At 41.4% G+C, this 72,089-nt stretch overlaps 2 protein-coding genes across 2 annotated transcripts in view; one reads left to right on the top strand and one right to left on the bottom strand.

Moving 5' to 3' along the window:
- The window catches only part of LOC143117487 (uncharacterized), a 20,737-nt gene extending 7,288 nt beyond the window's left edge, over positions 1-13,449 (top strand). The window contains exons 3-7 of the mRNA XM_076279235.1: positions 11,304-11,418; positions 11,909-12,011; positions 12,241-12,310; positions 12,675-12,778; positions 13,269-13,449. Of these exons, the coding sequence (XP_076135350.1) occupies positions 11,304-11,418; positions 11,909-12,011; positions 12,241-12,310; positions 12,675-12,778; positions 13,269-13,449 (573 nt within the window). The remainder of the gene's footprint in view (positions 1-11,303; positions 11,419-11,908; positions 12,012-12,240; positions 12,311-12,674; positions 12,779-13,268) is intronic.
- A 9,263-nt stretch (positions 13,450-22,712) lies between these two features.
- On the bottom strand, positions 22,713-67,275 carry tbl1xr1a (TBL1X/Y related 1a). The gene is made up of 17 exons (XM_076277892.1): positions 66,996-67,275; positions 48,405-48,479; positions 39,905-39,970; positions 30,605-30,707; positions 30,146-30,291; positions 29,430-29,649; positions 28,297-28,429; positions 27,832-27,973; positions 27,549-27,612; positions 27,304-27,401; positions 27,041-27,101; positions 26,616-26,737; positions 26,203-26,277; positions 25,897-26,024; positions 25,412-25,577; positions 23,717-23,818; positions 22,713-23,070 (listed from the first exon to the last, which is right to left on the bottom strand). Exons 4-17 carry the CDS (start codon positions 30,660-30,662, stop codon positions 23,044-23,046), a joined length of 1,542 nt encoding a protein of 513 aa, XP_076134007.1. The 5' UTR covers positions 30,663-30,707; positions 39,905-39,970; positions 48,405-48,479; positions 66,996-67,275; the 3' UTR covers positions 22,713-23,043.
- Positions 67,276-72,089: the final 4,814 nt, after the last annotated feature.

Raw genomic sequence — 72,089 nt, 5'->3', positions numbered from 1 at the left:
TACATGGGGTCTAGTTGGACCACTCGCTCCATGACACCCGCTGTCATTCTGTCTGTCCAGTCAGAGGAACAGTCCTCGTGTGACATGCTGCAATTAGCCACTGAAATAATGTCTGTTTCGGTTCATCTTATGTACTGTGTGTAATGAATATCAAGTGTTGGCAGTGTGGAGCTGCATGTTAATGTGCCTTGTGTCCTAGTATTTCCACACAGTGTAATGCACGATGGATGCCTCACTGCAGCTTGGAAGCTCCCAAAAATGAATAGTGGGAGAATGACTTAAAGTAATGTCCTTTACTACACTACACCTATTTGTTGAATAGTGGGAGAATGACTTAAAGTAATGTCCTTTACTACACCTATTTGTTGAATAGTGGGAGAGTGACTTCATGTCCTTTACTACACCTATTTGTTGATGGACCACCATCACAAAAGGTTCAGTGTGCAGCACAACACCTTACATGTACAAATAATTGGGTTTGCATTTCATTGTGTAGCCGCACCTGCCACCATGTGCGCGTGCATATAATAACACACGCTAACCACCTCTGACATTAGAAGCTGTTTGTGAATACATTTCCTCTAAGTGCGCTGGAGTGCCCCTCTGTGGATTATCCTTCATGAGACTCGCTTTTGTCATCCGGGCAGTGTTTATCATCGCTGTGGCAACCCTGGTGTGAAAGAGAGTTGTTTTTCTCCATTTCGCCCATGGTCTCTGTTCTGACAGTCAGCCTCGCTCAGCTCAACCCCAGCGCGTCGAGGAGCGGAGCGACGTGAATTACGCATGAATTATGCATTGTGAAATATTTCCAAGCATGCCCCTTATGTTGCCGCACTCATCTTAATTTGGTCGAGCGGTTCCAGTCCAGTAATGGCTCTGAACATTATCATTTCAAAAGCTCATAATGCGAGTATTCCCGTAATTCAGCCCCCTCCCCTCCCCGTGCCAGGGTTATGGGAAAGCTGGAGCCGCTGGATCTGGTCCGAGCCGTCGCCTGTGACTCGCAGCGTTTGTTACCTATACTGTACATTTGCCAGCCGAGCGCCCATTGATCACATTCTCATTAGCGGAGTTGCTTACTTTGTCGGAAGTAAAATGGGCCGCGATTTTCCGTGTCAAAAACAGTGTGTCGTCTGTGTTTGTAGGTAGCCGCTCTTATGTTGCATCAAAGGGTACCGCGAGTTAGACAACCCTTCACCGAGATCAGTGGATTGGGTTAGTGATGAATAATTAATCAGACCTTTTGCAGTCAAGTTCTGGTATAGTGCGCTCTCTCTCTCTCACCAGCCCTCTCCTGGCGGCGCGCTGAGAAAACCAGGGCTGCCTTTGAATGGCGCACTCATCCCAGTTGGTAAACAGCACATTTGATGTTGCAGCCTCAAGTTGTCAGTTTTCAAAAGTGACACAGAAAAAGAAAGAAAGGGAGAGAGAGAGAGAGCTAGCTCAATATTTCTGTGATACTGTGGCTATGTCATGGCAGACACTAGTGTGCACTTTATGGCAAATGTTTGATAGTGGAGCCTCCTCAGACTAATGACAGGCATTTCAGTCTGAGTGGATTAACTGTGTAGAGTAATACCAGTTATGGTCTACTTACTTTTAATCCAGCGGAACATGCGTGAGTTCAGTTGTTTCATGCCTGCTATAATCCTCTCATGGTTACCATTCACAGGGACTTATAGACATACATTTAGAGGCACCTTGCAGCACTACATATTTTTACTCACAATTTAATTGTATGTCCCTGATAGTTTCATTTCCAGGGACATTATCCTGTATTTAGACAAAAGAAGCCTGGAATCGTCAGGAAATACACTAGTATATATGTATACATGTACATTTACATTATAATAGGCAATATGTTATACAACTCTTCTCTTGAACAGCATGTTTGCTGATTCCCATGGTCTATGTACATGTATACTATCAGTCATCACCTTATCTCAACTTCTTAACTATCTCATAATCTTGTAGGACTCTTATTGCTCCCGAGCACTTTGCATCAGCACCTTGGAGAGCAGCATACTCAGGCAGGTTCCACCATCAGAGACTTCTCCAATGTATGCACGGTGAGGGAATTTAGAGTTGGGCTTTCCTTTCCTCTAGCTTTGTTACCATGCCAGGGCTGAACTACACTGTTGCCTTGCTGTTGACATTCATGTTTATGCAATAACTGTGTGTGTGTGTGTGTGTGTGTGTGTGTGTGTGTGTGCGTGTGCGCTCGCACATATGAGACAAAGTGAAAGAGAATGCAAGTGTGTGCATGTGATGAATGAGACATATTGCATGTGTTGGTTGAAGTGTGTGGGTGTGTGCGCATGAGTAAGAAACGGTGGGCAGAATGTGAGCCGGTGTGAGTGCAGGTGACACAGGCAGACTAAGGAGGAGCGGAGCGGGCGGCTACACCATCTCTTCTCCTCCAACACCTGTGGGAATAGAATGACAGCAGTCGGTGGCACCGAGGCATTTGATTGGCAGGTGCAAGCGACAGCTCTTGGGGATACACTAACAGCTCACCAAGCATCTCTCTTCCTGTCCCCAATCCACTCTAACACAGTAACACAGGCTGTGTGTGTGTACACAGCAAGAACTAATCAACATTCATCAAGTGTCACAATTGGGATTGTTTGTGGAGCCTTGCTGTTTTTCCAAGCCTCATGTACTTTTAATGGGGCAGACAAAGTCCATCTCAGTATACATATATCAATTATCTACGACCAAACAGGGGTCTTGTGTTAATTTGTGCGATATGTCGTTATCGTGTGTAACACTGTTAGCAAGCAAGTGTTCCAGCTGCAAACAAATTGGGCAAATTCATCCTCACTGTCTGTCGTAATGAGAGCACATTAAGGAATCTGTTTTAACCCAAATGAGTTCTTGGAGCTCAGCGTTGTTTGCACTCACCCCTTGTCCATCCACAACCCCCCCCCCCCCACCCCCCCCAGCCACTCCCGCGGAGCTACTGAGCCGTGGCCGAGGCTGACCGAGTAATGGGTCATAATGGCAGCGGGCAGCAGGCTGATGAGATCACGATTGGTTGTGAATCAATTACAACATTAACTCTTCTGATCGTAAGTAATGACTTAATGTGACTTTAATGGAAGTGTGTGACCATTGTTTCACCCATATACTGCTGATGTGGGTATAGACGCCAGTGCATATTTAAAAGGGGCCATTGAGGGTTGTCCACTTGCCAAGTTGTACTCGGTTTAGTGGTGAGACGCTGCCAAAATAGACGCATTCTCAGTACAGCTGAGGTTTACATTTTCTTTTTGGCTACAAGCAGGTTGCAGTAGGATGATCCCATGCTGCGATTGCTACAAGCAGGTTGCAGTAGGATGATCCCATGCTGCGATTGCTACAAGCAGGTTGCAGTAGGATGATCCTGCGATTGCTACAAGCAGGTTGCAGTAGGATGATCCTGCGATTGCTGACTGGAGTTCATTTGTAGCCTGCGCTGTTGCACTTCCCTCATACTTGCTGGTAGAACCATCAAGGCAAAGTCTTAACCACCTTTGAGAGAATGGTGAGATTAACCATCTGTAATTGACCAGTGACTAGGCTGTAGAATGAATGTGTCTGGTGCTAACCTTGGGAAATACAGAGTCTTAGGTTAATGAAATTTTGTTTAACGATGAGTTGTTTATCGAGTTGTTTGTGTTTGGATGGAGTGATTGGATGGAGAAGTTAAGATGAACAACAACAAAAAAGCCTGACCTTGTACAGACCTTGTTTGTGTGTTTGTGCGTGCGTGCGTGCGTGCGTGCGTGTGTGTGTGTGTGTGTGTGTGTGTCTGTATGTCTGCATAGAAGTATTTTGGTAGATGGGTCTGTACGTAGATGGGCCCAACAAGGTGCAGTGTGTTTTCTGGACAGGAGGCAACTCTGGATAATCCTGATGCTGCTGCTGATGATGATAATGGTCTGTGTACAGTAGTCAAATCAATACTTTTCCTGCATTTCTTGGTAGTTTGCAAGAGAAGATGGCTGAGAGTGAGATGAGATTCTGCAGTGTTTTTGTATTGCTGCACATCATCAAATAATCTCTGATTTTTCTGTAAAAACCGAAGGTCAACCTTAGATAAAAAAAAATGCACCAGAACTCCATCATAATTTGATTGACATTTGGACTGCTCCTAGATCAGATGGAGAAGAGTCTGTGCAGGTTCTCTGTTTTCTCTCTGGCTCGGTGTGTGCCTCTCCTCAGTAAGAATGTGTCAGGTCAATTAGAGGGAGCATCATGCTGCCAGTCATGTATCGCACAGCATTCACTCTGTGTATTACTCTGGGTCAATACCTGTCAGATTCGTTTGAGCAGGAGTTGAAACAGACCGGTCCCATCCATAATTCAGAGGAAGCCTCAAATATCGGGCACCTCATATGGCCACATGGAGTGCTGAGACGGACCTGATTGATCTGGAGGCCTGACCTGCACAGTCAGGGCTCCCGGCTCCTCACACATTGATCGCCAGGCTTGCGCAATTTGCATCTCACACTCCTTTGTCGTGTGTGCCCATCATTACTCTGTTTTGCTGATACCTGATGTGTCAGGGAGAGTACTATTTACTGGTGGTTTTATTTTATTTGTTTATATGTAGAAGAGCACAGAGAATAGCATTGTTTAGATCTTGGATCTTTCATGTTACAGTTTGCAATACAGTCATGATCTCTTGTCTTTCACAGTTTTGTTAGGCATATGTATAAAGACCATGCCTTCAAACTTTGAAACTTGTCAGACAGAATTTATGTGAGCAGTGAGATATTTCTACACAAAATCCACGAGGGCAGAAGCTATGGCATGGGCCCTACAGACAAATCAGTCCTTCAATGCCCCCCTGTATCCAGTGTCATGGCTGTAGCCCAGATGGGTCAACAGCTTTCCTGAGAACTGAAATAAACTGATCCTTCTCATAAACATTCATTCATGTTTCCACAGGAGTAACTTGCATGCAAACTTTGGTGACTTTTCACCAGACAGTCAGGAAATGAAGAGCAATGGGGCTGCAGCAACTGAATTGTACCTTCTCCTCTAAATAAATAATATATGTTCCCACTTACTTATTCAAATATGTTTATGCTCATTCTAGCACTGCACATCTTCATTGGTAGTCAAAGAGCCTCCTCACCAGTGGCAAACTTGAAAGCGAGCGGAAGGCATCTTTGAAGTCCTCCGCTCCCATGGGCCTGAACTTTGGTTCCTTCTCATTCAGATAGAGACGAGTGCTGCAGTAGTAGCAGCAGCAGCAGCAGCAGCAGCCTGTGTGAGGCCACGCTGGCCGTGTGTCAGCACATTCCCGCGGTAAGCGCAGGGTCTCTCTCTTCACCCCACTGCTCCTGTTCCAGCTACACAGAGGACAACTTGGGGGAAACAAGCCCCTACACTTCAGACAGCACAGGCCCCCGACTTCCTCAGGAAATTACCCCGTTCCCGTACACAGCGCCTCGGTTCCGAGTTTCACACACATTCGGAACACAAGCTTTGATGTACAGCGAGCCAAGTTGGGATTCTGTGTGGAAATGTTGAACGATTGTAGATCTGAGGCTACACAATATGGGTAGGGATTATGTAGATGAGAGCGTCATGCTGAGATTTCCCTAAAGCTGGCTACAGCAGCAGGGGGTGCTTTAGACTGGCATGACGACTTTAGGAACAGATTAGAAAACCCGGCATCCGATCCACTGATATTGTCTCATTACTGTAACTGCAGACAATACGTCTTAGATCAGCTGAATATCATTGCCCTTAAAAACACAAAGTTAGTCAGAGATTATTTTAAGGCACTGGTTAGCATCATTACTCATCTGCCGTTGCTAGTTTGTGCGAAAAGGCCTTTTCATAATTCAGACAATAACTGTGACTGAAATCACTGCAGTGATTTTTGTCTGTCACAGAGTGCAGATGCAGAGACTGCAGAGATATTCAGTGAGAATACCAGAGATGGTTGTATAATTCTTTGATTATTTGGGTAGAGATGCAGCCGGGCTGCCAACTAACCAACCAGCAAAGCACTGCAGTGATGACATTATATTCCAATGATGTCCATCAAAACAGAAGACTGAACCAACTTGACCTCCTCTGCAAAACCCATTTTAACTCACCGCAACTGGCACCTCCACACTAGCATTAAAAGAGAGACCAGAGAGAGACTTTAAGATAAAGAGTTATCAGCAAAGCAGAAAAACCCATTCTCCAGACTTTGGTAATGCTTTTTACTGTGGCTTTGTCAGAGCTGTGATGAAACTGATGAATAGAGATTTGTATTCCCATTTTTTGTTGTAGATTACTTGTTTAAAGGGGTCATGCTGCAGAAATTCATTTTTTTCCTTGTTGGCTTTGACAGAAGATATAATTTGATTATTCCCTTCCCTGCCTGTAATGGCATTGCAAACTTTACAAAAGCATCTCAGAGAATGTTGTAACAGAAAAGTGTATAGCATGGCTCCTTTAAATGTTTAATTTCACACAAAATATAAGTAATCTCCTCATTTAAAAAAAATTAAAAAAAAACAAAAAAAAGCAAAATGGTTTCCGAATACACGTTGCACTGTAGGCGTTGAAAAGCAGGGATTCCCATCAGCAAGACATATTTTCATATGGTAAAGGTCAGCCCAAGCTGCTGAAGCAAACTTTTCACCGCCGCTCGCCCGTTAGGGATACTTCGCCGGCACGGATGGAGGAGCCTCTCTGTCTGTCAGAGCTGGAGCGGCCGCTGTTCCCGCTGAGTGATGGAGCCGCACAATCAGAGGTGCACTTTCATTTGGAGCCCAGAGCCGCTGCGCCGGAGCCACAGAAGTGGGTTATGGGATATTAATGGTTTTAAGGCCCTTAATTTCACCTGTGTTGCCATTTATCACACAGCTCTCTCGGCACCATTTTCTCTCCCTTAACCCTAGCAGGCTCCTGTCCTTGTGGGTTGACAAAAATGAGATTCTTCTTCTCTCCTCTCATCTTTTTCTCTTCGTCCCCAGTTTAAAACGCCTGTGTGAGGCTAGATAATTGAAAAAGAGGAGGTCAACATGCGTGTAGCTGTGTGTATATATGTCTCCCTGTGTGTGTGTGTGTGTGCGTGTGTGTGTGTGTGTGTGTGTGTGTGTGTGTGTGTGTGTGTGTGTGTGTGTGTGTGTGTGTGTGTGTGTGTGTGTGTGTGTGAACTCTTCATTTTGGCTGTTGCGATTTCACACAGAGGTGGCAGAAGAGGTAGAGTGTGCTCATCAGCTATCAGCTTGGCTTCCGTCAGGAACAAGTTCTCTAAGCGTGCAGCAGCGCCACAAAGGCCCCGACCACGGCTGTGACGTGCAGACATTATGAAAATAAAAAGATTTCGGCAGGAAACTGTCAAGAGCTAATTTCTCCGAGCCGGCATAAATACACTTGAAAGAAGGGAAGATGGCTCTGTGCTAGAGCAACGCTCCACTAAAGCAAAGCTCTGTGGCTGCCTGCCTCTGCATCTGTCCCCCTTCACTCTCTCTCCCATCGTACGCTTGTGTGTGTTTTGACAGACCTCTGTAAGTTGCAGCCATGTTTGATTCTCTGTATTCATAATGTTTCTTGTGGTTGTGCTGGGAAGTGCTGACAAAAGGTTCCTTAGATCTTCCATGAATATGCTATCGCATCTTTCACCACACTGCCATGTAATGGGTTGTGATATTGTCTAATGTCGAGAGCCGAAGGCTTGCTTGCTGTGCATCAATTGTTGAGAAAAGGTCAGAATTATCATAGTATTAAAAGGATGCTTCCTCCACTGACTGGTACAAGCAGGGAATCATTCAGTCATCAGAGACAATGACAGTGGCATAAATAATACATTTGTGGCTCCTCATGGAAATTAGTTGTAATTCAGTGTGAATATAACCTGACCTGATACAGTACATATCCTAGTGAAATGACACGGTCACTCTGTGAGTTCATAGTCAATCTGATAGAGCACTATAATGATTTAGTGCTGGTTAGTGGTGTTATTGGAGTGATATTAGAATAATGGATGGATGGATGGAGTGATCCAGAGAGAGAGAGATATGGATCATCAGATCGCCCCCTGCATGGGGCCCCAGCTCTGTCACTGTGATAGCCAGGGTGCTTTGTTCACTCACAGCTTGGTTTTATTTTTCTGTTGCTCAAATATCCCACTCCTGCATGGGAGAGAGTGTGTTAAGGCTGTGTGTGAATGTGTGTGTGTATTTGTGTGTGTGTGTGTGTGTGTGTGTGTGTGTGTGTGTGTGTGTGTGAATGTGGGTGTGTATTTGTGTCTTTGTGTGTGTGTGTGTGTGTGTGTGTGTGTGTGTGTGTGTGTGTGTGTGTGTGTGTGTGTATTTGTGTGTGTGTGTGTGTGTGTGTGTGTGCGTGCGTGCATGTGTGTATATATGTGCGTGTGTGAGTGTGCATATGTGAGAATGTGTGGGTGTGTGTGTGCTGAATGGTGGCAGGATATTAAACAATAATCTGCACAGTCCTTTGCCTCAGGGGCATATGGTGAGACACCGCCCTGAGCTAGAAAATTTGTGATCTAATTTAAGGGCAGCGAGGCATTCAGTCTTCCCTCTGTGGACTCTTGGCACTCCACTCCTCTCCTTTCCTCTTCTTTCCACTTCTCTCCTTTTCTCCTCTCCCCTCCTCTCCTCTCCTCTCCTCTCCTCTGCTCTGCTCTCCTCTCCTCTCCTCTCCTCTGCTCTCCTCTCCCCTCCTCTCCTCTCCCCTCCTCTCCTCTCCCCTCCTCTCCCCTCCTCTCCTCTCCTCTCCTCTCCCCTCCTCTCCTCTCCTCTCCTCTCCCCTCCTCTCCTCTCCCCTCCTCTCCCCTCCTCTCATCTCCGCTCCTCTCGTCTCCTCTCCCCTCCTCTCATCTCCCCTCCTCTCCTCTCCCGTCCTCTCCCCTCCTCTCCTCTCCTCTCCTCTCCCCTCCTCTCCTCTCCCCTCCTCTCCCCTCCCCTCCTCTCCTCTCCTCTCCTCTCCTCTCCTCTCCTCTCCTCTCCTCTCCTCTGCTCTCTCGCTCGTGTGGAGAGGTGAGCTCTCTGTGCGTTTCCCTGCTCCGTGGCCTGCGCTGTCCCGGCCACAGTCCCACCGTATGATTTGTGTGCCAGCTGCTCTGGCCACCATCTTAGCTCGTGTGCACACACCACACTCACAAGGCCCATCACTCTCCCAGCCTGAGGCGCAGACCCACACACTCGCACAGAAATGAGAGCCCAGGCAGCAGTGTCATTCGTCCTGGACCAAACAGCAGTTTTCAGATTACACTCAGCATGAGTTCATGCGCTTTCCTCCAGGTTCAAACATTTATTTCGAACTTTTGATTCAGGTTTTGGTTTATTTTATTGCTCTCCCCCGCCCCCCCCCCCCCCCCCCCCCCCCCCAGTAATGCGTACGGTCTTGCATACTGCACAGCGAAACACGTTCTGTGGCGTGGTGACCACAGATTTGCATTCAGCCAGTGTGCGTGATGAAAGAGGTATGGGGAAAGACCGTGGGGAAGGTAAAGATTGATTTGTCAGATGGGATTTCATACCCAGTCCTGTGAGATTGAAACATCAGGTGTCTCTCTGAAGTGACAGTGGATGATGAGATCACAGGCTGAAAAGAGAGAGACAGAGAAGGAGAGAGAAAGAGAGAGGGAGAGAGATGAAGAGATAAACGTGATGGATACGAGTCTGCAGCCATCCCCAAGAGCCTGCACCATCATCTAGTATGCACAATAGCATTTCAGTGTTATGTGATGGAAAACCACTGCTGCACAACGCACGCTTATATTCATTATTCACTATTTGTTCACATATGTATGCAGGCAGATAGATAGATAGACAGATACATAGATAAACAGATAAAGAGACAGAAAGAGAGAGAGGGAAAACGAAAGACAAAAAGGCGCTACTGTACCTTTGAACTTGGTGAGCCTGTGCCTGGAGCACTTTGAAAGATCAGTGTGTCTCTGAAAAACACTCAAATGCCATAAAGATCTGTCCCTGCAGTGAGCGGTGGCCTTTCAAGCTTCACCTTCAGAGTGGCCGCAACCCCCGACAACCTAACGCTCCCTCCTCTCAGCTCCTGTGCTCCTCACCCAGGGCAAGGTGACCAGGGAGAAGGAGGAGAGGAGAAGCAAGGTGACCAGAGAGAAGGAGAGGAGAAAGAATGGGAACAAATGAATAGAAGACAGGAGGAAGGATGGTTTATGTTGATCTGATTGCTGGTAAAGCCTGTCTGTGGACTGAACTGCTCTCTCACACACATACTGTAGTGCTGGACGACTGGCACTAGGACAGTGGTGGGAGCAGGGGCTGCTTGGGAAGCAGTAGGTGAGGACATGATGCTTGGACTTCTGTTGCCACTGTATTGTGCGAGAGACAGTGCACACATTATGATAATTAGTGAATAACCGAATGACCACCAAAGGTCAGTGTTGGTCTTCCTGCCTTCACGTGTCTAATACACCTGAAGTGGCCTTATGTAATTGACTCAGACATGAACACTGGAGTTTTGATAACCTTGTTTAACCCAAACAATGGCGAGCAATGCCATGTGATGGTTTGGATTTCATCTGTAGTAGATCTTGAGTGGCATCTAGTGGTTTACAGATGTTACTGCAGTCGAGCGGGAAAAATAAATAATGAAAGGAATGGCAACTGTTCCGTCTTCTGCCATCTCATCTCGTCATACATCTTGTGAAATGGGTATTACATCATAATGACAAATACAGACACTTTTTATTAACCAACCCTTTTTTCTAAGTAATGTTTTATTTGATATAATTTTACATCCTGTGAGGCAGACCTTTCCGTTAGACGCCAGCAATGTCAGCCCCATGCCACGAGTATACTGAATGTGAATGCTGACCTTTAAAACATATTATTCACCTGTCAACTGTTGAGCATTGTGCTGCAACAAAGCATACATGAGTGTGCTCCTGTTGAAAATGGCTGTCACCATCTGTCACAAACAAATATGTTTGAATTCAGGTCAAAGAGTCACTTTGTCAAAGTTCTTTAGGGTGTATGGGAAGATTTTTCACTTCCTCTTTGCTTGACTGAACTCATTGGTTGTGGGAAAGTTTAATTCATGACGCAGACCTTACTAACTAACAATACCTTTACCAACTAACACTATGTTTCAGCTAAATTTGCTAGTAGAATCAAACATTTTCATGCATGACTGTCTCTAAATTTGTTTTTCCCAATTTGTTTTGTTTTTCATCATTTTATTCACACTAGCTCAGGCATGCTGACATGAATAACAACGGCACAATCTTTTTTCCTCTCGCCTCTAGAAGCCCTTTGTGAGTGAAATGGTTCTTTTTTCTGACGACTTGTTCTTCACAGATCATAACCCAGAAGTACCAGCGCTTCTCCTGGGTGGCTGACCTGATCCAGACCTTCATCGCCATCAGCATCACCGTGTCATTCCTGGTGATGGGCTCGGCCATGAAGCACACAAGTACGCCCCTCTCTGTTCCTCACACACCTAGGGCTGGCGCACGGTACTGTTCTAAAAGTTCTGCAACAGAACACTTTGCTGGCCACATTAATGGCATTAATTGCTAGAAAGATAAGAGGCTAATTATGTTAATCAAAGCCCATTAACATGAATCGGAAATGTTCAATAATGAATAAAAATGACTGGTTTGTGTTGTACTACTAAGTACATTGTTGAGTCACGGTTAAATACAGGTGTCATTGACTAAATGAATCATGCCATTTTTCTCTACATGTGGACATTAAACCAGTCCTTCATAGGAAAGGCAGCTGAACAGCTTTTCTTTTCAATCCTGAAAAGGGCACTTCCAATAGGCATACTCTGATGTTATACCATAGAAAACAGAAGCAGTACACATATTTTGGTGTTTATAAATGTTTCATAAATGTAAAAGGTACAGAGCACAATATGATGCATTGCATGCGTGTTCACTGTGTGTTTTCTGCTACAGTTGAGGGACTTGTAAGCTCACAGTGGAACCTCAAGACGGAGTGGCTGTCTAAAATCAGCAAGTGGACAATACCGCAGTCCCTGCAGTGGCACAATACCAAAGGGTACTTTCCCTTTTTCTTCTCTCGGACATCTCAGGATCTGTTCTGCCGTGAGATAATTTCACAGGCCATTTGTTGCACCCCTTTTTTTGATGATTACTTCTCATACAGCCGGCATATTCTTTTACTTTTCTAATAGGAAAGACTTTCTGGGGCATTGAAATGCTGCCTTTGATGAATGGCTGTGATTTCCCTAATGCTAACCCAACTATCAATCCACTTTTCTCTGCAGTTTATCCAGTGGCTTCGCCTGCTTCCTCGCCTTCGGAGTCATTTTCATTGTGTCTGCTTGTGATCCCAAGGTTGGTGGGAGCCAGTGTTGAGTCTGGACTAGGGAGGTGTTGTATAGCGCAGCAGCATCATTGCTACATAGACCAGGTCCAACAGAAAGCCACTTCCTGTATCGCAGCATCTGTTCTTTAGCTCACTTCATAGTTCACTGCGTTGCAATTGAAATCGGCAGCGTTGTTTTGTGGACATTGCCCGCAAAACACAATAATCTATCTGGCCACAGTGTTGTATAGAAATAAACGATGGTCATGCCTGACCAATTCCCATAAGTGGACAACCCCGCTTCTGCCCCACTGCTGGACACTGGCACTGTGATTGTGTGGGGGTTGGGACGGATCCCTGCTTGTGTAATGTTTTAACTGTATTTTCTCTCAGGGATTCGTGGTGATGCTCGACAAGGTGGTGTCCTTCTCTCTCAACACAGAAGTTGGCCTGTTTATCTTTGTGATGCTGAGAACGTCAAGATCTGAACGCTTCAAGTAAGTGATAAATGATGAATATGCACACTTGGTAAAGATTTCTGTACAGTGTGTGTGTGTGTGTGTGTGTGTGTTGTGTGTGTGTGTGTGTCTAAGTCTAAGTGTGTGTGTGTGTGTGTGTGTGTGTGCGTGTGTGCATGTGTGCGTGTGCATGTGCATGTGTTTGTGTGTGCGTGTGTGTGTGTTGTGTGTGTGTGTGTGTGTGTTGATGTGTGCGTGTTTGTGTGCGTGTGAGTGTGTGTGTGTTTGTGTGTGTGTGTGTCTAAGTGTGTGTGTGTGTGTGTGTGTGTGTGTGTGTGTGTGCATGTGTGCGTGTGCATGTGTATGTGTTTGTGTGTGTGTGTGTGTGTGTGTGTGTTGATGTGTGTGTGTGTGTGTGTGTTGATGTGTGCGTGTTAGTGTGTGTGTGTGTGTGTGTGTGTGTGTGTGTGTGTGTGTGTTCCAGAAGTGGCCCACTGGCCCTGAGGCCCACATGGTTTTCTCTCCTCAGACACCTGACCGTGCCCTTGCCCTCATGCCAGAAGATCTTCCTCCTGCACTGGCTCCTGCCTGTCTACTTCCTGTTCGCCGTGGGTTACGACATCCTGCAGAGCGTTCTGGAGGTCGCCCGGAGCCTCTCCCAGCCTTACCCCCTCCTGCCCCCCCACCCCACCAACTCCTCCCTGCTCTGAGGGACACCATGATGACCCTCTGCTCTAGACAGGGCCAGTCTCAGTCTCCCGAAGGCCCAGTGAGCAGCTGGGTGAGTGGGAGACAAGAGGCTCGAGCACACACCACCACTGTCCTGTAAGACTCCTCAGGGATGAACTGAAGGCCCACAGAGTCGACCCCAGAGCCCAGAGGCCAAATTGAAAGCACAGTGAAATTGTTTTTTTTTTATGAGAAGAAGTGTAGTGTTCCCTGTTAGTCCAGTCATTTTAGGAGAAAGGGTTGAACAAATTGCAACACAAGCAAACTTAACTGATTTTGTATCCTCAATATGTCTTGAGTAAGGGAGAAAAAGCCCCGAAGAATCCCAATAGGGGAAAGTTTAGAAAAAGACCTAAATATACCCTATTTATGCGCCTATACAGTATTTTTCTCACGCAAATAGGGGGAAAAAATTAACCTTCACATATCACCATGAAAATTACTGAGTTGATTACTTACATCAAGACAAACAAAAAATGTATTATAAGTTTTTTGAAATTGTTTGTTAACATGGGCAAACAGGGCATGATGTAATTATGTATTGCTAATGTATAGTGACCCAAAACTAATTGCAACATTTGACAAACAAATTGTCCAAGGCATGGAGGAAGATAATACATGTCTTAACTGGTATTATATATCATCTAGAGGGTATATGCTTATAGAAAATATATAGTTTATCGTGTTTAATTTGTTTTCCCTGGACAGTATAGGCCAAAATGTATCCACTTTACACTAGATTCGCCTTTACAGAATAGAGGGCAATGTATTGTGCATGGCATAGAGGAAGATGGGAAATGTCTTAAATGGTGTTATATCTCCTCTAGAGGGTATATGCTTATAGAAAATATATAGTTTATGGTGTTTAAGTTGTTTTCCCTGGACAGTATAGGCCAAAATGTATCCACTTTACATTAGATTCGCCTTTACAGAATAGAGGGCAATGTATTGTGCATGGCATAGAGGAAGATGGGAAATGTCTTAAATGGTGTTATATCTCCTCCGGAGGGTATATGCTTTCAGAAAATATATAGTTTAGGGTGTTTAATTTGTTTCCCTTAATAGTGCAGGCCAAAATGTATCAGCTGTTCACTTGATTCGCCTATACAGAATAGAGGAGTATGTGTTATGCATGGTATGGAGGAAGATGGGACATAAGTTGATTGATGCTATATTTCATGTACAGTGCATATACTTTTAGAATATGTATAGTTTTGACTGTTCTATGACTTTGGTAAAACCATGACCCATGCATAGGCATGCATTGTTAATTATTAATCTTAAACTATATTTATTAGTATAGCATTTTTGCCAGATGTCACAATAGAGTCACTTTTTTGGAGGCTAATTGCAGTTATCCCATCTGCACCCTTCTGTCGAATAAGGACATGATCATGTCCATCTTCAACTTTGCCTTCACAATTTTCCTGCATTCACTAACATAAACATACTGTGCTGTCCGATTATTGTTTTAGACAAAACTTATGCAAAGTAAAGGGGCATCATACAGGCCCCTCTGATTGGACAGACAGTATATCAGTCAACCCCTGGGCAAGAGGTCAATTACTATAAGACTTGCAAAATGATGGACTGATACTTTAGTGTGATATACTGTATGTTTCAGTGACCTCTAAATCAGATTACGTAAACACCAAAACCACTTTCCTAGGCTGAATAATGGCTAACTATGTGTTTGTACAGATTACACATTGTGGAACACTTACATGCAAAAACCCACTTGGCTCTATTTAAAGATTTAACCACCATTTCCATTGATTCAAAGGGCCACAATGTAAAAATAGACACCAATTTTGCAACAAACCAGTCTGAAATAAGGCAAAGGAATTCACTCTTTAAAAATAAAAGAATGTTCCTCAACAATGCAAGATTCTAAAATTCCATGTTAAGTTAGATGGGGTCAGATATTCTTTAGAATGTGTATTCTACAACAGTGTTTCCCAAAGTCTGGGTCGCGACCCACGGGTGGGTCGCAGGAGATTTTATTTGGGTCGCCAGCACAATTGATGTTGTGTTATAGGCCTAACTGATACCATTTGTCATTTGATACCAGGAAAGCTAACAGTTTTCTATTAGGATGTAGATTGTTAACTACCACAGTCACGGTTTTGTCATAAAAGCTCATGAAACTGGCGCATGAAACTGGGGGACGAACGCATCGCAGAGGGGGTGCCAGCATGGATATCTATCTCTCAAAATGAAACCGTTCTGTGGGGCGCCTGCCATGTACCTCACAGTTACAAACAGCAAGGGACATGAATCCGCCTATTTGCACGAACATTAATAGATACCAGCTCCTCAACTTTACTGATTAAAATCTAGTGACCGTGCTGTCAACTAAAGCAGATATCCATAGACCGGACATAAGGCCATTCAATTTGCATACAGTTTCAATTGCATATGCAATCTTTAAAGTTAATAGCAACCTCCTCACATTCTTATTTCTGATTTAAAATGCACACCAGTGCATTATAGTCTACAATTTAAATGGGCATTTTAAACACTATTCCTCTCGTTTTCTACCTCGCTAACTCCAAAGTAAAGGCGCATTCTTCCAGCTATTGCGCAAACGCCTCTTGTTCTGATATAACGACTATACAATATAATATAATACAACAATACAATATAACGACTTGAGTTATTTGCTGTTTACATTGGAATTGACGTCCACAGTGTTATGGACACATTTGTCTGCAACGCAACGTAGCCTACAACATTTTTTTTTTTTTTAGAAATACAGGAACAGCTTATGCTGACGAATGACTATTGCGCAACATGCGAGAATTTCCACTACTCTCGGATGCGCATTAAAACGTATCTTTTCAGTAGTCATTTCCAACTTTTCACGCTGATGGTGCTTAAAATGCAACACAACCGTATTCAAAGCAGGGATCCTATAGCAATGTATGGTTGGGGGAGGCATAGAAAAGTTGGAGAACCTGTGGCCTAAAAAAACAATATTGGTGGTGGCAGGGTAGATTTGAAGTGAAATGGGTCGCGATGGTCTGTCATTTTTGAAAAGTGGGTCGCCAGAAAAAAAGTTTGGGAAACACTGTTCTACAACATTCTAATTACAGTTTTGTCAGTATTTGCTGAAGAATAATGCATAAAACAACCCTCATTTTAACTTATTTCCACCAACTGGATTTTCATGGTCTTTTGAAAATAAATTCTGTTGCAATTAGTTTTGGGTCAGACCTTTGCCTGGACTATTAGCTCCGTTGTGGTATTTATACAAATTAACTATACGTAATTACATTATGCCCTGTTTGCCCATGTTAACAAACAATTTCAAAAAACGTATAATACATTTTTTGTTTGTCTTGATGTAAGTAATCAACTCAGTAATTTTCATGGTGATATGTGAAGGTTAATTTTTTCCCCCTATTCACGTGAGAAAAATACTGTAGGTGCATGAATATATAGGCGCATGAGTATATTTGGGTCTTTTTCGAAACTTTCCCCTATCGGGATTCTTCGGGGCTTTTTTTCCCTTACTCAGGACATATTGAGGATTCAAAATCAGTTAAGTTTGCTTGTGTTGCAATTTCTATTTTGGCTTAAAATGACTGGACTATGTGTGGATGTAACATCTGAGGCGGTGATCTACAGGTGTGTGTGTGTGTGTGTGGGCGGGGGGTGGGGGGGTGGGGGATTAAGTATGTGGACATGTAAGCCTAAAGTTGGGCGTGGGGGGGGTTAAATGAGCGGTGGAGTGCTGTGTCGTTGCTGGTGTGGGTTCTTCGGGGGGTTCTTTTGAAGCATGCTCATCCTGGTGCACTCACTGCATGTACGCCGGTGCCACCAGATGCGTCCCATATGGCCTCAGCTCTGCTCTGCTCTGCTGCGTCTAACCCTCTCAGCCTGCTTCACATGAGTTGCCCTTGCAGAACTTATTTGCTTTCCAAGCCAGACTTAATTACTTGCTTTTGAGGCCTTTAAGAGCTGTCTACTGTATTTTGCAGCAAAACAGAGTGAGCAAGAGAGAGAGAAAGAGATATGAGTACACTAAGATGTACAGTATATTTCTCCTCTGAGTCCTAAAGTGTACACTCCAGAGGCAATGATGTAGGATAACTAGTTTTCTCCGTTGGCAACCATACTAACTGCATGAAAATAAATGTGTCTATAAAGCTCAAACTTTGAAACCTCCAAATCTCTGCTGCACACTGCCTATGACTAAGAGAATAATAAGGGAATGGCTTTTTAAGTCCCAAGAATCTGCAGTAGGTATGGTCATTTGAAACATTTTGCCTTTGCGCTTTTTGATAATCATTACTTTTCTACATTTTCACATTTATACTTGTAGTTTGTCCATTTTAGTGTTTTTTTTTTGTACATCAGAACATTGTGGTCTTTGTACATGAAAGTATATAATCCTCAGTCATTCTACCATACATAAAATACAGTAGGTAAAAGAGGTATCCTCATGTAAGCATTTCATATTAAACATATTTTATTCAAATGCATGATTTGTGGAACTATTTATCCACATATATACTGCACAAAACTTTATGGACACATTTTTATATCCTTATTATTAATATTACTATCCTTTCAAGATTAAAGTTTTCAGCAACGTAAGAGTGATCTATGGAAAAGAGTGGAATATTAATCCCAGTGAGGAAACTCAGATTAAAACAGCCAGTTTGTATGCTTAGATGACTTGCTATACACCATAAAACTCTGTACAATGCATTCTGGTCCGTGGAGAGGCTGTAGGAGCTCAGGGGACACAGTCTGGGCCCCAGGCAACCCTGAGCACAGGCCACTAGACACCACGCTGCATGCTGCACCAAATGATACCCACTCAGGATGCCAATGTATACGTTTGTTTATTTTTTTAGCACTACAACACTGTATAGACAAGAATGTTTATTTATATGACCCCTTTCAGACACAAAAGGTAAAATTACTTAAATAAATCACTTGGTAGAGAATGAAAAACATAAAAAAACATAGACAAACAATGTAATAAAAAAACAAGAGTACAGTATAAGAAATATGCCCTACTGACAAAAAAGCAAAGGTCCTGTACTATACAAGGTTATCCTAGTTATTCCTTTGATGTTAAAGTGTCTGAACAAGACATACATCTTTACCTGTTGTGGCACAGGTGGGAGGAATAATAGCTAAAAGCTGCTCCTCCTTCTGTGGTTTTATTGACATTCAGAAGACATGTTGCTCATAATCTAAGAGACCGTTTAGACTCCCATTAAATGAAAATAAATCAGAGATGCATCCCAGATGTGTTTTGGACCTAGGATATTAACTTATTTATAAATTTACTGGGAATCAGAGCATTAATCAAAAATGTATGTGATGTGGTTATTTGCTCCTGGAGAGAATTCTTGCAGAAGAATGCTAAATGAGTTGTAGCTGTCTAAATGTCTTTTTTGAATACTGAAACAGAGAGCATTGAAAAAATTAGGCATGATAGTTAATTATTGATTTTCATTTTTATTCTTGAATTTCCCCTTGGGGATCAATAAAGTATCTATCTATCTATCTATCTATCTGATAGAAACCAAAGTCAGATTTGATAGAAACAAAAGTGTTTTGGAGTGCATATACTGTAGTTAACACCTCGCTTCTATTTGGCTGTCAATTATGTCCGTAAATCTGTCTGAAATACGTGTTCTAGAGTTGTTTAAAAAAGCTTTTGTCATCTTAATGCAATATAACCCAGTTTGAGACCACTGTAGAAAGCCCTGCCCCAGTAGGCCTACTCAAATTATTCAAGAATTTCCCGTTTAAGGACATAAGAGGCTGCACTAAGACTTATTGGATCTAGAACAAAAATGTTCTCTCAGTATTTAGTCATTTAGTTCAGCCATAGATAACTTTTATTATAGATCATCATCACAGTGGAAAGTTGGTCCAAGGACTGTTAAGTGGAAAGGGGAATATCGGTGCAGCATAAGGACGCTTTTTCACTATTCATTGTCTACTTAACAGATGACGATGGCTGTCTGGTTATATTCAATCAAATCAAAACCCAATTGTTTCTCATTGAGCTAGCATAATGACATTAAGCAACATGAATTAGTTTACTTGGGTAATGGATGTCTATACTGTGATGTCATGTCCATTACTCATGTGCACTAGAGACAGTAAAGCAATGAAAAGACAACTGTGATTGCAGAAGAGCTATTATTACCATGGCAACTTTAAAATGTACTTCAAGGAAAGATATTTGCTCATCTTGCAAGCCTTGCTTTAGATAATCATGAATATGACTGGATTATTACACACTCTCCTTCTCTAGGGGAGCTCAAACAAGAGGGAGACAACAAATTTGGAGCTCAAATGTATGATATGGATTGAAATGTGTCAGTGTCAAAGTAATACTGGAGCTAAATCATCACATTTTTCATCAAAAATTTGTTTAGATAATAGTGTATAATAAACAATATATAATGAGCATTACTACTAATTAATTATTTAAAGGATATGTTGTAGGATACCTATATTTTTCTATATACACAGATTATATAGGAATGTACTTGTTTATGAAGCATGACAATATTGTGTGTTTTCTACTTTGCCACATATTTATTTTGTAATGACATGCTGACAAGAGTATAACTTTCAGATGTACAGTACTTTACAAATCTGGATATCTATGTCTGCTTACCTGCTGTATTGTATTAATTAATAAATAATTTGTCCATGTTTAAAGTGAATAAAACAGTTTGTCAGCCGTTCACTGTGTTCCAGAAATATATGACAAGCTATTTTTAAATCTTTTTTGTCTGACACTCACAAATTATGGTCAACTTAGATCTGACTAAATAACCTAAGATTTTTACAGCACAAATAATCTAATGACAGCTTCTATACTTACAGTACCATGAACCCTATCTAACGTCTTTCTGAGAACACTGAATAAAACAGCCCACTTACCTCAGCTTGTATACATACACTCTAAAATAGGTATCTGGACACAATGCTGAATACTTACCTAGATATGCTAAGGCAAAATCATGACAGACACAGATTTAATATCAAAATATATTTTATTCTGGACTTTTTTTTAATCAGATCTGATTCAAATTACAACAGATCGATGCAATGCGTGGGGAGGATCTGCAACCAAAGAAAGGAGAAAAGAAACTCTTGGGGAAATAAAGAGGGAGTGAGCGCTGACGAGGTCGTGTATAACCCAGGCGATCAGACGGTGGCGTAGACTGTACATGGTCCAGGTTATCTTCATTAATCATGTTTTTTTACCTCCTTTTTTTAAAGTCTTATTATTTTAAGCTACAAAGAAATATGAATTACAAAAAAGTTTTTAAAAGAGTACAAAACGTCCAGGGGGACACACAGAGTAAGAATATGATTGGAATTTCAGCTTGTGAGACAAATGAGGACGAGAAAATGTGGGCAAGCAGACATTGGGACAGCAGATTTTTTTTTCCTTTTTTTTTTTTTTAAAGCCAACCTAAAAGACCCGGCCACCTTCAAAAGCCTATAATAAATAGTGTTCTGATGGTCACAATTACCTCTGGGTAGACTCCGTTTTATACAGAATTAGAACTGACTATGCCTCTGTATAAAATGCAAGGTTACACATCTAGTGACATAGTAAAAACAACAGAAACATATAAGGCTTAGAATGGGAGACAATGAGGCCTTTGACGGAGGACACGCATCATGTGGCTGGCTTTTTGAGACACGCTGAGAAGTTACGTCACATTCCGTGGTGACTCCTGACACCAACACTCCATCCCTTTCTGACAAGAAAACAAGTACAGCTCCCGACTGATCAAACTTTACTGAGACCGAGAGACTGACAAGTGTGTCCACCTTAGACTGGAAACAGAATTTCTATATGGCATGTGAAAGATGCAAGCACTGACAGTGGGGACATGTGATCCCTCACTTGTTTCATAGTTGTATACTGAATGCAGATGACGAGCAAGACCTAAAATCGTTCACACCCTACTTATGTGGTGCAAGGTGTGTGACTTCCGGTCAACTTATACTACTGGTGACATTGCACAGGCTGCAGTACAGTTACAGTTATGACATGTATCCATATGGCAAAATATTGTGTACATTTCTAGCCTAACACCCTGACTTGCTTCAAGCTTGCTGATTTAGAAAAAAAACTGAGGAGTTCCTGTCTGCTGAAGACCCACCTCTCAGGAGAAGGGGCTCCTGCAGGAACAGACTGAGAGTGAGAAATGAGAATACGTAGACACAGACCTAGTTTTGGAGTGTGACAACGAGAGTGTGAGAGAAGGTTAAGCCTGAGGGTGATTGTGCTGAGAAGGGGGAGAAGCACTGGGGGAGCCCAGAGGAGAAGTAGTACAATCCAAATCACATGAGTGAGACATCCAGGCCTGATTCAAACCTGCATCCATTTGCACACAATTAAAAGAGATCCACTTTGAAACTCATGGGACAGAGTAGCCAGGTTACCCATGTCATTAAGAGGTTTCACTGAACACCAAGCAGAGGCGTTAGCAGACATTACTTTATACAAGCTGAAACTTAAAGCAAGTCTTTTCTCCCTGTCTTCTTGTGTGTGTGTGTGTTGTGTGTGTGTGTGTGTGTGTGTGTGTGTGTGTTCCATGGACTTGTTTGCCCAGTAGAACAGAGCGAGGACAGTGGACGAAGCATCTCAGCCTGTCTTGTCAGTCAGGGTAATATTACTGTGTCGGCTCATCTAACTACTGAAGGAAACTTTCAAAGCACAGCTACAGCAGTTGGCCTTGTCCAGAAAGTACTACCACGTTTGTTGCTCCATCAATAGTGCACAAACTAACCATCATAACAGATGGTTTTAAAGCAATTTGATGCACAAAGCATCCTTTACTTGTGTGTGTCCATATTATAGTCATCTCAATTCAGCAGAATCAATGTCTCCTTTGGGGAAAAAAACTACTGCATTTAGGTATCAGTTAAATCATAGCATTAAAAACTACACCTGAAGACTAAAGAAAAAATAAAACAGATTTTTCTTGAAGTCCCCATACTGTTATTGAACCACAAAATGTACAGTACCAACGACTTGCTTGCATTTTTTTTTTTAAATAACTGTATTCTGGGTTTAAAAAAAAATCAAACAGAAGCAATTTAGAAAGAAATGTAGAAAGATGAGTGTTCCATGTCATGCAGCTGGGACCTAAAGAACTGTTCTGCTGTAATAGGGAAACCAAACGCTTGCCTCCGCATGCGGAAGCCCATATGTCTGCACACGCAAAACTGAACTACCAACAAAGATTAAAATCCTTTCTTTTATTTTGATGAGATTGTTTTTTGAAGAACGAATAGTAAAATATCTTCCAAATTTTGGTACATATATGGGTCCTTTTTTTTCTTCTTTTTAATGTTTAGTCCTCCATTTGTCTCACAAAAGTCCCTTTCATGTCTCTGGTTGGAATCACATCGTTTTCCTCTTCGTCTGCAGGGTCAGGGTGCTTGTTGTTTGTTTATTTTTGTAGTGGCTGGCCATGGTTCAACAGGGACTGTAGCAGTACATGGGGCAGGGACAGTCATTTTGGCTATGTACACATTCATAGTCGGTCCATGGCTTCCAACAAGCAGCGCTATTTCCGCAGATCTAATACACAAACCTGCAGGAGAAAGAGATGACGTCATCAGAACAGTCCGGAGTTCATTAGTGTGTTACAGTAAAAGGAGAAATGCATAGACTGTGTAGGAGAGAGCCGAGCCCTCACTGTGGGGTTACACATACATTTATTGGACTGGCATGTCATACAATATTCCTACTTTTATACTGTACCATGATCATGATGTCAATATTTAATACACTGTGTCATTTTACATGTCCTTTGTCATCTCATGTTAATGTGTTTATAATACAGTATATTGTGCTTATATGTGCAGTATGTACTGGTCAAAAAATATAAATACCGGTACCTATACAGCAAGAAATCTCTGTATATCTGTGTTCATCACATATCTTTACAGCAGTTTATCCGATTCAAAGTAAAACACACTTGGACCCAAGTCAGTGCCATTATTTGAATGTGAAAGGTTAAAGGTTAAAGAGATGATTAAAGGACATTTAGTGGATTCTGACCTAACCAATATGGCAGTGCACAGTGAATGTGTGTGTTTGCGTAAGGGGAGGGGAGTAGCAGCTGTGTTACAGTATACTGGAGATGTGTTATGTGTCTTATTGGAGAAGTGAACACCTGCTCTAGGCACTCCACCAGTCATTATTAAAAAGGTAAATACTGTAGTAAAACTACTTACGGATCCATCCGACGCACTTGCACCCACTTTGTCTCCTGCTGCATTCCAGCAAACTTCAAAGATGCCCCCTGTTCCCCTGTAGCTATGGACTAAAGCACCAGTCTGTAGACACAAGACAGCATACAACAGTGTTCAGTACAAATCTGTTGGATCAGTTTAAAGATGATGCACTTTTAAAGGTGCTCTAAGCGATGCCACGTGTTTTTTAGGCTAAAACATTTTTATGTCACTTACTGCAAACCAGAGTTTCCGCTAGAAAAAAAATGGTGCTGGAGGTTTCGTTTTCCGGACATTTTGATGATATGCCGGTCAAATATCCTATTATCGCTTCTTAATTAGTCAAGTTGAGGAAAACTGGAGACAGGCTATGTAACTTAAGGAATGACATAATCAGGCTGAATAGAATGCAACATGTTCATTAGCCTAACTTACGTAAACATGCCTAACAAGATCTAGCCAGTATGTATGTTTTCATGGACAGCAAGAGTCCGCTTCGTTCATTGTTTTAAAAAGGCTACGTTGTTTGTTGCTGCTACCCACGTTATCGCCAGTGGTTCCACTGTTTAACTTGCACGAATGAGCGCTCACACCACTACCCCCTAAGGCTATGCCTCTTTATTTGATAACAATAAATTAAGAAATGTTTCCTATTCTGGGAAATGTTTAGTTTCTTTTTCTTTTGGTCCGCGGTTCAATGATACCGTTTAATTGTGCCGGAAATTATCCGCAGACCAGCAATCTCCTCGTCGAGGAGGCTCTAACCCTGCAGATCATAGACAGAGAAAGCATAGGCCTACTGTACGCTTTGGGTACAGAACACAGTTGCATGTCCAGTGTACACGGAGAATTAGTGTCTTGGAGCGGCCGCAACCCTGCAACTCCACTTCCAACGTCATGATTCCGACAGATACGCTCGACACTTCTGGTGGTGGTGGAGTTGACCGGACATCTGAGGCTTCAGACGTTACCAATTTATCATCATCCATCGCGTCTGGCCTCTGAAAAAACTTTTAAGGCTAGTCTGCCTGGGCCTGGCCATGTTTGAACCGCCTCACTCATTTGTTCGTTGTTTAACATGGGCGTTTTAAGCAAGCGCTTCCTATTTGAAATGCAGCATAGGCTATGCGTGTTGTTTAATAGCTTTCAAACGGTACATTTAAAAACATAGCCAGAGGACGTATTGCTTTAATATAGGCTTACATTTTAAGGCTTATTCTCAAATTCAAATTGCGTTGGGATTATTAGCCAATTTCAATCGGACAATTTGACCGGAGAGATTTAATTTTGTCGGACATTTCATTTTTTTTCCGGCCAATGTCGGAAACCCTGCTGCAAACATCACCTAACCAACCGCTAGCTGTCTGTGTCCTCAATACACTGTAAAAAAACGTGATCTCTATGGACAGCCAGGGTCCAAAAACGGCAACAAAAACAACCTGGGCAAACCTAGCCCATAAAAACATAACAAAATGTTCCAGCAAATCACAGATGAGATGCGCGTTTAGGAGAGTTTCAATTGCACGGGAGGGAGGGGGAGGAAGTAGTGAGCTAGCTCTCTGTTTTGTTTGAAAGTCAACAGAAGTGACATTACCCAGCATCGCTCAGAGCACCTTTAAACAAAAAAGAGCAATAGCTTGGTCTACTCCAGATGGCAGAAGCTAATGCTGGCTAGCCACGCTCTGCTGGTGATCTTACCTGTGTGTTCCAGATATGAACACACTTGTCGAAGGAGCCACTGGCCAGGTGTCTGCCGTCTGGGCTGAAGGCCACACTGTAGACGGGCTCCTGGTGTTTGGTTAGCGTGTGGATGCAGATCCCTCTGTCCACGTCCCAGAGCCGCACAGTCGAGTCGAACGACGCACTGCCCATACACACAGGGACAGGGACACGGTCAGACAGAGCTGGGTCTCAAGAACTGGACATGGAATGCCCTCAATTCTCTCTAACAATCAGCTTTGTTACAGCTGTAGTGTGTTACAAAGTCTCTTGTTTAAGTATGTCAATTGCCAATAATTAACACTGTCCAAGTTTGTTATGTAATGTCGTTATTGTGATGTGTGTAACAGGAGATAAAGCTATGCAATGTATTTTATGGCATCACCACGAACTGAGTGGAGTCTGAAATGGAATCTTGGAAGGGAATGGAACTCCAGACTGAAGCATGATTGATTAAAACATACCTGGCGAGCATTAGATTGGCATTGGGGTTGTTGGTGCCAGGGCCTGTTGGACTCCACTTGATAGTGTAGATCTCTTTGCTGTGAGCTTGTAAGTCATGGACACAGGTATCTTGTTTCATACTCCAAATCTGGGGAGAATGGAAAACAAGTTCACATCAATGCCAGAAAACCCAAATAGGAAACGAGTATTAAATTTTTGAGCAACAAAATCCAGCTCAGAATTCCCATATTCTCTATATTCAAAAATTAGCTGGTTGCTATCAAGCTATAAAACACAAACAAAGCCCATTAAAGTGTGAATCTAACCTTTAAGGTCATGTCGTCTGAACACGATGCCAGCAGATTGCCAGTTGGATCCCATTTGATAGCATTTACTTCATTCTGGAAAGGAGGGAAGCAGGGAGAGGGATGAGCAGAGCTGGCAAGAGCACAGACACACTCCTACTACGAGGCTGCCAGACACACACGCACGCACACCACAAATCCATTTTAGTACACTTCACACACATGGCAACACACACACACACACAAACACACACAGTCCTAACATGGCGCACACACACAATGGTAAACAGATACTCACAAGCACACACACACACACACACACACACACACACACACACACACACACACACACACACACACACACACACACACACACTCATACACACACAGTATTAGACCTAGGCTAGCATTTTTTGCTTGGGGACAGGACTTACTGTGTGTCCTTGGAATGTCTTGATGGGCCTGTCCTGTCCAAGCTTACAGACGTGGATGCACATGTCCGTGCTGCAGGAGGCGAACGTGTTGTTGCTCTGCCAGTCCACGTCCAGGGCAGGCGCTGTGGAGGGAGAGGAGAGAGCAGGTGGAGGGCCACATTTAGATTACCACCGCAGACAGGCCAGAGAGGCAGCACAGCACTGCCAAGTGCTCAGGGTAGCCTCAGCAAGCCAACCGTGCAAATAATCTAAACAGGAATCTTCAATGTGCATTAGGCCTATAACTTGTGCAAACACTGGCTGAGATTACAGCGCCTGTAATAACATTTCTATGTGAGCTATTGCGCATGTATACTGCATGGTGAGTTGTTTTGATACCATAAGCGTATGAGTAACGCAGTGGGAGTAAGAGGATGAGGGTCTACCTGAATGGAAAGGGAACTGCTGCTTGGCTTCCCCTGTATGGGCGTCCCAGATGATTGTAGTCTAGAGGGGGGTACAGCACACAATATGAATAAGGAAACACTTTTTTTCACTCCACACACACACACACACACACACACACACACACACACACACACACAGACACACACACACAGAGTCAGGAACCCATATCATTTCATTCAAATCAAGAGCCAACAGTCAAAAACAGAACAAATGTGAAACAATGGAAGATCAGAACTCTTACTTTATCAACTCCCGCGCTAAGGATGAAGTTTCCTTTCTTGTTCCACTTCAATGCAAAAATAGGACCTTTGTGTTGACCTAAAGTACTGGCGAGGTTACCTGGGACAGAGTGAGAGGGCAGGCCATATGAGGAGCAGGGAGGAGTGTGTACTCTTCTTTAGAAAACATAGCAGCCTTCACCACAAAACATAGCAGCCTTCACGACAGAGGAAAAACAGAATGGAGGGAAAAGAGAATGTGTCTCACCATCTTTTGTCCATATCCTTGCGAATCCATCATAGGAGCCAGTTGCTAGTAGTGTACCCTCACTCTGTCAGAGAGAGATGAGAGGCATTTCATTTGGAATCAAAACACTGCCTTTGCATTGCACTGGCCATGCTCTTCAGTTCTATCAGAATTCACGCGGCTTCAGTAGTCACCTTGCTGAACAAAAGTCAAAGGTATTCCTCTGACAATAGTGAGCCATCGATATTCATTTGGAAAGTGAGCAGGAGGGCAGATGGAGAGGTGAAGAGGCAGATGGACTTACGTTCCAGTCTAACGACGTGACGTCTTTGTTGCTGGGCACGTCCTGGCCGCCCTCCCGTATGCAGTGGCGCAGCACCAGCTGAGTGGAGCTACTGGTGCTGTTCTCACTCAGGTTCCAGATGCGCGCCGTCGAGTCCCCAGACCTGCACAAGGACAAGGAGAGAGAGAGAGAGAGAGAGAGAGAGAGAGAGGGAGAGAGAGGGGGAGAAAAAGAGGAAGTCAGCAAACACACACCTTCAAGCATCCAATAACTGAAGACCAGCATCAGAAATGAAATACGACAGAGGAAGGCAGAATAAAAGTGCAATATCCTCTCAGCACTGATGCTAAAAATAAACACGAGCAGAGGAGGGGGAGGGAGGGGAGAGAAAGTGAAATGGGCAAAGACTGTTCCCTGGAGAGGTGTCGGAGGCAGAGAGGATGGAGACAGAGGGTGGAGCTGGGGTAGTGGGGGGTTGCTCCTCACCCTGAGGCCAGCAAGTCGCTGACGGGGTTCCAGGCGCAGATGAACACTTCGGACTCATGACCACGCAGCACCATGGCCTTGTTCTGAGGGATCTCCACATCCCCATCCACTTCCATCATATCAGCATGATTATCTGGGTTGACATCCACACACACACACACACACACACACACACACACACACACACACACACACACACACACACACACACACACACACACACACACACACACACACACACAGAAGGGAAAAAACACACAGTTAGAGGCCATGTAAGGACAGCACACCTTAATATAGCAGTCTGTCTGCATCAGTGGCCACAGCAAGCACTGCCCTAGAAAAGCCCACGTGACAACACATTCACACAAGATACTATTAGCCTGCTGTCACCTCCACACCAACATCTTATTTCAGTGTGCTCCTAATTCAGCTGCACATACTGTAAGTACCAGCATTCAGCCACTATAACCTTATCTAAAAATGTCAATATACATGGATCTTTATATTTAGCCATCTAAATGCAATTAGCAGGCATTTGCCAGGGTATTTTGTCTAATGCAGAGTACTACACAGTGTGCACTACATAATGGATGAATAGACTCCCTACTAAATGGATTGCCATGTAATAAGATATATTTGTTTGTCTTTACCACAAGAAAACAGATTTTATACCTGAAATTATGTTGATTTTTAGGACCTTTTTTTAACAACATGTGTATTTCCAAGACAATGTCTTCTACAATACTGTAAGGCAACTATTGTTTAAATCCTAACCTATTTTCATAATAATAACATATATATTTTCATATCAGAAAAACATTTAAATGCATTTATTCTCATAAGGATAAAGTATACAGAATGTGTAAATTCATGGCTTTCTACTACTTATCCCTTACTCAGCACAATACAGAATACAGACACATCACTACTGAACAATTACTCAGCATTTTGGTGACAGAAATATCAACTTAAGACCTCTTGATCTGAAAATGTTTATTACTATTACATTACTACCAGATGTCCACAACAAGCGTACTGTACATGTGCATCATGTGCACTCCACCTGTGATTGGCTATCTGTAGCCTACGCTCTGGCCAGCAGCCCAGCAGGAGTCCTGGCCTCCCAGACTTACTGGCTAGGGTGTGCGCTCCGTTCTCCTCGCCGTTGGCCGTGTTCTCTCCGTTCTTGGCGTTGGCCTGCATGTTGGTGGTGGGTGGCGCGGGCGCGGCGGCGGCCTGCTGCTGGGCCAGCTTGTCCCGGTAAGCCTGCTGGCGCGTCTGCACCACGTCGGGCATCACCGCGTCGATCAGCGACAGCGACTCGATCGGCCGGCCATCGAACAGCGTGCCGTCCTGCAGCGAGCCGAGTCAGACGTCAGGCCCCAATCTGTACCCCCAATGTGCGCCCCTGCCCTATCTGCATGTCTGGAGGTGGAATTCCTTCTGCTAGACGCACAAGGACCTCACTGACCAAATCTCTCTGCATACTTATCCCTGTACCAACACAAACCAGAGCTGCCCTCTACCTGTATTAAAAATCAGATCTAAGGTATTTGTTCGTATTAATGAATAATTAATAAATAAAAAATAATAAAGTGCTATACTTCAGAAAGACAAATTATTGCTAATTACCAACTATTGACAATAATTACAGCGAAGCGATTTTAATTACCAACAATAAACAACAAAACAACAATTTATGAGATAAGATAGAAAATGACTTCCTAACGACCTCATAAAGTACGAAAACCAAGATATTTCTGAGAAATGTTTAACGGAGCTGACATGTGGACCGATGGGGATTTAATTTGCATGGCTGTGTATGTGAGTGGCTCTGTTTCTCACTCACCTCATTGATGCTGACTTCTGCCTCCACATACTGCAGGCCCTTCTGGATGATGGAGATGAGGGCAGCAGGGGGCACTAGCGCTCCATTGATGTTGGACTGGCTGATGTGGCTCTCTATGCCAAATGTGAAGGCCGAGTGGGAAAACCCTGGTGGGGGAGGGGAAACACACTCAGATCAGTACAAACACAAACTTGTGCTGTGGCCACGCAAACGCAAACGCAAACGCTGCGCGCGCGCGCACACACACACACACACACACACACACACACACACACACACACACACACACACACACACACACACACACGTACGCACACACACACACACATGATACACACACACACACACACACACACACGTAAACAGACACAGGCGAAAAAAGCAAGTGAACTGACATACGCATACATAAATACACACACTTACATTTTACACACGAGCATGAGTGAGAGATCGGCTTACCTGACTCCTGCAGGTATCTGTACACCAGGAAGTTGACCTCATCGCTGCTTATGCTCATCTTTACACCTGCTTACACCATGAGGTCAGCACACAGGACACAGGCCTGAGACACAGAGGGGGGAGGGGAGGAGAGAGAGAGCAAGACGTAAGCACACATCCAGAGAGGGAGAGGGGGAGAGAGAGAGAGAGAGAGAGAGAGAGAGAGGAAATAACTCTGTAGGCCTAACACCTGGCAGTAGCTAAATTGTGAGTCTCTGCACGGTCTTCTCTAGTGGCTTTCGACATTTAGAAACTCATTGGTTGTGCAGCGAGTGTTCCGCTCCCGGCAGCCGAGTTCAGGCAGGGGCAGCGGCTCTGGCTGCCAGGAGGGACACAGGCCCTCTTCACAGCACCCGAGGTTAAAAGTGGACAACCAAGGCTCCTCTTCTTTATTCAACCAATAACAAGCTGTTGTACCACCGTTGGCCACCCCACACCGGTGGCGCTGTTGCACCAGAATCTCTTCGAGTGGCCTTAGTCACCTGCAGCTGTGGTGGTATGGCATGTGAGTGAGAGTGTTTGTGTGTGTGTGTGTGTCTTTATATGTTCAATGGAGACTGCTTGGAGCTACATTCTTCACTTCACTCACACTTGATAAAAGGTTTCCAAAGACTACAAGAAAATGTCTTCAGTCTGTCAAGCCACTCTGCAGACCAGAAACGATCATGTGTAACTATAACAGCAAGAAAGGGACAAAAGTGGACGGTGTCACCTCGCCATTTACAGGCTATGTGGGTCAAGACAAATCTATAGTACACAAAATAACATTGTGTACACACTAAAACCAATTAACGTTTAACATTTGAGGGCATTCAGGTGTCATTCAAACAAAGATACTGTCCTGTCCTTCGGAGTCCAATCCTTCACATAACTCAAAACCATAAGACACTATCCTCGTCAAAACATTGCATAATCTCGACTGGGAGGAACAGTCTTAATGAGATGCAACATGCCAGCTGCAAAGGGGCATTTTTATGAAGCCCAATTGAATTACAGGTTGTGTAGCTGTTCATTGATGTCGTGTAAAAAAGGTTTAGTGGTGGGGGAAGGGACACTGAGAGCAGATAGTCATTAAAGCATTGGGCTAAAACAGGCTACATGTCTCAACTATTTACTCTTCACGCGTTCTACAATCTACTATTTACTGCTTGATTTATGTTGTGGTGGGTTACGAGATCTGCATGCAATGGATAAGCGCTGCGATTGCAAGTGAATGTAACAAATGTTTCTGCCTCAGAGACTCCGGAGCGAGGTTGAGCGCCCGAGACATTCATTTCTTTTTCATGGCTGTATCTAAGCGATGAGGTTTTGTTCTATTTCGAGAGGAGAGAGGACACAGCTGTAGTGGTGAAACACTGTTTTCTCTTCCTGCAGAGTGCATTTGCAGCGCGTGCTTCTCCATTTGAGCAGTTTCAGGAGCCGAGGTGACCTCGATGAACCTTGCGTTGCACTCAAATGTTGTTGCAGTCGAGCAGGAAATGGCATGCATGTAGGCCTCAAAAGTGAGAATATATAGCTATATTTCTGACTAGGAACATAATAGGCTAGAGCCCAAACAATAAGTCTGTGCTGTTATTATCAATATAAGCTAGTGGCAGATCAGTACCTACATTTATAACAGCCCAAAAGTGATCATTTAAAAAGGAACAGCAATCCCACGACTGGACTTTCTTCTACTGTACTACTGTGTTTAGAATTGCGCAGTTTGTCCACAGCGCACGGCAACAGTACATCAGCTCCACTGATTAGTTTTTGGTAGCCAGTTTAGGTGTCTCATGCTCCTTGCAGTCAAAAGAAGATCATGTTCAAGCCTACTGGAGTTTACATGCAGGTAACCTAAAAGCACTTCAAGTAGGTAGTCCGCTTCTCGTCTCATAGTGACATTATTGCAATAATAATCGTGGATAGTAGCACAGCCTGGTTCCACCCAACAGTTTTTCTCATATCATTTTCTCTGGGAGATCACAGCCTGGACACGTTGGTATTTGCGTTGTTCGCTCAGCCACTGGGATGGCAAACCAAGCAGCGACCACAGGTGGTGGCTAAGTGCAATGACGTTGCAGTGAAATGTTTGTTTCAAAACATAATGGTAAGAGCTGGTGACCGTCTACAATCAGACAGTAGTAGCAATGCTAGCAAATATCGAGGAATTAAAGCTGGAGCGTACAAATACTGCTGTGAAAACACCTGCTTTGGTTTAGCTCTAGAACCTCATAACACCAATAAACTTAGACATTTATACTCCAGACTTTCCCTCATTCTGCCACTGCTTAGCAACAATACATCTAAACTGAGCCTTGTCTTCCAAACTGAGACCGTGTGCTTGCTGCTAAGAGAGTTGCCGTTGCTATTGCCATTTCCTCAGAATTTCTCTGCACAAGCTTGTACATCCCCTCCTAATTAGGTGGGGTGGCTGAATATAGAGTGGTAATGTAAAAGATCAATTTATTACAATAATGGATATTAGTGGTGATTATCAGGAGCAGAGATTAAGTAGAGGCTCTTTATTAGAGAGCGGTGCAAATAATGTAACCACTGCTTCCAGATGCAACGTCCGTGTAAACCAAGGTAAAATGATCTGATCTGGTACTGATCTCTGTCCAATCAGAGTGTGCCTTACTAGAGCTGACACATCAGTGTAGATGACCAATTACATGGTGTGTTGCTGATAAAAGTGAGAGTGATGTGCTCCCTCAGAACAAGCCTTGAATCAATTTGTTTCATCTAAAGGCATTGGCACAGTGGAAAGTGCACATCTATACGATTGAACAACTATTGACACAATGGAGAACTGCTCTCCTCAAAGCCAGCCGCACAGGCTTGCACTGCAGAGCTGAGGAAGGGAATTCCATGTATTTGGGATCGCACGCTGCTATAGGGGGTGGGTGGGAGGGGAAATTCCCTTTCTCTGCAGCCGTGTAAAAAGGCAGAGCAAATATGTCAGTTATGAAGGAGCTAGCCTGTGCTAAGACACATACACAACACAAGTACTCCCACTGTTTACAGTTTACAATAGGGGTGTAACGGTTCATGTATTCGTATTGAACCGAAACGGTACGGGCGTCACGGTTCGGTGCATGAATTTACACGGAGAATACACGGTATAAAAATACATAAAACTCGTGTGCGGATTAATTAATGTCATGCGCAATTACTGTTAAGTAGCGAGAGTTACGGGAGTTCTTTAGCGACACCTAACGCTAATCTGTAGCCTCGCCTTAGCTCTGAAGCTCTGATTGGCGCCTATGTTTTTTTTGTCAGGTCGTCGGTCGAGTCCGTCAGTCCTCAGCACTAAGGTTAGACCCACAAGAGTTAGAGGATCCGCTGGTCTCTTTAAGATCGCAAGTTTGAGAACTTCAGTTACAGTAACGTTAGTACAGGCGAAAGACTGGTGGATAAGATGAAACTGTGTGTCGGCGTTGTTCAGCAGTTGTTGGGTATGTGAGTGGAAAAAATGCTACACATATTCGAAGCCATCACCCAGATGATGTAGGCTACCAATCACTGAAACGAGGGGAAAAAACTTCGCCTGCGCTTCAGTAGCCTTTGGATACAAATAGGGCCAAAACCTATGGCTTAAATTAAATGATTTCGTAATGACAGAAAGCTATGTAAATCGCTTGGTAATTACCTTTATGTTGGGGTAACTTGTAACTTCTCACATGAGGAGCTGGTAGTGTTAAGTGCATAGACAGTAAAATAAAGTGACAACGCTAACCAGGCTATTAAACAAACCATGCTACGGTGAGTTAACGTCAAAGGGCAAAGTCACGTGACTTCTAGTTGTAGTCTGTTTATGAAATTTATGAAAGCAATTTCGTTTTTTTAAAAAAGGTAATAGTGTGATATTTTCACAGTTAGTAGGCTAGATTATTACTTTACACACAATAACAAAAATATTGAGGCAAATTGTAGACCCTTCCATATACAACTAAACACAGATGTTGAAGGTCTTGCTTAAGTGGACTTTTAAAAATAATTTTTCTATGTAATTTGCACTTTCAGAAATAAGAGATGCTGTAGGCCTATTTTCAGTTTTATAGCTGATTGTCTTATTTTGTTTACAAGTTACAGATGGAGTCTGGGTACTTATTGTACTGTTTAGCCTACATCTTACACACTTCAGGCTGTTGCAGAAGAGACTGTATGACACTAGGTGGTACAGCCTGAGACATGTAGGCCTACAAAAAAAAATGCTTTCTGCATTTTTGTTTTGCTTTTCCCTCCATTGTACCGAACTCGTACCGAACCGTGATGTCCGAACCGAGGTATGAACCGAACCGGGACTTCTGTGTACCGTTACACCCCTAGTTTACAAGCACTGTAAACTCTACCTGGGTATATGTACAAACAAGGCAATTTCTCGTGGGCCTTTGTTGCTACTGTGATCTTGTCAGGGTAGATGTTGGTGAAACAGTTCAGCCTACTCTACATTGTGCATTCAATGCTTCAGTAACAAACACAGACAGGGAGAAACCCTCCATGTAAGAAAAGGCTGTTGGTGTGGCCCTCATAGACCTGGTTACAATTAAATCTTAGCCTAGTGCAACTGAATGTTCGTGCACTATCACAAGGGCACAAAAAAAACAAGGCTTCAAATCTCTCTCTCTCTCTCTCTCTCTCTCTCTCTCTCTCTCTCTCTCTCTCTCTCTCTCTCTCTCTCTCTCTCTCTCTCTCTCTCTCTCTCTCCCTCCCTCTCCCTCTCCCTCTCCCTCTCCCTCTCACACACACACACACACCTTTTGGCATGCAACCCGAGACAATGTGTAATAAAATCAATGGAAGCACAAATGTAGCACACAAATCCAGTCAAACAGGAACACAACAAATCGAATCTTTTTTTCTTCAGCTGTTTCTTGCTCCTTACCTAATGATTAAATAATAGCTAACAACACTTACCCTGTGTTAACCTTACAGTAAAATTATTAGTAATGCTCATATTATGATACAACATTCATTCTGATAAAACTGTATCCAGACATCTAGTGGGTAGGCCTACACGAATATGGAAGCATGTATGCACGCACACGTGCACTGATACACACCCTCACACGTACACAGGGGATTATTCATAACCCTTGGCCTTTCTCGACAACACCTGGGGCTGAATATTTGTTTGGCGGCATTACAGCCAGCTTTTCAGGCACCTCCCTAATCAACCATGAACTTGATCCACAAAAGGCACTCGGCAGGACTCCCCGTACAGAACACAAAGGGCTTACTCTTGCATAAGTCTGCCACAAAAAAGAAGGGGGTGGGGGAACCGGTGCCCCAGCCTTAAGGTGCCACGATGCTGGCAAAATCTCTCACTGCATAACAATGCCAGCAATCAAACCATGATTATTCAAATAAGATGTTCAAAATTGAAACGGCAGCCTGTTTAAAGTTTGAAATAAAAATCTGACAATCTATTCTTAGCTAGACTAGGGCTATTTGAGGCCCCCAAAATGATCGCATTTGAGATTAGGCAGGTTTCAGATCTAGTTCAACAGCATCAGAATATTGGCACATGTTACATTGGCACATACATGAGTCATGGAATTTAATGTATTGGAATTTATTTATGGTAAATATTTTTTTAATGTTTTTTTTTTGTGTTGCTTTATGTGGTCCTTCATTGATTGAATATAAATGCGGCCTTGGTGAGAACTTGTATCAGAACTGATTAGGCCTAGCTCTTTTTAAAACATCACATCAAACGCCAGTCACCATTCACTCTTGAATGCATTTGTTATCACTGTGATATCTATAGATCCATGCGCATTAATAAATCTGCTCATGTGTGCTGTTGCAGGGCAGAATTCCTTTCGCCATAATGACAGGTGTGGATCAGTTACAAACACAAATGTGAACCGTCAAACCATAAAGATGGGACCTGTTTGGAAACAATGGATAGAGCTTGCATGACCCACAGTAGCTGTCAAAGCATAAAGATGGGACCTGTTTTGAAACAATTGATAGAGCTTGCATGACCCACAGTAGCTTGCACTGCATTTGATCCCTCGCCAGACAGACATGTAATACATTACTTCACTGTGGGTTGTTGCCCTCACTCAGGTGAAGAGTAATGTTTTCTTTTGTAATCCATGTAATAATAAAACATAAATGATATCCAATAATAATAACATTGTTAGATGGCGCCAATCCATGTGTGATGTGACCATAAACATGTTGAAATGTCAATAAATTGCATCTGTCAAATCGGTTATACTTTTTAATTTGCTTCCCTTATGCAATATTACAAACTTACTATCCACTTACAAAACGTATTCAATTATGAATCCCAGGGTTTAGTGGAACCATTAGTGTTTCCATGGAGCTGCCTCATCATTATATATTGTTCTGGTCCCCTTGCAATTTTTTTGTCAACAACTTCCAAATTGAAGATATCCTCCCCCACCCCAACGCCTCATTCTAACCACCAACGGCACATGGTCTACATCCCTTTACGGCAGACACACAATTAGACAGAGTTCAAAGGCAAGGCTTCCCTGATCAATCCAGAAGGGAGACAATGCAATGTGCTTATTACACGCCAAACGCTAGCAGACACTGTCACAGTGGATTAGAATTGATGTGACAGTAAACTGCTTGTGATGCAACACAATCACCAGGCGAAGGAACGAGTGCCGGTCAGATTAATGTGGTCAGCCTGCTTGACCTAGTTTGGCATTTGAGATCCATCAGTGCCAATTTGAGCACAGTTGGGGGGTGAGGGTGGGGGGCAGTGCGTGGCAGGGGCCTGAATGGGTCCGCTCGTCTACTTGATGGCTTTGTGTGGCGCTCCTAGCATCCCGCTGGCCTGACACAGGTCACTGGGCTGCCTCTGGGACGCTACTGGAAACTAAGTGTCACGACGTTCTCAAGGGAAGTGGATGCGTTTGCTAGAATTGCTTTGATAGCATTCTGCTGAGCACCTGACCTCTGACGGAGACTTTTACATGATGATGCATTGTTTGCTTGAGAATTCATGGGGGATTTTTTCCCCCCAGAAAATACAATCGGAACAGTTTAGAAACACTTAATATTCAATTAGCATTCATTAGTCACACTGCCAATAAATCAAGTGAGAATTCACTGTGCCATACCCATGTTCATCAGTGCAACATCTGATCTCTCTATTTTAGCTACCACATGCATGTTATCTACTGATAAAGTCCAAGATTCCAATGATTCCAATCATGGTTTCCCATGATATTAATCTATCACAATGGTAGTAAAGTTTGACATGAACAAGGAGGGAAGCCGATCTCATGAAACTATAAAACCTAATTAAACATGAATTTCATTTCACCAGGAAAAATGTTGTGATGCATTTTCCCTGTGGAAATCTAGCTGTATACCGACAATGGCACCGTGCATTAGAAAACAGCACATCTGGTCACGCTGTGGGATCTCCGTCATCTCATTTCCTCCCCATTTTTATAAATGAAGGTCATGGCAAAGTCATTGGCAGCCCTGTTTCAAACTCTTAATATGTGTGGTTACCAAACTTGAATAGCCTATGATAATTGCTAAATCAAACTTCATGAAAGTACCACAGCAATTCAAAATTATACAGGGACACCATTTTTTTTTGTACATAAAAAAAGACTTGTGCCCAAAATGTGGATGGAATTCCTTGTGAATGAATTACAAAGATTTTGTTCAAAACACTGTTGTTTGCCGAAAGAAAGTCAAAATGTAGTCAATATATTAAAACTGATCACCCACGCAGTTGAAACAGATTTATAACCTTCACAGTCATTAATTGAAGATGCCAGCAATCACTCTGGCTAAACCATGAATGAGAATGGGATTATTATTAACCACATTACTTTCACTGCTGCAGCTAAGCGCCATGCTCCCGTCTTTGGTGTACTATGCAAAGCAGTCAGGCAGAAAGACACACATGGAGTGAGGCCGATACGCCATTCAAATCGCCACCTATCCTGCTGCTAATCAGAGCTTGGCAAATGTTAACAATTACAAAGACAGCCATCAACTTCCTGTTGCAACAGGAAATACCATGGCCTTGACCTTGACAAGCAGGTCGTTTATCTCTTACATGTTCTATGTCTGCTAAGTCTAAAGAGGTTGTGTTATTCTGTTCTTATCTCACTGCGAATTATGGATGCCAGCAGCTTTGTTCAGAGGAGCATGCAGACGAATAGCTTTGTGTCTGCCATTTCCTTAGACAACCAGTTGTGTCTGCCATTTCCTTAGACAACCAGTTGTACAAATCACTAAAAAAAAATTGTCAATTGAACTTTTCCCCATTTCAATCAAACAGAGGTGGACATACCACTGTGAGATTATCAGGGTTCTTTTTTGTTGGCCAAGTGCCAAAAGCAGGTTTCAAAAATACTTCAAAACGTCAGTGACAAACCACAGGGTAGAACAGGTAGCTGGAGGACAGGCGAATAATGAGGCCTCCTCAGCGTCTGTGCTTGAGGGAGGTGCAGAGCAAGACTAATCAATAATAAATTATTTTTTATATCTCTGGCACTCAGATCTCCTCAGACACACCAGCCCACTGCTGTCCAACCAACTGAACTCTCCCCTAGTGCTACTCCTGCAACCCTCTCCTCTGCGCTTCCACTCCCGAGAGAAATGTGTAATGGGTTACTTATTCAAGGTCAGCTACGCGCAACTCTTTAAAACTGCAACAAGGCCAGGCTTTATCTAAATTTGGAGCAGGGGGGTGCTGCCAGAGCTAGGGGGGGGGGGGGGGGGGGTGTTTGGGGTAAAGTGCTTTCAAATGCTTTGCAAAAAGGAAAGACTGAAAACCCTTTTTTTCAGTCACTAAGCTGAATGATTTGACGCCAATGTGGCTATTTTGAGTATTGTGGACTGCAGCGACCTCAATGAGAAGACCTCATTCATCAAATTCACAAACTACGTGGTTGTCACATAGAGGGTTTTGTGTGATTATCACTGTAACTATGGTACATTCTGGTAGCCCTAGCTTTACACTAGTGCAAAGTGCAATTAGCCTAGATATTGAAATATGAGATACAGGGGACTGCCACCATTTTACAAAGTGAGATTAAAGAATCCTTAAAGCTCTTATGCTCCACTCACTGTGCACTATAAAACAAACAACTAAAACTCTATCTGGTAGCATTACATCACAAACTTCTGAGCTTATGTTAATAACGCAAGAGGCCGACTGGATGCAAGTAACACAGGATAGTGTTTCAGGCTGAGCAGAGGTGACGCATAATATGAAGCATTAATTTTTTACTGGCAATGATGCCATTTATAGCCTACAGTACTCACCACAGTATTAATTCTTTTACCCCAATTCAAAAGTTGCACAGGCGTTCTGTCCGACAGTCTTAGCACCTGCAACAACAAAGACAAAAGGACAAAAGTTCATTCATGCTGAAGGCAGACAACACAACACGTCTCCCTTGATTCTTTCACAGTATATTAATATGTACTCCTTGTAATTTCCAGTATACAGCACAACTCCTTCCAACAAAGGAAGAAGCTGAATACTGAAATACACTGTTTGTCATTTGATTCAAGTGAATACAGTCAGATTGAAAAGCTTGAACAGATTGAGCAGGTGATCTTCAGAACCATTTTCTTGTAAGCAGCCAGTGGATGAGTCACTAGAGAGAGCTGAGATGGAGTGTGAGGGGTTTTACTGAGCTTCTTCTTTCCACTGCAAAATCAGCTTTACCATAATATAATTATGCACTGCATGCTTTACTGAGACAGTGTTTGCAACATTCGATTTTTCACAACAGCTCTTCTATTGAAAACATTTTCTTTTGTCTTTTTGTTCAAATAGTCTATGACTGGAGGTTTTTGAGACTGCTTCCAGGGCAAATCTTATCATGCGGTTCAAAATATAAGCGTTTTCTTGCTTGCCGGGTAAATTTAAAAATGCTATGACAGAACTAATAGCATATTTGCATCCATCCACTTAACTCCCTTCAATCCTACTTCACTTTATTCAAAATTCTGATACTTTTGTTGGACTGAGATGGTCATTACGATACTGTGACAATACTGCCACAACAGTAATGCATTGGAGTATTCAACGCATAAAATTGAAAACTGCCATGGGTCATCAAAACATCTTCCAAATAAATCTAAAATAGACTATAATTTGTGCAGACTTCTAAAAGGGCAGTGGACAGAGTACAGATTCATTAATTTAAAAAAGAACGCTAACAGCATGGCAGAACGAACGAGTCAAAACGAGCGAGATCCCATTTGTCTTGAATGCTCGGCAGACTTGGCCCCAGGTGTGGGCAGACTCCTAGATGGATGCATGAGAGGGCCTTAGCTGCAAGTGCTCATCTCTCAGTCTCTGTCACACATTTTGCACTGATTTTTGTTTTTGTATCTCCCCATTCTCCCTATTCTACAGTCTCAGACTCATAAGTGAAATTCAAGAGGGGAAAAAAGCACTTTTAAAGCAGGAGTGATATTTCTACATTTATTTTCTATCCTTTATTTTTTTTAATAACAGAACCACTCAGTGGCATCCATTTTTTGTCAGGCCAGCCTTTGTTCCTTTTGACATGTTCTTTGTAAGACTGGTGGGATGGCAGAACAGATGGAGTGACTGGTGTTGGAGCCAACATGAGGGTGAAATAAAGCCACCTTTTACACAACGCAAATTCGCACAGGCCCCAACTCTCCCTATGCCCCTAACTCCACACACATGGCTTGGCCTAGATTTACAGCAAATAAGCCTTTGTTGTGTTGTGAAAACATTGCGATCAAACCCTAATTTGCCTTAGTGCGTCAACAAACAAAGTGTGAAGTGGTCACACCTCTAGAACATCAAATGAGGGTGGGTTGTAAATCAGTGCCACTGTGTCCATCAGCGCACTGGACATGAGTATTGCTACTGTATTTTCATACACATTTACAGTACATTGATGACATACTTGTTTTATTGTTGGTGTAGTCTGGCGTTACCTAATTTAGGTAGTTCCCTAGATTTAGACAAACTGTGAGATGGATCAGGACAAATGACAATGTGTTCATTAATAAAATCCATCAAATTATCTGTTGTTTGCCATCAATTATTAAACATCACAGTGCTCTGCCTTGTTTACTTGATGACTTCATGTTGAAGGCAAATCTGACAGATTTCTAAATGCTTCTCACAGCAAACTAGCTTGTAATTAATTCATTACAAAGCATGTAATTAATTAGATATCTTTTTAAATCAGTTGAAAGCCTTAGTTATTTTAAAATAGTTAAGCTGTTAAAGCTTGATCATCATAACCTATTCAGTTATGGTAAACTGCATCATAGGCCAAAACACCGTGTTTCACTGACATCATGCTGTCATTGGTACAGTGCTTGACTGCTGTACTGACTATTTTTATGACACAGATAGACCAGGTTTAATAATAAATAATAATACATTTTATTTATATTGCACCTTAAATATCATATAAGATATCTCAAAGTGCTACAGGTTAAAAAGTAAAAAAAAAGAAATGTGGAAATGTTTCAATCTTTTCCAAGCTCAAAACATGACAAGTTAAAGAATTTGCAAGTTTATGTCTTACACTAAAAGTAACATATAGACTTGACTTTAAATCAGTCTCCAGCTCAAATTACCTGTGGGCATTTTCAAGGTACTTTTTGTGTTTTATGTTCTGCCATTGTATTTGAGACTGATGTTTACTTCTAAAAAACATGCCTTTTCTGGGTAGACAATATTCACAACCTGCAGCATAGCAGTTAACATTCAGAAACTGTTCCTCATTAAATACTTTCCCCATAACTTTGCTTCCCATATAATTGCTTCACAGCTGCATCACAGTCTTTTCTGATTCTTAGGAAAAGTTCTACTGAAAGCAGGGTTCCTACTCTAAGTCAGATGTAAAATTCCATGACTTTTCCCTGACTCCGTGACGAAAAACCTGAATTTCCATGACCAACTATAGAATGAGTCATACAATATACCGATCAAAGATTTCAGAGTGGGAGATTAATAAATGAGCAGCATTGAATAAACAAAATTGTGCTAACCACAACCACTCAATCAAGCAGTAAAGCTACCAGATACACCAAATCTGCATGGACATATATTTCAATTTTTGTTTTCTGGCAAGTACATTTTAGACTGCTACAACACAATTCCCCGATATTCTATGACTTTGTCCCACAAATGATAAAATTTCCTGACTTTCCACGTCTGGAATAGACTTGATCAAATTTCCATGATATTCCAGAAATTCCATGACCCATGGAACCCTTTGAAAGACTGTTTCTGAAGTTTTGAGGCTTTTCCCTCCCTCTCATAGGCTTCTCCTCTGCATGTTTGGTGGTTGCACAAAACGGACAAGTTGTTGCCTCATTATGAATGATGAAGAGTGAATTACATCGTCCACTTTTCAACTGACGTTCGTCTATGCATCTGCAGTTCCAAAGCTAACGTTAGTTGAGTACTCTTAAGAAGCTAACAAAGACTGAACACAAAATTGATATTGCACTGCACAAAATTGAATATTGCACTGCACAAAATGGATAAACCTAACACAAATTTGATATAGCACTGCACAAAATTGATATTGCACTGCACAAAGTTGATATTGCACTGCAAAAAATTGATATTGCACTGCACAAAGTTGATATTTCACTGCACAAAATTGATATTGCACTGCACAAAGTTGATATTGCACTCCACAAAGTTGATATTGCACTGCATAAAATGGTCTTGCTGGCCGCATTTGGCCCACATGCCAGGAGTTTCAGAAAACTGCTTTGAATTATGCAATGACGTAACAACAGCATTCATTCGATATTGTCGTAATTGGCACACATGTTGAGAGTGGCTGAATTTTGTTGCACTGTTGCACTTGAAAACCCTGTCAACTCGTCCCATAAAATCAAACATGTTTGATGTAAAATGTGCACTAGCACATACTTCCTCTTCCATGATGTTTGTTACGCCAGTAAAATCAAACATAACGTGGGCAGCTGCTGAGTGGGCTCTCCTGGGAATGCCAGAACTACGGGTAAAATCTGTCAGCGACGTTACAAGGTCAAATAAACAACGGGCATTGAATTTGCTCCAACTAAAAACTCTTACACACTGAGTATTAATAAATATAACCTTCGATTTACCTTCTAGATGTGAAATTGTACCACCCTCCTTTTGTAGGCCTCATTACTCAGGAGCGGAGTTGTACACAAACCAATATTCCACACATACCTGTTTCATCTGTTTAAATTCCTTAATGACATGTCCTTCCAGGTCTTTACCTTCCTTACTAATGTCTTGCCCACTGCCTTTCATCTCACTTTAATTTTCTCACAATTAATGCAGAAAAAGGTGGGAGTGGAAATCCTCATGTTTTGTGAATTGACGGGCGAAAATAATGCACTGTTCATAGTGCAGAATGAATAAGCAACATTTCGAGAAAGCAAAGATTAGGCAGGACTACCATCCTTAGTGGGAGAATCCAGCATACCAATGAGGAAGCAGATGTTTAGTAGGGATGCAACGGTACAGTGTGCCCATGGTTCGGTATGTATCACGGTTTGTGGGCCACAACAACGGTATGTTATTTTCGATATTTTAATATAAAAAAAAACACTGATATAAACAATTAACTATATTTTGCCTATAGACAAAAATGGTAGTGTGACTGACTGGCTTAGTTTTTAGCCTAAATATAGGGTAGTTTTCAACTGCTTTGGTCAAACTATCAGTGGAGAGAGCTGGGGCGCCCCTGTGTCAATCTATTTTAAATTTCGCTCAGCTGAAGTCCCATCCCTTCCGTTTGCCACCATGGGACCTATCTTCGGAAAAATGATGAACGGTAGTCAATGCCAAAAGAGAAATTATTTTCTGGTCCCGATCGTTTCATAGAATTTAAACTTTACAGTCTTCAGTTTGTAAATTGTAAATATTCTCTTATAGTGGATGACAGACGGCAGCACCTTTTCAATAGTGTCTCTGTCTCTTGCTAAGCTCTAGTCCATTCACGTTAGAGCAGTCAGCTGTTGTTTGTCAAACTCATTTACAGAGCGTATCAACCGGTGCTTTGCTACATTAACAGGAACGCACTGATAGGTTGCAGAGGTGAGAGGGCCCAAGCACTGGTTCTCTGTAGGGGTTTTGTGAATGTATAACGTTTGTGTAGTTTGCAGTACAATGATAAACGTTTGCAAATAATAAATGACAGATGTAATGACTTATCGCAGTTCACGTCTGAGCATTGAACCATGTGGGGCGTATCGTTCGGTTCGATAATATACCATTGGATACCTAATGTTTAGATACAATTTGTATGTTTCACCCTGAAAAATGGAACAAAAACAGGGCCAAAAATGGACCCCCTACACAAATGCACCAATCACCATCATCCACAACAGAACAACATTTCCCCATCCTTCCCAAACATGTATTAAAATGGTAGACTATTTTAACATAGAAATAGTGCCTGCGCATGAGCAAATTAAGTCTTTATCTGCCTAAATTAAAGCTCCTTGTGTTCTAATGACTTGGGCAAAAAACAAGCCAGATCAACCAGACTCATACGGGCCTTGAGAGATGGCATAACAGCCGAGCTGAAAGGTTAGTTTTTCTACGCACATTTGGAAGCATGGAAGAATTCTAAACATGTGCGACTACACTGGATTGTATATCATTTTCTGTCCCATTTTACAGCTGTAAAACTGATCTTCATGTGCCTGTATGAGCCATTGCATAGTTCAACAAGTCCAAAAACATATTTCACAACAATGCAAGCTCAACTACCTGCTCTGACAGTTGAATGCAGAGCATCCAAAAAAAACCATAAGAGGTTTGCAAATGAAAAACAAAAACATTGGTAACACATGAAAAGATTTATGGAGCTGCATTCTAGGCCAAAAGAGTTTATCAGCAGACATTTCTCTGTGAGCTCATCATTACATAATCATTATGATATTCTATTATGAGGGTGATTGTGAAGTAAAATAGATGCCTTTATTGTCCTTTCCACTAGTTGGTACCAGACCCTCATGATAATTGCTTCACCTACTGGTTTGGTTTCACTGGAAATGTAGGTCAATGAACACACTCACATTTAGGAGGATGATAAGTATAAGCCTATTGTTTTGGTGTGTACACAGCAACAGAATTGTGATCTACAAACTGAACTTTCATCATAGTAATGCAGCATCCATATTCCATAATGGATTTTGTCCAGTAGCATCCTTCTTTAGGAAATCACCCATTACACAAGCATATTGCAACTAGGGGTCGACCGATATGCATTTTTTAAGGCCGATGCCGATATTGATACTTATGACTTAGCATGGCGGATAACCGATATTTGGCCGATATTCTGGGCTGATATTCATTGATCTGTTGCAATAACAAAATTACATACTGAATTTGATTTGAATACTTCTATGAGTAAAAAAGGGCAAAATACAGAGTTTATAAAATACCAGTAGTACTACATCAGATCAGATAAAAGACATTCTTATATTTAATTTTTGAGTTTTTTAGCACTTGAAAAAGTATCTGTACAAGCTACCAGACTATCATGGTACATCTAAAGTAATCCATGGTCTTGCAAAAAACACTATGTTGCTGGATCCCTCAATCACTGTTTCCTCTACAATGTATTCAGCAGTGGCGTAGGGGCGCAGCTGGATTTTGAGCGCCACTGCAAAATCTTCACATGATCAGTAATGTCACGACAGTGTTTCCCATACATTGACTTATTTGTGGCGGCCCACCACAATATCAACATTGACCACCACACAATGATTTTCCATGTTGTACTATTTCAATTGGATGGAATTCTTTCATTGTAGAGCTATGTGCACCTTTGTAAAGCCTCTCCTTGTTTCTGTCGTCTCTCAACGAACCTACATGCATGTTTAAAGGCAACATTAACAATCTTGCAAGGCATAGAAGACAACTAGAAGGTTAAATTGTGCTTAAATCTTAGTATCATAACCCCGCTGCGCTAATTTGTTAAAAACATTTGCATTAAAGTTAATTCTGCAAACCTACCACCACAAATAGAATTAAATTCTGTGGGAAACACTGCACAACATTTACTTTCACACTGTAAAAGCACAACAGCCAATTTAGGAAATGTAGGCTATATAAAGGTTATGTTTCAGGCGACTACAAGCCCAAAGACAAGCCTGTAGCGCATACATTCTGAAATAGCCTAGGCAGAAGGCTAAGCTAACATTACGGCTACACCCTAGCAACATTGGATAGCTAAACAATTCAGTTTACTGTGCCCCCGTAAAATCTCAAGTCCAGGTTCAAATAGCCTAAATTTCTCACGAAGTTCTCTCGTCACACCTCACGAAACACTGCTCAATGGTTTTAAGTAAGGGATAACGGCTACCGAGTTGTCCCGATACAGAATCAATGGACAAGGCAGATGCAAAGAACTTTCCTTCGCCAAGTCCATTAATTCTGATCGGGACATCTTGAAGACATTTATCCCGCTTATCGCCCAGTTGCCACTATAGGCAATAGTCATGCCTTTATAACACGCAAAGGAAACTGGCGGTAATAACCGTGGACAGTTAGCTTGTTTACAGCTGATTCCATTGTTGCAAAGCCTGGTTCCAGACTCAACCGTCGTTTACTATGGTTGTTATAGTTACCATTCAACAATTCATTTTTTCTACTTCTGGGTGTCCTGTTATTCATAATTAATAGCCACCCTACCAGCCAATCAGAAAAGAGCATTTTTTCTCTCTGGGTGATAATGGTGAATAATCAATCAATGTATCTATCTCAGGGCTTAAAATTAATTTTTCAAAATGGGGGGGAATTCCCCCCTTAGGTTATTCATATAGGGGTGATTTACACAATTTGGAAGGGGGGGGGGTCGATTTTGATGCCAAGTCAAGATTTCGATACTTCTTCGACAATCTTTCTGGGATCAAGTGTTTTGCAATGTTCACTAATGATTTTAGTGAGCATTACTGGCAGACGTGACCTGAGCTAGCAGGGAAGTTACCAAGGAGCTCTCTCCAGATGTAAAAGTTTGCCATGGCTGCGTAGCCTATTTGCTTAAGCGCAAAGTGGTTCTCTCTCTCTCTCTCTCTCTCTCTCTCTCTCTCTCTGCGTGTGTGTGTGTGTGTCTGCGTCTGCATGAGGCTATGTTCTGTTCAACTCGGTAGTTGATCCGTCCGGTCAATAGCACCGCATTCATGCTACTTCATGATTAGATTAACGTCATCAGACAGGCTGTAAAAGTGTATGCGGGAATTTCTCGCATTATGATGGCTAGAGTTGCGGGACTTGAACAAATTCTGCGCAATACCCGCAATCTCGCAGTGAAATGTAGGCCCTGTATCTTATGACAACAACAGCCACTGTTAAATCCAAATAACATTTTCAATGTGTCCAAATTCTTTACTTTTGATATAGGCCTAGCTGCAGAATATGCAATGACCGAGTTACAGCCAACATGGATGTTTAAATCTAGTAGACTAATAGATTCCACATTTATCTCATTTTCCCATTCACTCATTTGAAAGGCAACAAGCACCACAAAAAGGCTTCAAGAATCAGAAATGACAGCACAGTGGGCGGGCATACCTATATTTACTAATTTCACTAACATACAGCAAAATATCTGATGAGTAATTAATGGACATGACAATGAAGAGATTCCTCATTCCTTACTCATGTTCGGGAGTGAAAATAAGCAGAAAATAACCTAGGCCTTTTTCAGATTTAATCAAGAAGTCACTGTTGCCTTTAAGGTAATTCATAAAAATGCAGATGTGCATACTGTTGGAGAACATCAAAGAGTTTCCTTACCATGTGACCAAGTGTGGTTTGAATGCTCGCCGTCAACAAGTTGAAAGCAGTGGGAATTATTGTCAATCAATACACCTGCAAGAGATGGAAAATTGAGAAAAACGTGAATAAATGTGTCGTCTTACTCATGAGTCAATGTTTCCAACACATAGACTTTACTTTGTTTAGGCCTCCCCTATATATCAATGGCTGCCAATGGGTTGGCAAGTATATCTGGCAACCCAATTTAGCATTTTTTTTTATTTCTATTTATTTTATCCATCCGAGTGAATGTCTGTGATCAATTAACTAGTGGACAGGCTCCCCTTGTTCCAACTCTCCTGCACATGTTTGTTCTGCTATTGAGAAAAAAGTCTGTCAAATGCTCAGGATCTGTAAAAAACAATGAGGGAGATATTCTCTGGTATGACGTTAGATATAGTGGATATTTTAGGTAGGTAAAGCAATTCCTTTACTCCTCTACAGTGTAAATGTTTTCTGACTTTGGTGGTAGCTTCATATTTTATGAAAGTTACTTTTTGTAGTCAATGATTAATAAAAAAACAGTTATATTTTGCACAGCACACAGCGCCACAGGTAACTTAGCCAACATTAGCCTTTAGCGTGATATAATTGACAATCAACTATAATGGCACTTGCAGAGCACAGACATCCGCCAAAGCCACGATGTTAGCAAAAGCAAAACTAAGTTTGTGTATCCACCCCAGGATTCTGACCTGGTCCAAAACTACATGCCATCTTCCTTAAGACATGCTACACCTTTCCACCAAATTTCATGAAAACTGGAGCAGTAGTGTTTGTGTAATCCTGGTTACAGACAAACAAATAAGCAACAGCGAAATAACCCCCCTTGGCAGAAGTAATAAATGCATAATCCTCAAAAATAACATCTGCTAATTTGACATGAAATTACAACTGTAGTCAACAGTGAGAGGGAATGCAGAGCCCAAACTCCATTCACACTTGTTCTCAGTTCCAGTTGGTCAGTGATACTGCGAGCACAGTGAGAGTGCTGAGGGAGAGACAGCAGCAGGTCAGTGTGGTAAAGGCAGTTGCAGGAGCACAGTTCCCTTGACCAAGAGAGACATACTGTGGTATGACAGCGCAAGGAAAACTACACCATTTAGGCTAAATGCTGTACTTTTTTCAATAAATACAACTCGAGGTGGAACTATGACTGGCTCAAAATCCCACCATTCAACCACTGGCTCTGCCTCACCCCACTTGATACAAATGGCATTTTCCAAGCCCTATTTTTCATTCTTTCAAAAGGAAATATTTTGCCTTGTTTTTATTCTAACACCAAATATATTTGCCATATAATGTCTGTATGGCAATTTCAAAGCCACATGTTTATTTTTTCCTACGGTCAAAACTGACCTTTTTAGAGTAAATCAACTGACACTACCAGTAGCAGACAGACCACATCAGGCAATACTGCATTGAACATATTCAGCGGTTTCAGTTCAACGATGATTGGCAAGCAAGTACCAAATGCATACCATTTACAATGCAAAATAACATTTTGCCCAATGCACTGAGGCTCATCCACCGGTAACTGCCTTCAACTACAATTCTTAACTCCTAGAGTTATAATACCTCTATATCAGTTCAGCTTCCCAGTAATGAAAGACGACTCTCTCATTCAGACAGAACAAAAGGACCATGTCTAGATGGATTTCCCCCCTTTTTTCTACTGTAGATGTTACACCCAAAATCTGTTTTCCATTACAATAAATGTTATCATGAGGAGTGCAAGGGTGAAAGATGGGGGAAGAACTTTCTCGCTCTGAAAAAGTCTGCTTTCAACAACACCACAGAGAAGCATGAGAATTCTATATACGTGTTTTTGATATGAGACACATGGCCACTTGGAAACTAGGGCAATAGCATTATTGTACAGGCCTACTGAATTCACAGCAGCACACCATAGCCTGTGCACACAGAACATGAGACGAACTACCAGCTGGTAATCTAACCTAGATTTGTTCAATTCACATATTTATGTTAATCAAACATGCAAAGGCCATCCAGACCTGCTTGTTGGCTTGTTGCTATAGCCAGTATAACATTGATACCCTAAGAATATGATTTTGTTTGTTGAAGAGGGAAGTTTTGCACTTGTAAGTGACTGTAGCTGTCCACTACAATAGACATACATTACCATTCAGACTTCCCAGTGGAAAATCTGTGGTGCGGTTGCAGTAGGCCTAATGAACAGCCTGTGATGGGCGGTATGATACAGCTCCAGAGTGCCCCTAAAATTCCTCTCATTTTGCCCACGCTGTAATCTGTGGTGTGCCTTTTCTCTGTGTGACCCACCCAGTGCTGTGAGTGCTTGCTATGGCACTTGTTTGGGGAGTTCAAATCCTTCTGTGTATTAAAATGAAAAGAAACACTTTCGTAAACTCATAGTTTGTTTCAACCATAGCCATTCAATAAACGCTATTTTTTGCATGGTTTTCTCTCTGCATGTGGCTGACCACTGATCACAGTGAACAAGGCTCTTTATGGGCAGCTAACATTCAAGTTCCTGACTGATGGACAACAATGCTCTTTTATAGTAACAACATAGGCCTAAGTTCGTTTAGGAAGATATTGTGCATATTATCCATGGAAAATATGTACATCTACAAATCTGAAATATCATGTTACAATTTGCCACAAGATATAGATATAGGGAATTTAGATATAATTTCCCTCACGGGATCAAAAGAGTACACTTAGTAACGCATAATCCACAGCACAAAATGGAGAAAAGAGGGTGGAGAGAAAATAGAATCCATTTAGACCAAAACACAAGAGCTTTTTACACCATTTTAAAGCCGATTGCTCAAACTCATCTGTGCGAACAATCATCAACTAGGTTAATAATCTACAGGAGAAATTAAGATTTCCTTCACCTGTGAACACAAGTATCTCTGCAAACTGAGAAATTGGTGTGGTCAGTTAGCCAGCACCATTTCTGAGACCACGTCTCCAGTGTCCATCTGTAAATCAATAGAATGAATTCCAGAGACAAACTGTATAATTAACTAGCCCTGGTCTCATAAATCACACCTGCAGGTTAATGCCTCTTTCAGTTGTGCCATAATAAGATGAGATAAACTCAAGGGTTTAATGCAAATACAAGTTTCTCTTATGTCATTCCCACTCTGTCTAAAAAACTGTTGATTAAGTGTTATGTTGTTGTGTGGGAATGGAAACTAAACGGTAAAGTGAAATCTTTAATCTATTCCCTGATGACCTAGTATCATTAACGCTAATCCTGCAGTGGGAACTGGAACCAGGGGGGAGGGGGGACTTTCACTCCATTGATATAACAGTAAACCCTTCGCCCAACTGCCGTCCCGTTATTGCTCTCAAGATTTTTTAATGTCTGTGTGAAGCTATTTAACATCATCCGCAAGTAGTCGGGATCATTTTAAACCCAAGAGCAACTTTTACTGAAGACATTCAACCTTGCATCAGTCTATGCAGAAAACAGTGCCTTTTAGCTGACTAGCTGCTACGCTAGGGAACACTTAAAAAACATTAGGTTTAAATGTATTCATTTGAAAAGCCAGTTATGTAGCTGATGTTATATCCCATTCAATTAAACTTAAATGTTCAACAATACAATATGAAAAGGTAAAAACCATGACAATGCCCAGCTTTGCTGCTAGTCCCTAAATACGTATGATATATGTTTAACTTAGAGTCTCAGTTGACATTAACACGCTCTAGAAATGGGCCAATTGTTGAGATGGTTCAGCGTTGTCATTTCATGACTTTGTTCTGTGTGCTTTAGTTTGGACTTATTTATTGCCTTGCATATTACACGGTATGACTCACACAGGCTCATCTCACAGTTGAGAAAAAGACAAAAAGTCTACGAATACATAATGGGCCAGCATCACAAACTTAACATGAACACATGGCAAAACATTTAATGACTACAAGAAGACTATTTTACACAGGAAATGAAAGCCCCTTCCACCACATGTCAGTACCCTCCTCATGTCCAGCTAGACATAAACATCCACCCCCACCTTCCTGCCAGCGTGTAACCAAGGTGAGAGCCAGGTGTAGGATGATATTATTTAATTGGGTCACTTGAGATCACTGTTCAGAGCTCAGGGAGAGGAAAAGGTCAACGAGGCAGTAAAAGGCAGGGTTGCTGGGACTTCCATGCCTCCCATCACGCTTTAGAAATAAAGGCCAATAGGCCAATATTCCCTTTTCAAAATTCAGCCAAAAGGTTCACTGAAGATCCTGTGCAGGGATAACAAGCACAGACTGCCTTCTTTTGAGTCCACCAAAAACTTCAGAAAAGCGCACAGAAGGTAATCAACAGGTTTCTTTACCAGCTTTTTACTTTCCATCTACAAATTCTAGTGAGGGATTGTGACTTGGAAAACTCACATGGACATTCATAACCATCATCAACTCACAGTACAGCCCATGCCATGGGCCTCACAGGGAGGCTACATCGGGCACGTATCTGAAGCATTCCGCTCGCAGAGCGTCTGCTACAACAATTAGCTTCCACTGTAATCAATGGAACTGGCTACACCAGACACTAATAGCGGTGCATACATTCAAAAAATTACTAAAATTATTTTTACGCTTTGTGAGCGGAGTGCTTCAGTTGCGGATCCCGTGTAGCACGGGCCTTAGACCTCTACAAAACACAGCATATCTGTATAATATAGCGAGTCAGGGCACTCCCCTTCACAACTTTGCAGATGCTTCTTTTTCAAACCAAAATGTAGAATTCATCTAGCCATGGCTGTCTCTGTCTTAACCTCTGATTATGATGTGTAGAGATGAATTCATTGCTTCAGTGTCTCATTTTTACACTTTATACTATGTTGCACAGGCAGACATTTTGATAGGATCAAAGAAAGTGATGCCTGGACACAAAATGGCTGGTGACTGGATAAAAAAAAGGATTAACATACAAAACTAGCCAATATAATACAAAGATGTCCGGAAGATTCAGTAGTCTTATATGAGTAACTTACTTTTTGTTAAACTGAAAGAACAAGAAAGTCCAAGCCACATCCGTGTATCCATTTGGGTTAACCCAACATCAATGGCAGATTTCATCACATCTAACTCCATGTAGTATGACATCGCAAAGTACACAGTGTTTGGTTATGATGCCTACAAAATTTCCCAGGATCAGATTTCACGCCAACAGGGATAAGCGTTTGCTCCTGTGTTTTTGTGAACTCAGAAGTTGATCATTCTTAAAAACACAAAGTTTGAGAGCCTTGAGACAGTCAGGCTGCACACTGCATAAAATGTGGCCATTTTAAGTCTGTACATGAGGTGTTTGACTTGACTAATCCCAGAGGAATGTGGTGACCTGGGTCTACGGTGGCCCAGGCAGCACAATTAATCTGCAGAGTGCAGAGCAGGGAGAAAAATGGACAAGGGGAACAATGAGGAAACATTCCACACACTTTCAGCTGGGACCAGACAGATAATATGGTGTGTGTGTGTGAGAGAGAGAGAGAGAGAGAGAGAGAGAGAGAGAGTGGGGGAGGGGGTAAAGGCCAAGGGAAAAAAATGTAGACTGTATGTGTGTGTGTGTACGCCTATATCTGAATTCATAGGTGTAAGACTGTGTGGAAAGGAAGGCGAACAGAAATACATTTTGTGTGTGCGTGTGTGTGTGTGCGTGCGTGTGTGTGTGTGTGTGTGTGTGTGTGTGTGTACATGTGTTATCTCATTATTGCACAGATAACAAGTCTGTAGTAAAGGGTCTGAGGCTGAGCCCACACAAACACACAGTCTGCTGATTTGTGCAGTGCAGAGAGAGTCTATAGCAAACTGCAGTAGTGGCAGCACTGTCAACTACACTAATCAGATCCCACTGATGTCTGTCTAGGCACCCTCTACTCTCCTCCCCCACTTCCAGCACTAAAACGTCCTGTTTTCATCACATTTTACCCCTCCTTTCCCGGCACCATGTGTGGTAAATGAAGTCAGGGTGGGTCTGTGTGTGTAAGTGAGATGGGGGGGGTGGGGGGGGGATCCTAGAAGGCTTTCAACTTGTTCACTCTGCACCTTGTCAAGCTGGCAGTCCTGCAATCAACATTCTACACTGAGGGCCGGATGTACTGAGAAAGCGCTAATACCGAGTTTTTCTATGCACAGAAAGCCAACGCTGTGCTTTGCCATATTGCAGGGAATTTACTAAGCTGTCACTTCATTACGTAAACAGCGCTCATCACCGTCCACCCTTGCCCTCTCTACAACGCTAATTGCGTGCCCACAGCTGAACCACAAGCGCAGTTGAATAGAGTTAACCAATTGCGACATTAAAAAGAATCAAACTTTAGCGATCATACATGATAATAAGATGTCAACAAGCAGCGACATACAGAGTAGACTAGTCTACTTAAAAATGTACTATTTAATGCACGGAGACTAGGGCTATCTAGTCTAGCAGATTGGGAAGGTTATGTTGTGAAAGTGAAAATACGATATTAGAAAGGGAAACAAAAGTTAAGGTTGCTTTTGACATAGTATAATGAAGAAAACCGATGCTCTAAATACTGATTCAGCGGTCTCTAAAAGTTTCTCTAATTGACGCATTTAACCGCGATTTAGATTACACTTTTAACAGGCGCAAGTTTTTCACCGCAAAACAGACGTGCACTGTTTTCATACATATGGCGGAATACTTAATCAATCGCTATTAGCACTTCTCCTCCCATGTGTTTGCACGATACTCCCACTTTCCCCTGACCCTCCTATGAATATGCATGACACGGAAAAGCGCAAATCAAATACGCCTGAATGTTGCAAATCAAATACGCCTGAAGTGGGCGCAAAAACGTTAGTACATCTGGCCCTGAGTCTTTTTCTTCCTCTTTTCTGGAGCATTGCTCCTCCTTAATCAGGGTTCTTGCAGGTTTCAGTAAGTCAAATTTAAGACCTTTTTAAGACATTTTAGACCATAAAGATTGAAATTTAAGACCTACACGACGCATTCCCAAAGAAATATTCAAATCAAAGAAATTCGAAAACATTTTTTTTTTATTTTAATGAATTCAGTCATTGAATAAGCATTAATTTAATTTACTGATAAAGCAATCACATTAGTAACCTTTCACACACAACGTCTACAAACCAATTGATTTTGACATTGCTCACTTGTATAGTCAAGGAAAAACATCCGTGTCACGTTCCAAATGCCCAAAATCTTAGGCCCAAAATGAAAATATGCTAAAAAGGCTTTTTAAGACCCCACGGGAACCCTGTTAATGGGGGACAAATTCTGGCCCTCTGACTGACTGAATGCCTGCCACAGTCACTCCACACTAACGGCCCTCTGAGAGCCCTTCAGGGGATCAATGCCATATCTGGTACTTCTCACTGATGCCAGAACTTGATAACCTTCAAGACCTATAACTTAACATATAACATAATCAGCCAAGTGTCATTATTCTATCTGGTAAAGGAAAGTTTCTTTGCTGATGCTTCAGTTCATTCAAAATATCTGTAACAGCCGATCAAGCATCACCTCTAAACACAAATACTGTAGTGATGCATCAGAATACCAAGATCTCATCAGTTTGATGAATTTGTGAATTCCTAATGCAGTATGTGGAAAGAAAACTTGTTTACTCAATAAAGGTCTGACAAACAGCACTGTCTACATAAATGTTAAAATTCAATTTAGTATGTCCCATTTTTGTAAATGTAATATCTTAAGAATGCCTTGAGACGTTCTTGAACGTGCCTCAAGACATTCTTGAGATATTGTGTTCACAGGAATGGGACAGACATGTAGTTGCACTGACCTTGACCTTTGACCTCCAAAAGCTAATTAGTTAATCTTTAGATTCATACGAAATTTGAAGCACATGCCTCAAGGCATTCTTAAAGTATCACTTTCACAAGAATGGGACTTGTGGTCACAGTGACCTTGAACTTTGATTAACCCTAGGGTTGGTTTCATGTCCAAGTTCAAAACTAGTATCAATATCAAAAAATACTCTTCCAAACTTCCAAACCCCCCAAAAGGTGAACAAACCTCAACACCTGACTTGAAAGCCTATAGTGTAGATTGCTGGGGAACCTATTTCAAATGTACAGACTGACAGAATGCTGGGCTCCAAACTGCGACCAAATGGTTGCATTTTTCAACCATTTTTTGAGACAAGCAAGTATTTTTTACAACTACTGGCACTTGTGCGACCTGCAAATTTGTCGCTGGGAATGGCTGAGGGAGTTTGTGTGGCTATTGCAAAAACACAAACACCACAAACTGTATCTTCAGCTCTAGATGTGGTCCAAAGCATTACATGTTAATCTGAACATTCACCCTACCCCATTTACTCCATTTTCTTTCAATAACTATCAAATGCAATGTTATGAAATTGCTATACGCTCTCTATCTACTCTTCATCAATGCTATACAATCAATGCTACACAAAACAACACAAAATGCACCATTGAGATCAATATGTTTTGTATAGCATTGATGTTAAGAGTAAATAACCAAAGGCAAATTTTGCTCTGACGCGATCACCTGAGAGTACCTGAGCAGGGGTGGGGATATCCTTTTCAATTTCAGTGATTCAGTGATTTCAGTGCCACCTTACTCGATACAAAACATATTGATCTCAATGGTGCATTTTGCCCATGTTCAGGGTAGAAAATAAAAAAGAAAGATTTGCATAAGACAAGTCAAATTGATATTTTTAAAAAGAAGGGATCATGGAGAATAAAGAAAAAATATAAAACAAATCTTTTTACATTCACACAAAGTGTTAGGGTGCTCTGAAAGTGACATCCAACATGATTTTTCAGACTTGTGAGGTCTGCTGATCAGGCCCTGAATTAATTTATTTTCTGTTCATTGCAAGTAGAGTGTGTCTACTTATCTCAACAAGGAAAATAAATTAAGAGCCTATGTACAAATATGTCTTCTGAAGGCCTAAACAGAGCCCAGCCAAAAACTCCAATAACATTTTGATCAACTTTGAGGGACAGCTATTACCATGCAGAATCATCCAGACCAAACGTGACGATTTTGCTACATACTATTCATATTTATGTACCAGCATGCAAAATTTGAGCCTCCTACATGGTTTAGTTCTTGTGCTATGGGCTTGTGAACTTTGACAAAAAAAAGAGGTCGAACAAAATCAAGACCCCCCTCCCCCCGTTAAACTGGCTGTATCTTGGAAAGTATTGATCTTACATAAAAGTAATTTTACAGTGTGTCTCCTAGGTAACATAGGTACCCGTATGCAACATCAACATTGTTTTTTTTGTAGAGGTTTCATTTCTCATCCTCCATGGTTACTTAATTTCTTTATGGAGGGACCAAGAATGTCTTTGGCACTCACTAAAATGATGAGCCATTACCGGTAAAGGGCGGTAGTGGTCATCTTCATGGTAAGAAAAGTAATTACTTTCATTTCATCACCCATGTACTGTACTGACACATGATGGGGAGCAAAAGAAATTAAATGGACCTCAGTTGTGATAAATTCAGGGGTTTTCCTGACCCCACCTGAGAAGTACACATCAGAATGAGTTCTAAGGGTGACATGTAGCGTGAAAATAAATACTAGTGTCAAAAACATAGGGTGCTTTCACACCTGCTGTGTAGTGCATTTGACCCATTGGTTTGGTCCGTTTGTGCAGGTCAATGCAGTATACTCACATCCATCCACACAACAAAATAATCAGCCCAAGACCCTCAAAGAGACATACTCTCATTCCCATCATGGCTAACTCTGATGCGGTCCAACAGGAAAGTAAGCAACCTGAACCCAACACTATTCAAATAGGCTGCATTTATACTGGCAGGCCTTGATGCACAATTCCGATTTCTTACCTATATTGCCTATATATACCTGCCTGTTTACATCAGGCCCATATCAGATATCTGTGTTTACATGGTTCACTAACTTGTATAACACCTGACACAATGCGCATGCGCACCAGAGGAATTTTGGTCACCGAAATGAAAGCAAACAGACAGCACTGCAAATGCACGAAATAAGCTAGCATTAGGTTATTTCAGTGGCTAGTTGTTTACTTTCGTTTCATCTTGAGAAGTTAAAAAAATAGGCTATAATTTTTATTTTAAGGCAAAAAAAGAAAGTGGAGAGCCTGCCACCTTTATTGTAGCGTTTCCATCTGTTTTCATTACTCGTGCGTTCACGAGAAACTGAAAGCAACATTGTATGTAATGTAAATGCGAAAACGTAAAAGATTGTGGCCATTTTCAACAATGCGCAAGTTGAAAATGTCAGGGAATGTCTGATCTACCTGTTTACACTACAGTCGGATTGGCACATATCCGATTTATATCCACATATTGAATGAGGACTGTATCCGAATATCCGATTGTACGTCTTTTTCCTGTTTACATGTAGAAGAGCATATCTGATCTGTGTCACATAAGAGCAAAACACTATCTACTTTCAAGTAATATAGAATTAGAGAATGCCACAAATACCAATATCGTTAGATGATCATTGTGTTTCTCCCCTAAAGCTGTGTTTACTCCTCACCCTGCTGTCTCGACCATTCCGGAAAACCCAGCTTCCACTCTCCATCTGCATCTGCAGAGATCCCTCTTGACTCCATGCCAGCAACAGCAGTTTTATATGTCCATGATGTAAAAATATGCAAATAGTACTGACTTATACCTTATGACTATTTCAAACCATTCTCAATAAAGTGAGTAGACACTATATCAAGTTTTTTTTATGCTGCTAAATGTTATCCCAGACACACATCAGAAAGTTGAGTTTACATGGACAATGATACTTCAATGATACTCATACCACGTTATTACTGGCCATGCCAACTATGAGCAGGGGCAGCGGAAAGTGAAAGTAAGGGGCTGCGATCGCACAGTCCAGGTTACTGGAGGCAGGGCGCACCAGCGCAGCAAACAAATTTTAAAAATAACGAATCCCGATTTCCACTCATTTATGTTTTTTTATGTTTTAGCCTATGTTAAAACAGGGTCTATAGAATAAGTGTGTGTCTGGCTTGTGGGGGATTGACATCACGATGTTTGCTTTCCATCATGATGTCGGTCAACCATCACGCCCAACAGACCAACCCTAGTTTACAGTGCATATTTAGCTAGCCAGCTAACAATAGTCCAGCTATATCTGTGAACTATTTGCACATAGATAGAGTTCCATAGAGTTTTCCTTTAAGTACTTCCAATTGCAAAACAGCTAGAAATGGCTGTCTCATATTGTGACCAAAAGCAGCCACTGTTGTCAAGATGATTAATAAGTAATGAATGTAAATGTAACTGGAAGAACATTACGTTTGCCTATGTAACACAGCAACATTGTAACTTAATTAACACTGACATGGTACCATGTCACATATTGACACCCTAAATCTACTGTCAGGCTCACAAAAAAAATGAATAAATAAAATGAGTTGTGCACCTCATATCTCTAAACCAAACCATCTGATTCTGATCTGATTCTGTGCAGATAAATGGCTTTTCCCCTGCATCGATAATAAGAAAATGTTCCCAATAATTATCAATATTTATAAGTATTTTCCTGTGAAAGAAAAAGGCATGAATAAACAGATGAGGCCTTAAGTAATTTAAACATTATGATACAATACGATAAAAAAAAATCAGGCTAAGTTATTGTTTAGTAGACTATACCAATATGCAGAATTATTCTGCTCCCAAACACCAACATACTAAATCTTTGTTGTGTAATCTGTAGTACAGCCATCAGCCCACAAGCTTACTGTGGGCGGTCTGAAACAGAGAAAGAACCAAACCTGCCACATTAAAACATTCTGAGTAGAGAGTACAAATTACATCATACCAAACTGACTTCTCTGTTCACTGAATATGTGTTGCAGAACAGTGTGTGTGTGCTGGCAAGTCTGCCAGACACTATTAAGCAATGGTTAACAAAATTGTATAGCCAGAGATTGACATTACCCATCATTTAAGTCAGCAAGTGACTTCCTATGTATTCAACTCAGTACTGTATAATCTGAAGGAGCAATCTTCATGTTCAATGCATTTGTTTTTACTATAGCCTAAACCACTGAAACCTACCAAACAACTTCTCTATAAGTGCAAGTGCAGACCACACACAGACAAAAAAAAAACTGAACTTGACCTCCAGGTCACAGACACACACCCATGCAGGAACTCTCCATAAAAGCCTGAGCCAGGCAGTGTGGGGGAGGGGAACTGTTGGTTGTTGTTGTGCTCTGAGAGAACAATGAGCATTTAAAGTCTTTTTGCCTGTTTGTGTGTGACTGTTTCTGTGTGTGTGTGTGTGTGTGTGTGTGTGTGTGTGTGTGTGTGTGTGTGTGTGTGTGTGTGTGTGTGCGTCAAAAAATAATTTGTCCTTTTCCCAATGGCACAGTGAAGGTGACATTATTTTTTGGAAGCTAGTACTTTACCTAAACAAGGCAAAACAGGAATGCCAGAGTCTTGACAGGTAAACAAATGAATCCACTTCAAATGTATACGATGAACAAGATTTACCATAGTAAATCAGAGACAATCAATGATCTACCCCAGAGCAAACTGGGGGTGCCTTACTGCCTTTACATTTTCAAACGGGCCTTACCATTGATGTTTCTTCACTTTAACTCCGGATTTTGATAATGATGAAATGCACACCATTTTTACTTAAGGCAGCTGACTAAACAAAGTAAAGTCAGCCCTACTTTTTCCTATGTCGATATGATATGCACCATACAGGAGCCAAAATTCAATAGGCCATAAAATAGAATAGATGAACGGAGTATTTTTTCTTTAACATAGAAGGTATGTAACTTTGGTCTGTCAAAAATATGCTCAGATTCTATATCCTCTAATTAGGTGAGCTTTACGCTGATTGGCTGCCTTGTAGTTCAGAGTGATAAAGTAATGTGTGGAGGGAGCAGTGATCAGAGGGATGGTTTGCATCAGAGTCTGCATCAGAGTGTGTCACAGTCGTTGTTCAGATTTGCCTGTTTTGTAGTGGTCATTTTCAAAGTTCGCCATTTACATATGAAGGAGGAAACAATCGTGCTTCAAACACAAATTACTCATCTAATCAGCGATTGCTGGTTTGTCATTCCTGTTGCCAACCTAGCTTTCCATTTGAGATCTTGCACTCTCTTGGTTTGCTCTTTTGTCCTCTTAGTAAATTTATACAATATCACATATCAACTACAAAGCACAAGCAGTGAGAAATATCTACAATCAGCTTTCCAATGAGGGCATGACGATGACTAGGATCGACTGAATTTACATTTTTTTTTAATGCTTTGCAACTTTCAGAATCGTATTGCACAATGCTTTCCACAACTATAACATCACAATAAGTACATCCCTCACTCTGGATTTGATGGCATTGTTGTGTGCTGTGCCAAGAAAAAAGGCGTTCATTGCAGAGAGTAGCATGTGGATAGTTCCGACAGTCAGACTGATAATAATCTGAATTTGCCAATTTAGCTCTCTAGGGTCTCACTGTAATATATGCATAAATCATAGTGATCACACGCATATTGATCCAATAGGAGTTGACATGATCAAACCAAGAAGTATTAGGCCTAGGCCTAGACCTAGCATGCGGATATTCTCATACTGATTTCTCACAATTCAATCCTCACTACCTTTACATGGACTGCAATAACCCAACTATCGTCCTTTGTATAAATAAGACAAAATTTCCATTATAATGTTTATGAGTTGCACAGAATATTTCATTCAAATTCCTGTTTATGTATTAATAGTAGCCTAGCTAACATCAGACCGATTCTAAACAGATAATTGGTCTGGAATGCTTTATTAATTTCCAAGGAACATAACCAGTAGTGAAATCAAACTTGGTACATTCAACTCTTGACAAATCTTTTCAGAAGTAGCCTACAGCAAACACATCTTTTTTGTTAACAACAGTTTCAAATACAGTTGTTCACTCAATCCCAATGAATATACAAGTCTCTAATAGAGTGTGGTAGACACTACCGTCATTTTGTATGCGTTCTATTAGGATTTTTGCAGGATCCCGTTCATAAGAAAGAATCTCTATACTCGAATGAATGGGGTTTGGGGAATAATAAAAAATGATCCCCCAATCATAAAAAAATCAGCATGTATGTTGTCTCCATGAGGACTTTGGATCTGCTATATCGCTAAAATATGAGTGTTGCTATGCCTCTGCTACCAGCAAAAAACGTTAAACTATAAACTGTCTCCCGTGCTGTCGTCACAAGGCAAGCAGTAGCTTGTTATCTTGTTAGCTTTACCGAGCAAGAATCACGCTGTTAAATAAAACATATCAACAAGCTACAAGCTTCCGGGTGACTACCACACTCTATTGGTTGTGTTCAATAGTGCTCCTAACCATGCTCCCATTCTGTCATCGTATAAAGCCCGCCCCACAAGGATAACCAGTTTTGATTGGTTTGACTGATTTTTTCTTTATTTTTGAAATTGCTGTGAATTGAAGAATTGCCAGAAGCAATTGCAGAGCCAATTCAAATACGCTCACAGATTTGTCTGGTTTCACCTAGGCTAGTGTCACAGAGCATAGTAACGCCAAATTATGTCTCCTAAGCCATACGACTAACGTCCCCCAAAATTGTCTCCAACATTTCTGTCTGATGCTACCATATACCCTTTTGTGTGTTTCCTTTCTAATTTTGCAAATGTTTCAACTTCTAGACATTATTTTTACACCTATGCATGCCACGACTTCTATTTACACATATTTAATTAAAAAAAGAAAAAAAAAATTCACCTATGGTCTTGACTGTCCCTGACCCTTGGCTACATATGTCGGATTAAAAGCAAGCACTGAGCCAATACTGTGTCCAGAATTATTTTTTAAAAAAGGTGGTTGGGATTAGAGTAAAAAATATTTTAATGTTTCGGTAAATCCATATTTTCTATGGATGATGCCCAACCTGCAGTGTTATGTAGGCATCAAATTAGATCATGTAGTATGCGCAGGTGAAGTGTTTAGATCTGAATAAGCATTTTCGGGCAGGAATTGAAAATAATAATCACTGAAATACTAATAACTTTTCCGAAACAAAACTTTTTGGCGAGTGTGTTTGTGCTGCCGCGGTCATTTAATAGAGAGCAACACCACTCACTCGGCTGCATGCTTCTGTCTGAGGTGCTGCAATAAATTTGTTGTGCTGTTACCTTTGATAACAACAGCATTTAAACACATTTTGCAGCGGGTCTTTGTTTGTTCTGGATCTGATCTGACGCCGCAAAACCGAACAAATTTTCAAACAACTGATGACACAGTGCCTCTCCTGGGAACAAGCTCTTCCCTGTTTGCTGTCATGTTGTTTGCGTGTGGGAACTAGGAAAACTATGTGCCCACTCTGAACTACGGGTGCTCAAGGGGAGCGTGTGAAGTTAAAAAACGATTTTTATTCAAATAAATAGACCTGAACTTCAAATTCGAATTAATCGATAAAATCGATTTATCGCCCAGCCCTATATATTTCTGGTGGAGCGTTAGCAGTGTTGTAGTGGCATCTTCTGTTACTTTCATGTTCACTTGGACACGGCCAATGGGCAACTCTTTATTCAACTTTGACTCGCGTATATCCTTTAGCATCTTAATGTGTGCTTATTTACTAGATGCAACACCCAACCGGGTCCGTGTAAACAGATACAGTAAAACAATTTTTCTATCGTTACATCTTCAATTTTGTTAGGTAGCCGATGACCAACACAGAGGGGCACAACAGTCACAAAATTGAAGATGCAGCTACAACACAGCTAATACTCCACCAGAAATATATCAACTGGCTAAAGAGCCTTACATGCATACACCGAATTGTAACTAGAAGACCTTCCCTGTAAAATAAAGAGCATTGTTGGAAACGCAATAACTGATATTTTGCCCTCAGTTTAATTCTAATTAACTGTCGGGACGTGTCACAAAATTTGGTGTATGTGCAATAAATGCAAAGAATAGCCTTTTTAAAGCCTTGTTTTAGTGGTTTATCCGAAATATGGCTAAACCGATTTCCGCCATGTTTCGCATTATAGATTCCTACCATACACCCCCGTTATTTTTTCCTGTTATGGAGCCATCTCAGCATTACAATCTGAAAGATGGAAAAGTGGTGCAAAATGGGTAAGAAAGTCGACATGATGGAAACGGAAAACATTCTCGCTACAGTTGCTTGTAAAAGTCCAGAGGTTTCCCCAGTACTACCAAGCCACATTGAAGCAGCATGACCCTGCACCTGAAATGTAGTCTTTCGAAATATGTAAAGTTTACGAGTTAGTGTATTATTTGTCGCTTTTACATTTTCATTTGGTTTCCTACTTTTCATTTGTGGTTGATGTTCAAATTAGAATATCAAAATGTATTGACAAGTGAAGGTGTCACTATCTTCCTTCATTATTTGGCATCCTCTGAACTAACATTCACAGGCTACAAAATCTGTGACCTGGCCATTTTTTTTATAAAAACACACAGAGAATCACATAACTCTCGTTCTTTTTTCCCTTTCTTAAATTTCCGAATTGGCATTGCCTCCCTGGTTTCCCCTGATCAGCCATTACTGCCAGTGATTATAATAAAAATGTTTGATAAAAAATATTTAGGCCAACTGTATCCCAAAGATTGAGGAGTGGATCTTCCAACCAGACAGCATCACTCTGTGACAATTATACAACATTTCATAATGTTCACTTTGCACAATTGAATTGTATTATTGTTTATAATTATTGATAATTCTATTCAATGACACAGGCAGGAAACGGCTCAGAGGAACAAAAAAACGCCATGGTACATATTTCCACAACATCTGGCCATCTTATCTGAAGAAAGACAGCTTGAGGCCACATACAGAAATGGGGTCAATATGTAGGCCTATCATTGCATTTTGCCAGAAAAAAAAAAAAAGAAAAAAAAATCACACCATTCCAAGTAACAACTTCAACCGTGCAATTTTTGATTTAGTATTCATGTCAAATGTTTAAATAATATCAACAAACAAAGAGAGGCTACATTTCCCCTCCCCCTCATCTTTGAATTTTCTGTCAAGCACCAGTTACATAACTGAGTCACTCTAGCAGAGTGTGTCTTTGAGCGATGCACTAGCTCAAGACCAGGCATTCACTGGGTACTGTTAAACATAAGATGACTGCCATGGCGTTTATTGTCATTTCACATAATTAAACGACTTTTGGGTTATATTTTAACACAAGGAAACACTAAGCCATTGTGTACACTGATCTCCAGTAAAAGAAGACTGGCTTTCATAACACCACATTATATAGGTTCAGAATACCAGTAAATTAATATTTGTAGTAAAATTACCAATCACCAGAGAACTCTGAAATCAGTGTCTGTTGTGCACTTTTCTTCCCTTCTCTTGAACCAGCGGCTACAAGTGAGAATGTGGACATGGAGCTCATTTTACATCAAAAATGTTTGCTTGATTGTTTGTAATCCATAAATCAGTAACAGTGTAATGTTAAAAAATACTTTATAGTAGGCTAGGCATATACCCATCTCACTTTTTTCTCAAAGGGCATATACATCCATTTACTTTTTCAAGACTTCAGTAACATGAAAATAAAAAAGCTTCCTTGACCAAATTAAAACACTGCTACATCATCTGAAAATCGAATGGCTCTCGTTTTTTATGTGCTCTTCCACCAGACTACTACACAACCTAAATCCACTGTCAGTGAGTTAAGAATATCCTCTTGGCTTTAACTCTCTCTCCCTCCCTTCCCCCTCTAGCTAGTTCCTTCCCCTCCCCCACACCCACGAGTTCAGCCTCAGCCACATTGCTGTCATGTGGGCTTCCACTGTTTTTCTTACAATATAAACCAAAATATACCACATAGGAGGGTCATAATTAGTTTTACATGAGCATAATAGTAGAACTAATCTCTAAGCAGGATACACATTGATTATGTGTGCATTATTATTAGCAACCTCGCCAAATATTACACAACACATCAACATAGTCAAGGAGGATTTCTTGTTCCAACACGATTGCAGCTACAGTTAACGTTATGTCCCATGATCAAACTGGGGTCTAAAGTTAGCTATTGCACTGTAAAGGGGTTACTGTCTGTCAAGCAGCGACCAGCCAAGCTTCTATTTTGATCGAATACATTTAACGTTCGCTGGCACGCTATACTGTTAAAAACTAACAACTAACGTTACATGTTTGAGTCTATCAGCAATAAATTAGACCTAGCTAGGAAGCTCATCTAATACCAAAGAAGACTATGTACAATATCACAACTATTAAACGTCAGAGTAATGATTACATTATTTCATGTAACCCCCATATCACAGAATCCTATCTACCTAGTTAAGTTGTGAGAAGGAAGATAGCTGCATTTACAGACAGGCGCGCGCTCACACATACACACATACACTCGCGCGCGCACACACACACACAGACGCACACACACACATTCTGCCCATCCCCCACCCCAGTCAAATCAACTAAACAAATGCCCTTATAATATAAACAATACATCGCATTGAGACCAAATAAAGCATTGTCCATAATAATTCAACCCTTAGCTACATCGTTTTCGTCAAAGCTATAGTTATAATAAACCAAAACACTCACTTTTAATATCCGGATCACACAAGGGGTGCCTTCTGTGTTGCTGTGTTGCCTGTGTGGAATTTCCTCCTCCACGGCTATTTCTTTAAATAGGGCTAAAACAAAGCGTTATAAGCCCACTCTTCAACGACGATCCGCTTGTTAAATTCCCATATAAGCGTCCGGTTACAACACACGGTTAAAAATGTTCGCGAAAATCTGTTAAAAATTGCATTTAAGAGAGACTGAGGAGCATTGTAGGGCTGTATGCTAGTGGAGAAAGAGCCAAACGGTTCAGGAGCAGCCAACGGCTTCAGACACTCAAACACTGAAGCGGTGACCTGCCAGGCGAAAATGGGGAAGGCCTGGGCGGTTGTCGCTGTAGCTTTGTTGAAACTAGGAGGGACACAGCCATAGCAATAACATAGCTGATGGTTTCTTTTTTTCTTTTCTTTTTTGAGAAAATTCCATCAAAACAGTTAAATTTTCATAATATTTTCATCTTTGTGCAAATTTATTTTTTGTACTTCTTATTTTCAAAATAATTTGTACATTTTTATAAAATATTTTCAAATTTTGAGAAAGAGGATAATTGGTAAGTAAGCTTACCTTGTGTTCTTCTACACAACATTTTGGTGTTTTGTTTTTATTTGTGTAAAAGAGTATTAAAATGAAATGTAATTTGTTTGTCATTTGCAAAGCATAGTTTTGCCCATCTCAGTTCACTGCACCATCCCTGCTTCTACCGAAAATGAATGGAACACAGAATTAAAGTAAGTACCTATTTGCATTAATGGAATCTCCATTTCTTACTGGAATAAACCTGGTATAACCATAGGGTAGGCTACAACTGGATACATGGGGGAGGGGCAGAACCCCATATTCAATGAATAGTGTAGTTAGTGTAGGAAATAAGAAATAATTAGAATCGATATTATATTGCCAGTTTTGTAGAATTGTCGTGTAAAGTTTTTATCTCATTCACAATTGACAACAAGTCTTTATGGCCACTAAGCTGATTTTATAGTTTATAGTAGGCTGTATGCAGAACTTGTGCTAGTAGGCTTAGGCCTATGCTAAAATAGCAGAAGGTGGACAAAACTTGAGAACTAGATGGACTTGTAGATGGAAACATAGACAGTAAAAGAAGTGGACAGCCACCCCATAGGACTTCAACAGAGACAAGTAAAGCCAATTTGAACCCATTTCCAGTTGGTGACCTGAAGTAGCCTACTGCGCATCCTCGATGTCAGTTGAGTGATAAACATGTGACATTAAGCAATGGACTGAACACAGTAAGTCATCTGGTAGCCACGCTAAGAAAATTGATAACGTGCTGAGTAATCCCAGTTCGAGTGCAGCTTTTAGTAGGTGATTTGTTCCGACATAGTGCTAACCCAACAAAACATCTCTCAATGCTTTCCTAAATGCCCGTGGACTGCCTTCTAGTTTCTTATCTGCGACTATCTCCACTTTTCTTATGTGCGATTGAAAGTCGCATGCTCATGACATCATTTTAGCATTGGTTTAGAAAAAAAGTTTATTACGGAGCTGTAAAGTGAGATACAAGGTTATGACGCCAGTCACACAATGTTGACAAGTTTCTCTGGAAATAGAAATTGGTCATATAAAGGCTTAAAATGCTTCAGATTTTACGTTATTCACTGTCAAAGTGACGCCAAAATGAATGGGGGTCAATGCTAACTGGTGGTGCTTTATTAGCCTCAGAGCCTCCCATAGATGGAAATGTGATTTGTTTGGCTTTTTTTATGAAAAGGCGCTGTGGGAGACAAATTACAAGAGAGGCACAAGTTACAAGCAAAAAACGTGGAATGAGAACCCAAAATACTATTGCACAAATTATGCATGGTAGCATATAGCCTAGCCTAAACTACTGCTCTACACTGAGCAGTAGCATCAGATATCATGATTTTCGTGAACTGCAGAAGAAAGAGTGGGAGGAGTTGTTTGGGGGGGGGTTAAACAATGGGATACTTGAGGGACCGGATTGGTTACTTAGAGGCAGAACGGGGCTGAAGCACAGAACAGCTTAGAGAGCTGCATACTCACAGTGCACAGGCCATTACAGCATACACCAGGAAAGCACACACAAGCTGGCAGTGTGGCAGCAGGACACAGACTGCTGGTGTGTTTTAATGCCCCAGGACTTGCCTGCATCCCTGGTACATCATTGATAGAAAAAGAGCTATAACGCATTTAAATATACAACTGCTTCTGCTGTGTGTTTTAGTATGAAGGTGATTTCACCCACTGGTGTATAATGTGTCAAACACTGGCAGGGACTGACTTGAAGGGGGGTTGGTGGAGTTATGGTGGAGTGGAGGTTATCTCTATATCAATGACCATTTAAATTAATTGTGAAATGGGCATTTCAATATGTAGTTTGGACTGGTGAACCTACCTGCCATGTTGTAGGTAACAGCAACTTCACAATGGGATTAAGCTTCAAATGTGCAACCAGAACTATTAAATTGGCTTGCTAAACTATATGACGTGGGAAGATGTGAAAATAAATTAAAGTTTAGCCGGTTTTAATCAATGAAAACATTTCATAAACTGAAAAGTGTCAATACAACAGGTTTTACATTTTGGCCTTCAATTTTGATATTTTTTTCAGCTAAAAACAAAATACAAAAAAACTATTAAAAGCAGTAAACACTTTTTACAAGCCTGGTTTCACCAGACTCACTCATTTTGTGAAGAGAGTCTGGCTACTCTCCATTGGGAAATGTTTCCAACGCAATCATCATACTGGGCGTAGACGTTGCATTAACTTTGAAATCAGTGGTTAACCAATTACGGGCAGTCAGGAAACAATGTTTTTACCTTTGCTGTATAAAACACATTCTTCCGCCTGCCATTTTTTTAAATGTTTACAGACATTATTGCTACTACCGTTTACCACTGCCACTTTCGATTTCAAAATCAACGTCATCCCCTGGCATCGATGATTGGTCCACTTTTTTGGGTTGTTGGAAATGCTAGTGCATGGAGAGAGGCCAGACTAGTATCTCAGTGTCTCAGTCAGATGAAAATAAGCAGAGAAACTAGGGGGGCAGGAGGGCACACTCTTTCCAAAAAGAAATCATGTTTTACCTGCTAGCATGGGTCATTTTGAAGCCCTATTTTTGCATAAAGCAGACATTATAAAGGCGACAAATTATTTCGGGAAAAATGATTGGGGGAGTCTGTAACAGGAAGTCCTGCCCTGTACTAACCCTGCCACTCAGATTTTTGGAAATATGAATATTTTGTGTATTTCCACTATTACTGAGTAGTAAAATAAGTGCAATAAGCAAATCAACCTCATCAACTGTTTACTCCATTTAAATCACATTCATCATTCATTATTAGCGTCGCCCCAGTTATTCAGATAGGAATAGCCTGATCTTATTTGTCTGAAATAGCTGCCTGGAGGCATTGCCATGTATGTCCAGATGGATAGAGAGTGAGACTTGTCTACCCTATATTTCCTTAGACTATAAATAAAGATTGTACAACAGGTTTAAATCAGGGGTCTCCAACAGGTAGCTCCCCACCATCCACAGCACCCTGCCTCCTTTTGAGACAAAATTATTGTTTACCAATTAAACAATGCTTCTCCCTGGTAGTTTCAGTTGGTAGTCACCATGAGGTGATGATAGTAGTCCAAGCACACACCTGACTATGAAAAATAACCTGGTCAATAAACATCAAATATGAATACATGCTACTAACACAAAAACATTACAGCTCTCAGTTATTTTGTCAAAGTAGCTATCAGAGGAAAAAAGGTCGGAGATGACTGTAAATTGTGACCTGCATTAACCAATAAACTATACAATACATATTTTATTTGTTGTTGGTGGGAGGTGGGGATATTTGATAATATATGTGTGTGTGTGTGTGTGTGTGTGTGTGTTGGGGGGGGGGGGGGCAGTATTAATGACAGAGTAAAGTGTGACAGGAATAGAGAGGGATTAATCAATTTATATATTGTTAACATTTGAGACGTCTCAGTACAGGGTCTGAGGGAGAGGCCTTGTGTCTTGTGTTAGGATCTAGCAGTTCTAGACACATGATGTTCTTCCATCCCCCACTCTGAGGAACTCATTGCCTCATGTAAAAAGGTAATCTCTAGGATCAGTTCTGCATGAGAGCACAAAATTAACATTTCACTTATGCATTATATCACGATCTATGTAGCTGCTTTCCTAAGTGGAACAGGTAAATAAGAATGAAAGTAGTTTTACATAAATTGAGGCATCACCTATCACACAAAGCACCAAAATATTGTGACTAAATATATAATGGGACTGTCAGTGTATACGTCTATCATTAGAGCAGTCTTTAATTTTTTAGGTTAAAAAAGAACAAGCAATTTAGGATGGCTGAGGTGGAGTAGATCACTTGATTTGTGTTGGACTTCAGTGGCTTCATTTCCTGATTGATCCAACTCCAATCACATTATGCAAGAGTTAGTGAACAGTAGCTTTGAAAATTCAGCAGACACTCAATGAAATCACAAGGATGGAGAGGTCCAGGTAATGTAAAATGGTGGTGCCCTAGAGATAGAATTCAATACGTGAAATATGCTATGCACAATCCCTGCTAACTAAACAATGAAAGAGGAAACGCAACTCAACTCAAACTGAACTCAATGCAAACCAAACATTCTCCACACTCTGACCCTGTAATGCTACATGAATAAAACACAAAGTGTCTTCTCCGATGTGTAATTTATTGACTTCCTGTTGTGGTGTGCATGGCTGATGTACAGATACAGGGCAGAGGCATCAGTGGCAGAGAGGCAGTGATATGGCAGATGGCATTTTGCAGCTCTTTGCAAGCTCATGCAGTAAAGAGTGAGGGGGGTTGGGGAGCAGAGCAAGACCCCTTTAAAATGCCTGTCCTCTCTGTCCCTCCCTCTCTCTCTCTTACTCTCTCTGCTCTATTCTCTCCCTTCACAGAGCTGGGGCTGTGGTTTTGGCAGACATAGAAAGATATTTCCTGTGTTAAGTGTTACATAATTTATTTTTGATATGTATTTTTATGCTGCAATTGTCCCTTCATAATTCTTCACCTTGTCTACTGAGCAGAGATGTCTATTTCCTCACC

Source organism: Alosa pseudoharengus, unplaced genomic scaffold, assembly GCF_046254945.1.
Source record: "Alosa pseudoharengus isolate Yale_2024_CS ecotype anadromous, Long Island Sound unplaced genomic scaffold, YU_APseudo_1.1 YU_APseudo_1.1_scf_11, whole genome shotgun sequence".
Taxonomy (NCBI): Eukaryota; Metazoa; Chordata; class Actinopteri; order Clupeiformes; family Clupeidae; genus Alosa; species Alosa pseudoharengus.
This window is presented reverse-complemented; position numbering and strand designations above follow the sequence as displayed.

Excerpts from the sequence above, each read along its gene's own strand:
- tbl1xr1a (XM_076277892.1), bottom strand. The coding sequence starts at position 30,662 with ATGAGCATAAGCAGCGATGAGGTCAACTTCCTGGTGTACAGATACCTG. Across the intron at positions 30,292-30,604 it reads CAGATACCTGCAGGAGTCAG|GGTTTTCCCACTCGGCCTTC; the intron begins GTAAGCCGATCT and ends CTCCCCCACCAG. Across the intron at positions 27,402-27,548 it reads AAGGATATGGACAAAAGATG|GTAACCTCGCCAGTACTTTA; the intron begins GTGAGACACATT and ends ACTCTGTCCCAG.